This window comes from Zingiber officinale, chromosome 9B (assembly GCF_018446385.1).
Source record: "Zingiber officinale cultivar Zhangliang chromosome 9B, Zo_v1.1, whole genome shotgun sequence".
Lineage (NCBI taxonomy): Eukaryota > Viridiplantae > Streptophyta > Magnoliopsida > Zingiberales > Zingiberaceae > Zingiber > Zingiber officinale.
In genome coordinates, this window is record NC_056003.1 from 80,109,242 (window position 1) to 80,179,760 (window position 70,519).

Here is a 70,519-nt window from a genome sequence, read left to right on the forward strand (position 1 = left end):
CACCACCCTTCTAAACAACCTTGTCCTCAAGGTTGTTTATCAATAAACTCTGAAAATTTTTCTAGAATGGTATCATATAATTTCCATGTTGCATCATCGATATAAAAATTGTCTCATTGAATTAATAGCTCAACCGTTGGTTGATTGTTCTTCTTCACAAGTCTCCTTTCTAAAATAGCATAAGGTTGAAATTTAACTTCACCATCTGAATTCACTTCAGGAAGGTGTTGTTGAGGAGTAAATTTATCGCCTAGTTTCTTCTTTAAACAAGATACGTGAAATACAGGGTGTATTTTAGAATCTTATGGAAACTCCAAGCGATAAGCAACAGGCCTTTTCACAAAAAGAGAATGCTCACATAAAAGAGTAAGTACTTTATAAAGGTGATGCAAATGATCTTAGAATGATGAACTATAAATAAGGATATCATCAAAGAAAATCAAAACAAACTTATGGAGATAAGGCGTAAAGATATCGTTCATCAAACTTTGGAATGTAGAAGGTGCATTAGTTAAACAGAAAGGCATAACTAAAAATTCATAATGACCATCATGAGTCTGAAAGGTTGTTTTTGGAATGTCCAGCTAATAGATCCTTATCTGATGAAAGCCTGAGTGAAGATCCAATTTTGAGAAGAATGAGGAACCCTCTAATTCATCAAGTAATTTATCAATGATGGGGGTGGGGTACTTATCTTTCACTGTAATTTTATTGAGTGCCCGATAATCTACACACATTCGCCAACTTCCGTCTTTCTTTCGCACAAGCAGTACTGGAGAAGAATACGGGCTTACACTTGGACGAACAATACCAGCTTGAAGCATCTCTTGTACAATCTTCTCAATTACCTCATTCTCTATGTAAGGGTAGCGATAAGGTCTAACATTTTATGGTGCCCTCCCCGGTTTTAGAGGTATACGATGATCATGTGAATGTAATGGAGGAAGTCCCTTTGGGTCAGGAAATATCATAGAAAATTTTGAAAGAAGTACCTCTAATTCTGGAAGGGTATATGAGATACCTTTAGGATCCTTTTTGATGGAGAGTTGCATGAGAAAAATGAAGTAATCTTTCTTTAATAACTGCTCTGCCTGATAACTATTGATTGATGTGATAGTATCTTGTCTCTTGCCTCTGATGTAAACTTCTTTTCCTTGATCTTGGAAGTGTATTGTTAGTTGAGAGAAATTTCATATTATGTCTCCTAGTGTTCTCAACCATTGTGCTCTAAGTACAACATCACATCCATCCAGGGGTAGAAAAAAGAGATCTGTGGTTAATTCATAATTTGGTAAGAAAATTTTAATACCTTCACATTTTCCTAGACTTATAAGTGATCTTCCATCTGCCACCTTAACATCAAATGTAGATGCTCGCTCTATTTTTTGTTTAAGCCTTCTTGCTAAGGTTGAGTCTAGAAAATTATTGGTGCTTCCTAAATCTATAAGTATCATTGCTGGTTGCTTTTTAATGAATCCTTTTACCTTCATTGTTTGCGGAGTTTGTAGTCCTTCTAAGGCATGTACTGATATTGCCATAGAGTCATCTTGTACTTCGTTGATATTATCTTGTGTTTCACCTTCATTGAAATCATCTTCTTCCTCAAAGTTCTCTATTGGTTCAATCATCAATATCCTCTTTTGCTTGCATTGATGATCATGGTGCCACTTTTCATCGCAAAATAAATATACAAAAGAAATAATTAAAAATTTTGACATGAAAAATGCTAAAGAATTAAAAACTCCTATGGTAACTAACATAATGTTGGATAATGACACAAATGGTAAGCCAATAGATCTAAAGTACTATAGATGTGCAATAGGTAGTTTGTTATACTTAACTGTAGGCAATTTGACATATTATTTGCAGTAAGTATTGTAAGTATCCCCTAGTAGTTTTGATGTAGTTAACCAAGTTAAGTTAAGTCATGTTTGTGTTTGATACCTTGTGTCTAAGTGTACAGGAACTTAGTAGGACAAGAAGTTGAGCAAAAGGCGCAGCTAGTGAGAAGGATGGTACGAGAAAGAAGCTGACAGACTCAGTGCATCCGCAGCGGAAGAGTACACTGGTGGACGAAAAAGACATATGCAACGTTCAAGAGACGAGAAGCCGGAGAGGAAGCTTACTCGAGGAGAAAGCTAGAGTTGGGTTCGGGTGAGCTCAATTCCAGATAGCCGGAGCATCACCCAAGCGAGCATGGAGAAAAGACGATTCGGGCGAACAATGCTCGAGGCGCCTCCAATAGCTTTAAAGGCACCTCGAGCTTCAGCAGCGAAGCTACTGTATACACTAGCAAAGGTGCCTCTAGTGTGCTTGAGGGCACCTCGGATGAACAGTACCGAAGGTGCCTTCAAGCACCTTGAAGGCGCCTCTAAACCGACAAAGTCGTTAAGTGACCGTTGCTGTGTAGATAAAAGTTTATCCAATAGAAGGCGCCTTGGATCTCCTTGGATGCGTCTTTGAGCAACGGATAGGTTTTTTCAGGGGCTATAAAAAGACCCCTGGAGTTAGAAATTCAACAACAAATTCTGTATTTATTTCCTAATATCTTTTTGAGCTTTCAAAGAGTGTAAGAGGCTTCTCCGTCTTCAACGAAGGAAAATTTTAGTGAGCTTTCATCTATCTTTGATTAATAACTACCTAGGTTGTAACCAAGTAAAACTCTAGCCTTTTATCTATTTTAAGTTGTTTTCATTAATGTTAATTGTCTATATTTGCTTAATCTAATTGTGCATTCTTGCTAAGCAAAAGCAAGAGATTTTTTTCTAATTCTGATCGCAGGCTATTCACCCCCTCTAGCTGGCCACATCAAGACCCAATAAGTATGTATGCTAGATACCAAACTTGTGCTAAAGAATCTCATTTAACAAATGTTAAAATAATTTTTAGGTATATTAAAGGAACAATTAATGTAGGAATGTGGTATCCTAGAATTACCAATTTTAAACTAGTTTGTTATTCTAACTCAGACTATGTTGGTTGTAAGTTAGATAGAAAAAATACAAGTGAGGGTTGCCAATTACTATGATCCTTATTAGTTAGTTGGTTCGGTAGAAAGTAATACTGTGTTGCTCTATCTACTACTTATGCAGAATGCATAGTCATGGGTGAATATGTAGCACAACTATTATGGATGTCCCATACATTCAAAGATTTTGACTTAGATTACAAAAATGTTAAAATATTTATTAATAGCATAAGTTCAATAAATCTAACTCAAAATCTAGTACATTACTCTAGAACAAAATACATAAAGGGTAAACACCATTTTGTTAGAGATAATGTTACAAAAGGAAACATTGAACTTAATTACATTGAATCTAAGTCAAACCTAAATGACATATTTACTAAACCTTTACTTAAATCTGAATTAAATAATCTAAGAAGGTAATTATAAATGTGTTTTGTAGACTAGAGTTTCGAATACAATAATTACTTATATTTTTCAAAACTTTTATTTTTCAAACTCCTTAACTTATAGTTATCAAAACTTATAGTTTTCAAAACTTATGTTTTCCAAAACTTATATTTTTCAAAAATTACAGTTTTCAAAACTTAATATTTCTTTATATGGAACTCGCCTAGGTCATACCGTAGACAGTATGAACCAATAGTTGTAGGAAGCCAGTATCTCACAAATATATTAGAATTCCTTTCTTATATATTATAAAACTTAGAATGGGGTGAGATTCTTAGGATCAAACCTAGATTTCAAATGCTTATAGTTGGGTATCAATATAAATCTAGGTTAAAAACCAAACATTGATCAAGTTGAATGATCCTTCTTGGTCAACAACTAGCTAGAACCTAACACACAATTTGACTAACCTTAGTCAAAAAGCTGATATCTTATAATAAATAGCTAAAAACTAAAGTTAGACATTTCGAAATAAGAAAAATTTCTTAAATATTTTTATCAGTTAAATATTTTCAAAATCTATATATATCATACATACTTGGACTTTAGAATATTTTTTAAAAAATATCAAGTTAAGGGGGAGTCATTTTCTTACTTTCAAAATATATTTTTTCTAAGAAATTTTTTGCAATTTGTTTTGAAAATTATTACTGAAAATTATTTTAACCTTAGAAAAAATTTCAAAATTTATCTTACTTACAAAATTTATTTTTCCTTAGAAGAATTTTCATTATTGCTTAGAAAATTTTTGTCCAGCTTAAAAGTTATTTTCAAAAATTATTTAAAATTTAGAAAAAATACTCTTGAAATTTATTTTCACAAATTGTTGTTTACTTAGAAAAATTTTCAAAATTTATTTTCAAAAAATTATTTTTAAAGCATATTCATTTTTACTTAGAATATTTCAAGATTTGTTTTTTTTCAACTTAAAAATCACTTTCAAAAATTATTTTTAAAACTTGAATTGAAAATTTGTATAATCTCTTTCTTTTTTTTTTAATGTGTCAAAGGGGGAGAGATGAAATTAGAAGTTAAGTAATTTATTTTAAATGACTCATTTATGTTAAATTTAGGGAGAGAGTTTAATTTGAGGGGGACTTATTTTTAAAATTACATTTTAACTTAACTTTGAACCTGGATTGTCAAACATCAAAAAGGAAGAAATTGTTAGTGGAGAGAGCACTAGAATCAAACTTATATTTTGATGTTGTCAAAGGTTCAAGTTAAGTTTGGTTATGATCTAATGGATTGATCAAACTTGCAGAATGCCCAACTTAGAAAAGTCTTAGTATGTCAGTTAGATAAGACAGTAGGCAACAATAGGGATGACAATGAGTCAAGTTCGGATCATATTTCATATCCTCTATCCCCATACCATCAAGGATTAGATATTCATCCCTATGTCCATACCCATCAAAGGATCGGATATCTTCTATACTAATAATTTTTATTTTTTTCATCCAACTAGATTAAACATCTATATAGTTACTTCTAATATCAACAAAAATAGTCAGTGGATTTTAGAAAAAAAAAATTTATATATATATATATATATATATATATATATATATATATATATATATATATATATATATATATATATATATATATATATATATATTATTTGGGTATTCAGGTTGGATATCGATATTAGTAGTCCCTCAATACTCTTCTCCATTCAGGACGGATATCGAATCCTTCATCGGGTTCGAAGGAGTAGATTGGTAAGTTGAGGTAATCTCCCAGAATAGATTGGTAAGGACGTGTCCTAGTTAGGACAAGCCTTAAGCATTAATCCAACTGAAGAAATCAACAGAAATTTCTAAGTTGAGATCAAAACAGTCCCAACTGTCATCATACTCATGCATCTTTATTATCTACTATCTAACTACGTTTTGCAAGACTTCTATTATTATATTATTTGTGCTAACTTTATTTTGTAGAACAATAAAGTTCCGTATTGACCTGAGGTTGAGTCGACCGAATGATATCTTCAGTCGACTGATCAGGCCAGCGTAGCACAGATCTTATCAAAGTTCAGTAAATATGGAATCAGTCAACCAATCCATAAAAGGTAACGACTTCTGATTAGATCGAATCACGTAGGAAAGGAAATGCAGAGGTTCCGTTGACAGATAAGTTTGATCAGTCAACCGAACAACATAAATCATGAGATCGAATGGATTGGATCGGAGGAAACAAGGAAAGGCACACGTTCAATCAATAGATAGGTTGTTCCGTCGACTAAAAGGTTCAGCCGATGTAATAGGTTTTCAGTCAACTGAAAGCTACTTATAATTATATACTGTTGTATTGATTTTTGTATGACTGCATTTATTTTATTTTTTTATTATTAGTTCTCTAATTTTTTTTATATATAAATTTATGTCATGATGTAAAATGATATTAGAACGGAAACGGTAATATCCGCGACAGCCGCCGTGATCGCTCCAGCGAACCATGGATAGCAAGATCATTTGATAAACAAAAAAACGTTAGAAATAGACGTCTATTAAATGATTTCACCAGTCGTACGCAAAAAATTGGCTCTCTATGTCCAAAAGCCCAACGCATGCATTCCATATTTAAATTTATTAGGATGAAGCTTGGAGAAGAAGCATTTTTTATTCTAGAAATGTAGGACTCGTGAAACGGATATTCATAGTTAATTTATTAGGATGAAACTTGGTGAAGAGGATTTTATATATTACTCTAGAAATTAATGTAGGAATTATATATAATTCATTCGCGAAATGCATATTCCATAGTTAATTTATTAGGATGAAACTTTTGGAGAAGAAATTTTATTACCCTAGAAATTAATGTAGGAATTATATATAATTCGTTAGCGAAATGCATGGATCTAAAATTATTATTGTAATTTAAGAAAAATGAAGAAAATAAAATAAAAACCATAAGTTCACCCATTAGCAAAGCCATCAAAATGAACTAGAAAAAATTTGCAAGTTGCAAGAACCCTTTTAAAATCATTTGGTTCTAAGGAAACCGAGTGCAAAGTAATTTGGACAATAGTCCATGATTCATTCTTACTGGAATTAAGGAAAGGAAAGATTGTGTAGATATGCTCAAGAAGTATGAAGTCTCTAGTCCACTAATTATGTACGGCAAAGTGAATGACGTACAATAACTTAGAGAAGTTCGTTTCCACAATAAAAATGTTATACCTTCGGAAATGCCGAGTGAACCTTCACTATGGATAGCTAGTAGAAAAAACATAAAGTGTATACAGCATACATGTCTTCGACAAAGTTTTCTTGTCGTACTATCATCCCAATCCATTTCGATGCTATGATGTAGAGTTTGGTAAACCTTTTTCATCTAACCATTCTAAGCAGAAAATAAACATAACCCTAAGTGTATGAGTTTGGTTAATCAAGTTGGTTGTATTATTTTTCTACTTGCTCCCCCTGAGTCATAGCTTAGATAAGGTCTATCTAAGTAATGAATTCGACTCTTAGGGACTAAGTAGAGGTTTGGTTTAATTGGTTTGGTTAAACATTTTATTGGAACTCATGCTTGGACTTAACTTCTAACATTTTGACTGATTAAAGATAAGTATGGTTTGTTTGTTTTATTTGGTTTATAGCCGAGTCCCGATTTGTTGTACACGTCTCGTTGAGACCCAAGTACCATATTTAGACACTTGGATCCCAGTTCGAACTTTTCCAACATTTTCTTGAGTTGCTCGACTTGTCCTTTCAAGTTAGAATTTTCTTCCTCAAGTTTTGTAACTTGAGTCGAAATTCCAACTTGAACTTGATTAGTTGAGTTACTCAAGTTAACTTGCTCCTTAAGGTGGTCTATTTCCTTAAGTAGCAAGTTATTTTGTTTTTCAGATTTTGTTAATTTTTTAAACAAGCATTTAATTACTTTTAACATTTCAGACTTCAAATTGAAAGTTACCTTATCGGGTCCTTTTGAAACGGATGCAAATCCATGGCTTATCTCAGACTCGTCGTCGGACTCTGACTCATACTCATCTTCAAACTCATATTCGGACTCTTCAGTCTTTGCCATAAATGCTATATGACTCAAGTGCTTTGGTTCTGGTTTTGTTCGGGGCTTAACTTCCTTGTTTGGCCCTGCATACAAAGCTAACCCTTTCTTGGCTTGACTCAAGTTAGTCTGTTCATGTAATGTTAATTCACAAAATAGTTCGTCTAATTTAATAATGAAAAGATCCTTCGCAACTTTATAGGCATCTATAATAGATGCCCATAAGGAGTTTCGAGGGAATGAGTTAAATGTATACCTGATGATATCACGATTCTCATGTTGATGGCCAATGATATGTAGTCCATTTAGGATGTCCTCAATCCTCATGTGTAGTTGGCTTGCCGACTCACCATCTAGCATTTTAATATTTAGTAATGAATTTAATAAAAGATCACGCTTTATTACCTTTGTATTATTTGTCCCTTCATGTAGTTTAACTAACTTATCCCACAAATCTTTTGCATTGACAAAGGGGCCGACTCGTTTTAATTCTTCTTTTGATAATCCACATTGTAAAGTGTTGAGTGCTTTTGAATCAATTTGTACTTTCTTCTTTATTTCTTCTGTCCATTCCTCTGGATTATTGATTGGTGATGTGTAGCCGCATTGGATAATGAGCCATTGATCAATGTCTGTTTTGAGAAAAACTTCCATCCTCTTTTTCCAGTATGGGAAATTGCTTCCATCGAATAGCGGAGGACGCACGGTCGAATATCCCTCGGATTGTGTCATTTGTTCTTGCACCAAAAATTGAGAAACAAAAAGAATGTCCAAGACTCTTGTCTTGGGATTAGCAGTGCTTGAAAAATAAAAAATATTCTAAGAAAAAAATGATGAAAAGAAAAGGCTTTAAAAGATGCTTTGAAAAACGGTTAAGTAATTTCAGAGCTAACGAGGCTCTGATACCAATTGATAGATCGAATTAGTGCGATAGAGGGGGGGTGAATATCGCGCTTTTAAAACTTTTCTTTTCGTATTTCAAAACAATTCGAGTAAGCAACGAAAAATATAAAGGGACAAGTTCGTTTACTTCGTTCAGAGCCTAGCTCGACTCCTACTCGAAGGCCCACGATCTTTGATCGTACCGATGGGCAAATCACTATAATCCTTCTTTCCGAGACCCTTGGAAAGAAGCAGATCGTACAAATGAAAAAGATAGTAACAACCCTACTATCTTGCTTAAGTGAATTACAATGTAAGCTTATATAAAAATATACCGACAAGTAAATGCAGTTGAAGCTTTAGTCGGCACTTCTGGATAGTGTGGCTTGCTGAGCTGATGAAGGCTTGTAGCACGGTTTGCTTACAGAACAGAACTTGAGTCGATCAGAAAGAGTTGTTCTGAGCCTCAAACCTCGAGCTCATTTTATAAGTGTCATTGTTGTTCGGTCGACTGATCCCTCTGTTCGGTCGACCGAACCCGCTCCCTTCCTTCCTGGCTGGAGTCTGACGTTGGCTCGATCTTTTGCATTAACTGATCTTTAATGGTTCGGTCGACCGATCCCGTTGTTCGGTCGATCGAACAATGACCTTCCGTGTTCGTCGAGATCCGCACTTAATGCTCCATTAATGATTTTATTGTTTGGTCGACCAAACCTCATTTTCGGTCGACCGATCATGCTATGATACCATGTTTGCGAGCCTAAACTATTTTGCCAAATTTGCCTGTTCGGTCGACCGAACCTTTTTTCGGTCAACTGAACCTCCTGTTCGGTCGACTGGACCCTTGGTAAATTGAAGGTTTCTGAGTGCTGGACGCGTGGTCGTTGATAGAGTCTGATTCTGAGTTCTGAGTCAAAAGTTATGACCCTTTGAAGCTCAAGAGGTCATATGATTCTACAACACAAAGTTAGTTCGATATAACAATAGTATTCCTGCAAAACAAAGTTAGCACAGTTATAATGCATGAGTAGTAATATGCATGAGTATAACAGTTAGAACTGTCTTGATCTCAACTTGAAAACCATCCTGGTTTCTTTAGTTGGATCAGTGACCTTAGGTTATTCCCTTCAAGAACCCGACCTCACTGTCGCTCCTCCAGTTATTTACCTCAACCTACCTGTCAAACGTTGGGTCCTCCAGACCTGTTTAGACTTTACTGTCTGGCCGTGATTAGGGCTTTCTCGATTGAGTAAATAGCCTGCACACTTAGCCAAATTATCAGATCATACAAGACTTAACTTGAACTTTTGACAACATCAAAACTCAGGTTTGATTCTGGTGCACCTTGCACCAACAGGTAACTCCTAAACCCATTCAAGTTAATTTAAACACTAACAAGGGTTGTAGGAATGAAGAAGCTCAAAGAAGGAGAATGCGCATTGTATGTTTCACATGTAGGGAGAAGGGACACTACCACACAAAATGCCCTAAGAAGAGGGAGATCAAGAAGCTTGTGCATTTAAAGAAGTGAGAGAAGAAGAAGAGGCACTCAAATCAAGGGGGAGCTTCAAGGGTAAGGGAGGTATATCCTAACTTGAAGTTTAATTCAAATTTAAACTCCTCCATGCATGCTAGAAATAATTGTTATTATTTACCCATGCATAACTTCGGTTTTAAATATCATGATAGAAGTAGGATAAATGTGGATCATAACCCTAGGAAACTCATTCATGATAACTCTAGAAATGGTAGACCTAAGGAGACCCAAGTCATTAAGGGTTAGGAACCTAGAAAAGGAAAATCAAGCCTTGAAGTCAAACCTTGATAAGTTGGAGAAAACCCTAGAAATATTCAATGTTGGATCTAAGGGTTTAGGTATGATGTTGGGTAGCCAAAGACCCAACAATGATAGATCGGGTGTGGGATACTGATCTAATGTTTCCAATGCTAAGGGAAAGTCTTATGCTATGGTTGCATATGACTATAGCAAGGAGAAGCCAATAAATGGCAAGATAAAGTCATTTAAAGGTAAGGTTAAATTAACCAAGGATAAGGTATCCAAGGTTAAAAATGTTAGGTTTGTAGGCCAAGTGTCATCGGAGGTGCACCGATGTGGTCTAGCAATTGTTGATGAGTCACCTAGGGAGGTGGCTAAGGCTAAGAGCTCTAGGGGGAGCTCAAAGAGTCAATTTGGGACTCATGGCAAATGGATCTCAAGTAGGTTTTACTTGGGAGTCTAGACGAGCCATGGAATGTGCTAAGTGGTTTAGAAACGGACTTGAGTCTCAAACTTAGGGATTTGACACAATTGGTTTATGTTTCATGCTTAGAAATATGACATTGAGGTCATATGGCATGATAATTGGTCTTGGATGTATAGATGTCATATAAACCAATTCTAGGGATGCATTGTGGGTTAGTATGGGCAAATACATCAAGAGGAAGCCAAAACTAGGACTTTAGGTCAAAGTTAAATTATATTGAACTTTTAGCTAGTTTAGTATTTTGTGTCAATCTTGGGATTTGTGATATATATATATATATATATATATATATATATCTCCCAAGTAGATATTGATAAAATAGACCTCTCCACAAAATTTAAGAATTTTTGGAGGCCTGTGGAATTTCTGGTGCATTTCTGAAGTTGGTCAGAAAAGGCTGATTTTTTACAGAAATAGCATACCAGTCGACTGCTACAGTTAGCAGTCGACTGGTAACAGTATTTTGAGCACAGAATGTCTCTGTAAGCTCATTTCGATAAGGGCAGTCGACTGGTACTTCTTGCAGTCGACTGATACCAATCTGAAAGTGTTTTCAGTACTGGATTTTGACCGGGTCAGCTCGTATAGATGTATGGGATCCATAGGGGATAAATACATGAGTTTAGGGTCAATTGGATGATAAGTTTTCAACAATTGGGATATTTTTCGAAAGCTTTTTGGATGTTAGGCAAAGGGGGAGAAGTAAGGTTTAGTTGGGAAAACCTTAGAGTCTTTGCGTAGGGGGAGCCTTGTGATAGGTTCTTAAATATCCCTGTTGGAAATTCCTAGCTCAATGGGGAGCTTAGGTGTAGGGGTAGCCTTAGCATCGTAAGTCCATTCGGCGTTGTAAGTCAAAGTGTGTAGCCTTGACATCATAAGTCCATTCAGCGTTGTAAGTCCAAGTGTGTAGCCTTGGCATCGTAAGTTCATTCGGTGGTGTAAGTCCAAGTGTATAGCCTTGGCATCGTAAGTCCATTGTTTTTAGCATGTTTATTTGCTATTTGTTTTCCCTAACTTAAACGTATTGTCAAACATCAAAAAGAGGAAGATTGTTGGAGCAATTCCAATGGTCCGTGCGACCATGTGTTTTGGTGTTTGGGCAAAGGGTTTAAGTTAGGTTCACCCTTATATTTGATATGTATATATGAGTGTGATGGTTTGCAGGATACACATGTGACTCAGGTTGACGGCTTTGGGTCTGGTGAAGGATGGAGCATCCGAGGGACCGTGGACAAGGCAGCAAGGACAAGGGCCAAGGGAAGTGACTGTGGGTGCAACCTTAGGTCAAGGTTGACCTGGGTGACCCGACTCGAGTTGACCTGACTCGAGGTATATTTTGATGTTTGACAAGAATAGAGAAGTTGTATTTTGATGTTTGACAAGAATAGGAACTTGGGGGATTGTGGGTGCAACCTTTGGTCAAGGTTGACCTGGTTGACCCGACTTGAGTTGACCTGATTCGGGAAAAGTCCAAGTATGGAGACTTGGCACGGAAAAGTCCAAGCAAGGAGCTTGGCACGGGAAAAGTCCAAGTAAGGAGCTTGGCACGGGAAAAAGTCCAAGTATGGAAGCTTGGCATGGGAGGTCGGAGAGGGCTCGGTAGCTCGTTCTCTGGACTGGATGGAGTCGGAGAGGGCTCGGTAGCTCGTTCTCCGGACTAGGTCAGAGAGGGCTCGGTAGCTCGTTCTCTGGACTGGATAGAGTCGGAGAGGGCTCGGTAGCTCGTTCTCCGGACTAGGCCGAGAGGGCTCGGTGAGCTCTCTGGGACCGGACGAAGTCGAGAGGGCTCTGAGCTCGTTCTCCGGACTAGGTCAGAGGGCCTCGTAGCTCGCTCGACCGGACGTGGAAGTCGGAGAGGGCCTCGGTAGCTCGTTCTCTAGACTAGGCCGAGGACTCGGTAGCTCGTTCTCTGGACCGGACGTGGAAGTCGGAGAGGGCTCGGTAGCTCGTTCTCCGGACTAGGTCGAGAGGGCTCGGTAGCTCGTTCTCTAGATCAGGAAGGCTTTAGGGTTTAAGGTTGAATTGGATCGGTCTGTGGACCGATCCGGTGATATTATAGGTATCCGGATCGTCCATGACCGATCCAAAGGATACACCGATTCTCACCGTGGGTCATCCGATCAATCGGTGACCGATCGGAACCAAAGCAGATTGGGAGAAGGAATAGGAGGGATCGGTCCACGGAATCAGTCACGACGCAGATGGTATCGATCAAGGCAACTCTCGGGAGTTGGGATCGGCCTGGGGACCGATCAGCCTAGGGCCTGATCGGTCCACAGACCGATCCGGAATCGATCAGGAGGTCACTGATCGTAGCCTGATCGGTCCACAGACCGATCAGGAGGATCCCTGATCGGTTCATAAGATCGATCAGGAAACGATCAGAGGCCACTGATCGTTGCCTGATCGGTCCGCTGAAGCTTCGTGTGAGCTTCCCTCGGCTGGACTCCAACTGATCCATTGCTGCTGTTGTTGGCATCCGTGAAGTGGTTGCTTCATCACCAGTCGACGAGAAGGCAAGCAAACTAGTGTTTTTACATTCATATTGTTCTTGGCTTCTTGCTTTATCTTTGTACTCCGATCTTGCTGTTGCAAGAGAGACTGTGGCGAGGTTTCTCCACCTAGAAGGAGTTTTTATTAGCCGGTTTTTCGGGGTCTCATCCACCGACGGATTGATAGGATTCGTCCACCTTACGGACACGCCGAGGAGTAGGAGTATCATCTCTGAATCTCGTTATATCATCGCGTTTGAGATTTGATATTCTCCTGTTTCGTTTCTATCTTTTATTTCCGCTGCGCTAACTAAAATTGTAGGAAGAAACGTGAATTTGGGGTCAGCTATTCACACCCCCCTCTCTAGCCGCGTCCAAAGGTCCTAACAAGTGGTATCAGAGCGAGGTCGCTCTTCGTCGGATTAACACCCGGGGGAGCACGAGCTAGAGAATGGATCAACTTGGAGAAGACGTCACGATTCCACCCTTCTACGATCGCGGCGACTTCGCGTATTGGAAGGTAAGAATGAAGTATTTTCTTATGACTAACCTAGTAAATTGGAATTGTGTACAAGCAGGTTTTATTCCTCCGGTGGATAAAGAAGGAGAACCTCTCAAGAAGAAGAAGTGGACGAAGGAACAAATCCACCAATCCATAATCAACGACGAGGTAACGAAAATCTTTGAATTTTCATTACCTAATGATATCTTGTGTAAGATAGGTGGATACAACAATGCCAAGGAGTTGTGGAACAACTTGGCTAAGTTCCATGAGGAGTGCTCCAATTCAAGTCATGAAGAGGAGTCAAGTGAGCTAAGTAGCTCACATCATGGAGGTATGGAATTAGAAGTTGAGGGCTACTAAACATCTAAGGAAGAAGAGGAGGAGAGTTCTTCTTCAAGACTGGAGCAAGAAGAAGAAGCCTCTACCTCCTGAAGGGATGAAGGAGAGAGCTTATATCCATCCTCAACCCTAGGTAACTCAAGCAACTTAATTTCAAGTAAATTACATATAATGTGCTTTGAGTGTAGGGAATATGGGCATTACAAAAGTAAATGTCCAAAGAGGATTAGGAAGACTCCACCGGCACCAAAAGTCAAGGAAGTCGGAGTCCCGATACGCAAGGGCAAGAAGCACGTGGTGTGCTTCCAATGCAAGCAAAGGGGACATTATAGGAGTCAATGTCCAAGGGGGAGGCAACCTCACAAGGACAAGAGACCAAGCACATCTATGGGGGGAGCTAAGGCAAACCCTAAGGTATCCTTTAAGGCACATTCTTACAATTCTAATAAGACACATGCTAGTAGTTTTATTGCAATTGTCAATAATGATAAGCATGACAACCATAGAAACCGATACATGTGCTTAGGTGCCAAACATGTTAGCCTAGATAAGGACAATGCTAGAAATGTCAACCCTAGAGTTAACTCATCTAAGGTTAAGGAAAACCTAGATAGGAATCCCAAAACAACTAGACATATGCCTAGGAATACCTCAAAGAAAAATGAAAAATTAAGGCTTGAGGTATTAAAGAAGGAAAATCAAGTCTTGATGTCAAGACTTGACACTTTAGAAAAGGCTCTTAAGAATTTGGAGAAGTCAACTCTAGGGTCTAAGGGTCAAAAATCAAAGCCCAAGGACATGAGAGGTTTGGGTCACAAACCTAAGTCTCAAGTGGTCAAGCCCGCTTATCATAATGTTCCATTCGATTATGGAACAAGACCTAGGGCTAAGAAGACCATCACCAAGGTCACAAGGGGAGTCACCCCTAGAATTGATCTTGATGAATCCCAAATGACCAAGGCTTTAAATCCTAGGAGGGTCATTAGGAGGGTTGCTAGGGAAGTCATCCCTAGTGAATATTTAGTGAACCCAATGAGCTCAAATAGGTATTGGGTTCCTAGGAGCGTGATTCCTTCACGCTAGATGGTTTAGGGCGTGCCAACCTTAATTGGATAGGTAGTTAACCTACTCATGGCAAAAGGTGGAATTTTAGGAATTTTTAAGGTGTAATCAAGCCTTGAAAATGAAATTAAAAATTATTCCTAAGGTGATTAGGATGTGCCAACCACATTTGAGGAGTTTTCTAGGGTCAATCTAATTGGCACATAGTTATCTAAAAATCTTTAGTATATGATTTTAGGTCTATTACACTTAGGAATATAGAATTTATGGTAAAATGATCAAAATTATCAAAAATGGCAACTAAGGCTAGAATTAGGTATTTTCTATACCTTTATATGTTATTTGCCATACATTGTTTGTCATATGTCATGTCATGACATCATATTTAACTTATTATCATTTGAAATGTCATGATAATACTTAGGTTAGTTATATGTCATGTCTTATTTAAGTTTCATACTTTATGCCATGACATCATGACATTGGCACATATTTTCACTTATGATATTATTTTATGTCATGTCATCATCTCTTGCATTTATGATCAATTAAATTGATTTAAGGATAAAAACATAATTTGATATGGAGATCTAATTGTTGTTTAGAAAATGCATGAGAACTTAGCTTAAGACACATCAAAATTGACTTAGATGTGTTTGATACACCTTAGATGTGTGTGAGATATTAGGATGATGAGTTAGGATCAAGGTGCATAGTTCTTGTACCTAGATGAGCCTAATTCAAAATTGAGGATCATAGGGAAAATTTGCGTACAAGTCATGCAGCCCTAAGATTGTGGTCCTAAATTGAATGGTTTAAAATCATTTCAAAATTGATTTGAAAAACCTTGATGAAGCTTTTCTAGTGATAGCATTCATCATTGAGCAAGTTGATACAAAGATGGATTAACCTTGAGCTATTTCAAAGTCTTTCGAACTTTGTATCAAGATTTAAAAATGGAAGTTATTTTCATAGAAAACTATTTTTTCATGATAATATATGTTATGAGGAATGTATCCTCAAAATTTTACAATTTTTGGAATTTTCTGTAATTTTTTAGGGGTTTCTGAATTTCGGGAGAAAAATCAGAAATTCTTATCAGAGAATTGTGGACCGATTAGAGAAGATCCTGATCGGTCCAGGGAAGTCTGGATCGGTCACTGGACCGATCCAGGGTAGTGTGGATCGGTCTGGTGACCGATCCAGTGGAGTCCTGATCGGTCTGGTGACCGATCAGAGCGTGCCAAAATGCTGATTTTCGACTATTGTCTGAAATTTCAGCTATGGAAGTTGGTGCTTTAGATTTATAAAGGGTTGAAACTCTCCAAGACATTGTTGGTGCAATGGTCAAGGAGGAGTTGACCTTTAGGGGGAGTTTTACCTAATGGTCAAGGGGGAGTTGACTTTTAGGGGGAATTTTTGCTCGTCAAGTTTTTTTTTGATAAGTGATTATCACTAAGTTGATTGTTGATTTTAGTATCAAGGGGGAAATTAAGGATTTCAATGAAAGATATGGGACTTTCATTAGGAAGAAACTCTTGACCTTGATTCACTCTTTTTGATGTGTGTCAAAAAAGAGGAGAATGTCCAGAGAATGTTCAAGGAAGAACATTGGAGTTTGGGGAGAATGTTCAGAGAATGTTCAAGGAAGAACATTGGAGAACTATTGGAAAACCTAAGTTAGGTTATCGGGTTAACCTAACTTGATTATGGTTTTTATCAAACATCAAAAAGGGAGAGATTGTTGGTGCAACCTTAGGTCAAGGTTGACCTGGGTGACCCGACTCGAGTTGACCTGACTCGAGGTATATTTTGATGTTTGACAAGAATAGAGAAGTTGTATTTTGATGTTTGACAAGAATAGGAACTTGGGGGATTGTGGGTGCAACCTTTGGTCAAGGTTGACCTGGTTGACCCGACTTGAGTTGACCTGATTCGGGAAAAGTCCAAGTATGGAGACTTGGCACGGAAAAGTCCAAGCAGGGAGCTTGGCACGGGAAAAGTCCAAGCAAGGAGCTTGGCACGGGGAAAAGTCCAAGTATGGAAGCTTGGCATGGGAGGTCGGAGAGGGCTCGGTAGCTCGTTCTCTGGACTAGGTCAGAGAGGGCTCGGTAGCTCGTTCTCCGGACTAGGTCAGAGAGGGTTCGGTAGCTCGTTCTCCGGACTAGGTCAGAGAGGGCTCGGTAGCTCGTTCTCTGGACTGGATAGAGTCGGAAAGGGCTCGGTAGCTCGTTGTCCGGACTAGGTCAGAGAGGGCTCGGTAGCTCATTCTCTGGACCGGATGAAGTCGGAGAGGGCTCGGTAGCTCGTTCTCCGGACTAGGTCCGAGAGGGCTCGGTAGCTCGTTTTCTGGACCGGACGTGGAAGTCGGAGAGGGCTCGGTAGCTCGTTCTCTGGACTAGGTCAGAGAGGACTCGGTAGCTCGTTCACTGGACCGTACGTGGAAGTCGGAGAGGGCTCGGTAGCTCGTTCTCCGGACTAGGTCAGAGAGGGCTCAGTAGCTCGTTCTCTAGATCAGGAAGGCTTTAGGGTTTAAGGCTGGGAAATTGGATTGGTCTGCTGACCGATCCAGTGATACTATGGGTATCTGGATCGGTCTGCTGACCGATCCAGTGATACACTGATTCTCACTGTGGGTCATCTGATCGGTCTGGTGACCGATCAGTAACCAAACAGATTGGGAGAAGGAATAGGAGGGATCGGTCTGTGGACCGATCCACCTATGGTCTGATCGGTCCACAGATCGATCAGGGCTCTGTAACCAACTCTCTGTGAGAGTTAGGATCGGTCTGGGGACCGATCAGCCTAGGGCCTGATCAGTCCCCTGACCGATCAGATCCGTCCTGGATCGATCAGGGTGGAGCCTGATCGGTCCAGGTCTAGCCGTTGAGTCACAACGGCTAGATTTCTGTGTCTGTGTCTTCTTCTTCGCAAGTTCATATAAATCAAGAGGTGGAGGGCCTCTAAAAAATAAGAGAAAAAGAGAGGAGACTTCTTCTTGCTCCTGCGATCTGAGCTTTGTTGAGCTATCCACTGCTGAAGCTTCGTGTGAGCTTCCCTCGGCTCCAACTAATCAGTTGCTGCTGTTGTTGGCATCCGTGAAGTGGTTGCTTCATCACCAGTCGACGAGAATGCAAGCAAACTAGTGTTTTTACATTCATATTGTTCTTGGCTTCTTGCTTTATCTTTGTACTCCGATCTTGCTGTTGCAAGAGAGATTGTGGCGAGGTTTCTCCACCTAGAAGGAGTTTTTATTAGCCGGTTTTTTGGGGTCTCATCCACCGACGGATTGATAGGATTCGTCCACCTTACGGACACGCCGAGGAGTAGGAGTATCATCTCCGAACCTCGTTATATCGTCGCGTTTGAGGTTTGATATTCTCCTGTTTCGTTTCTATCTTTTATTTCCGCTGCGCTAACTAAAATTGTAGGAAGAAACGTGAATTTGGGGTCGACTATCCACACCCCCCCCTCTCTAGCCGCGTCCGAAGGTCCTAACAGTGACTTCGAGGCATACGCGAAGGATGTCATTGGGGACGAGCCGCAGGCTTGTATGCATTCGAGGGACGAGAGCCAAAGGAAGTAGGCTTGAAGGCAAGAGGTCAAGGTTGCAAAGAAGCGTCAAGTGAGTCTAAGGGTGAGAGTCCGAGTGCTGAGAGATTGTACTCGGGGTAAAATCCTAGGTTTAGGGTTTTACTGTAGCAGTTACTGTAGCAATCGACTTATGTTTTCATTAGTCAACTGGTGCAGCCGACTGGGTAGTCGACTGGGAGCGAACGGAATGCTTCTGTTCCCTCGACCAGTGTGGAGCAGTCGACTGCTACTTTTGGCAGTCGACTGGTATCGAGCCGTTGGGATGTAACGGTCGAATTTTCACAGAGGGCAGTCGACTGCTGGTTTTAGTAGTCGACTGGTAGGCGGGGTTTCAAACCCTTGGCCTATATAACCAAGCCTTGGGAGCTTGGTTATAGTTGACGAAATTAGTGGTGGTAACCCCTAATTAGTAGTCTACTAGTCTCAAGAGTCCTGGTTAGTGTTGTGGTGAGGTTTCTCCACCCACAAGGAGCGACTTGAGATAGTCGGAGTTTGCGGGGGGATAATCCACCGATGGATAGGAATCGTCCACTTTACGGACAGCCGTGGAGTAGGAGCCCTGATATCTGAACCACGTTAAACGAACGTGTTAGCGGTTTGCATTTCCTTTCTTAGTTTTAGTCTTTAGCTTGTTTGTTTTGTTTGTATTCCGCTGCGCAAGCTAACATTGTAGGAAGCGAGGATTTGGGGGTGCCGTCTATCCAACCCCCCTTCAAGCCGGTCACCGATCCCCTACAGAGAATATTTTGTTATCCAATAATTTTTGATACAATTATCAATGAAAAGAGAAAAATAACGGCTAAAGAAAGTTATGTTGTTGTACCTTAAACATACACTTTATAAGTAAGTGTAAATATAGATTGAAAAATCAGATCAGTTTAATAGGTTATCAATCCATAATGACACTCCATGAAACTTCTAGGTCGATCCAAAGTAGAATTCGGGTCACTATAGTCTAACAATTTCAATAATTTTGACCTACGCTCCTTTCTTCTTAGTATACTCATGTACGCAGTCTTCATCACTCCAACTCTTTTTGCAGCAAAAGGTGATTACACTCATAGTCCATTCCCGAGTTATGTGAAAGAAAGTAAATTACGGGGACAACTTATTATAGGCAACCACTAAGTGGCTAGGGGTGGAAGGAATTTTTTCCAAAGAGCATTCATCTGTCGAAAAATTGATCCCTGCTATATTGTAGCAAAATTGTCACCCTTTCGCCAACTATGTGCCACATGGGGACAAAAAGAATGTATCTTCCCCTTCATCCCTCCAACTCCAAACCTTAGAAGGTGTCTACACAATCTTTATATTCGTTTCCTATTAGAGTGAATGATAGACTATTTATTTATCAATTGTCCAAATTACTTTGCACTCGATTTCCTTAATACCAAATGAGATTTCTTGCAACTTACAAGTTTTTTCCAGTTCTCATTTCAAGATTAAGTTCTAGCTTCGACGAATTAGCGGATAAATTTCTCTTAATAAATAGTTGATCTAAAAATGATGGATAATGCACTGTTCATTGGGAACATTTCTTAATTTATCCATCGATGAAAAACTTCTATAAAACTAGATTAGTCACTCCTAATAGGCTAAAAAAAAAATCATGTAATATCTACTGTGTAACAATTGCTTAGTTGCAAAGTGAAAAGACCCTGGACGAAGAAGAAGACGAAGAAGATTCATTGTGTTTAATTACCTTGAGAAGCACCGAGTCAACAAGGGGATGGTGCCGAACCTATCACCGGTGACGACGACCAGTTGTGGGTTTACCTTCAGTGAAGCCACCACGCTATGGTGCAAACTAGGCTGATGGGTTGGCCTAGTAGCATCAGACCCTCTCTATGATTTAAAGTGATATAATAAATATGATCCAACAGTAATATTACTCTCCCACATACGGTCACACAGTAATAATTTATATTTAAGTTTTGCCTCTGGACAAGGTTGAGTTGATTAGTATAGAAAAGAGTTATACTATAAGATAAGGATTCAATTTTCGATAAATTTGAGAAAAAAAGTCGACGAACTATAATTTTCTAATTTATTTATTCCTAGATGGTTGAGACTGATCATATGAGACAGCTGTCCGATCATATGAGACAGCTGTAGTCCGGATTTCTTTTTTTTTTTTTACTACCAATTTTTTTTAACTAATATTTTTGAGTTAAAAAAAGGATATTGCTTCTGCCTCTCATCCTTCCCGTTTGAGGTTGGTAGATCTTTTTTCCAATCTCCGTCGACAGTCACCTTAATTTTCTTTTGTCATCTCATTGAACATGTAAAAGTCAGGTTCGATCATCAAAGCACCCGCCAGCTTTATTGATGAAGAATGATACAGATTTTGAATCATCGCGGTCCAATTCAGTCATTTCCTCCTCATCAAACCCTCAAAAAAAGAAAAAAGAAAACAAAAAAAAACAGAGCTTTTCTATAAATCAAGCTCTCCGGGCCTTCTCTTTCTTTTCCCCTTCTTGCTGGAACTAATGACTTATTGGTGTAGGTGCTGCTGCTGCTCTGTTTCTGCCTTCTCTGTCTTAATGCTTCCTGTCACTGTTCTCCTCCTGTGCTGCCTCTTCTTGTCGTTCTTCTTCCATGGAGGTAATAAAAATGTTGTTCTGTGGTGCTGTATGTTTTTGTTGTTTATGATATTTGAAGATTCCTGAATTAAACAGACTACTGTGGTTATTTTGTGGTGTGCAGGGGAAAGCACGACCTTCACATTCGTGAACATGTGCGGGGACATGGTGTGGCCGGGAATCCTCTCCAACGCCGGCAGCCCAGCGCTGAAGCTCACCGGCTTCGAACTCTCTATCGGCGCTTCTCGAGCGGTCCAGGCTCCCAGCGGCTGGTCCGGTCGCTTCTGGGCCCGAACTGGTTGCTCTACTACCGGCGGTGATAGAGGCTGGAGCTGCGCCACCGGTGACTGCGGTTCGGGCCAAGTGGAGTGCAACGGGGCGGTACCCGCCCTGCCGGCCACGCTAGCGGAGTTCACCCTCTCCTCCTCGACGGCGGGGCAGGAGCAGGACTTTTACGACGTCAGTCTGGTGGACGGCTACAACTCCCCGTTGCTGGTGGAGGCCAGTCGGTCAGGGTGCGCCACGGCGGGGTGCGCGGTGGACTTGAGCCAGCGTTGCCCGGCTGAGCTGCGACCGGTGGGACAGTCGAGGGCATGCCGGAGCGCCTGCGACGCGTTCCGGAAGCCGGAATACTGCTGCAGCGGGCCGTTCGCCAGCCCAGTCACCTGCCGACCCACCGCCTACTCGGAGGTATTCAAGGCGGCGTGCCCTAAGTCGTACAGCTACGCATTCGACGACCCGACCAGCACTTTTACCTGCGCCGGCGGCGCTGATTACACCATCACCTTCTGCCCTGACTCTGTCTCAACGTACTGTAATTCTGAATTTTGTGTTTTCCATTTAGAAATCTCGATCGTAACTTAATATTCTGCTGCACAATGAATTACAGCTCGAATCCATCAAGTGATGTTTCCTCGTCATCTAATTCCTCATCAACGAGCTCGACGTCAAGTAGCAGTTCGACGTCGGTACCAAGACCGGCAGGTGGCGTGATGCTGGCGGACGAAGCATGGCTAGCGAACTTGGCCACCGGCGACGCAACCTCATCGAGGAGGAGGCCGAGGCTCCCATTAATCTCGTGCTACTCATTAATTGTCGTCACTATGGCATGCTTTGGCGAGGTAGTAATTTCTCATCTTTGAGACAAGGGAAGGGCCCATGATCAAATTAAGTTCATGTAAAGGATGATTTCGTAGTGGAAAAGAAAAGGCAAATGTAAGTACTAGTGGTTCGATCAAGTGTATGATTTTACACATTAATTAATTAGCGAGAACGGTCAGTGATGAACTGATGATGGGAATCGTATTGTATTGGTGGCCAAGTGATGATTGAAAAAGTTGAGTCTATTTTATGAACTGATTTCTCCTCATCTTCATTTTGGTAGCAGAATGTCATAGTCAATGGTTTCAGTGTTCGGGAAGGTACCGTCCCCCAATATCTGATCGGCTTATCGCTCTAGAAGAATGGCAAATAAATAAACTGGGCAAACTCATGTGTCTGTGCTTAGAACAATTAAATTGGATTGTCAAAGTTGAACGACAACATGTTTAGTCTCATCGGATCGACCAAGGAACATGGTGATCTCTGCAGACTTGTTTCCATCGACCACACTCACCTTGTACTCCCCCAAGAACCCAACGAAGCTATACTGCCCATGCTCGTCGCTCGCCCCTCCCTCCTTCGTCTCCCACTCCCTCAACAGATTCTCCACCACCTCCCCCGTTGGTAGATTCCCAAGGCCGCCGTCCGTCAAGCACATCTGGTAGCACCCATCCGGATGCAGAGCAGCCCATAGCACAATGCCGCTCACCGACGGGTACGCAAATGCCTCCCGCAGCACCTCCTCCAAAAACACGCCCTGTCGGTGTTCGCCGAGATTTTGGGCGATGTCGACTTCTGTTAGCCAAATGGGCAATCCCAGAGAAGCCAATTTGTCGAGCACCGCTCGCATCAGTGGAATATTTGGCCTCCCGAAGTGTCCTTGAAGGCCGATCCCTTCCAACATGGCGGCTCCTCCATTCCTGAGCTGCTTTAGTCGCGATATGTAGGTGTCCACGGTCGACTGTTCGTCGCTGCAGGTCTCCACCACGTTGAACTCGTTCATGAAGAGGGTGGCGAGCGGGTCGGCCTGCTGCGCGGTGCGGAAGAACTCCGTCGACGCGTTCTCCCCCAGCCGCCGCTCGTAGAAGTCGAAGTGGAGCATCTCGTTGTTGACGTCCCAGTGGATGAACTGCCCCCTGTACCGGGATAACAAGCTCCGGATTCGGGACTTGACGGCGGCCCGGAGATCGCCGCCGGTGAGGTTCTGCACCCACTCCGGCGCGCACGTCGGGTTCTCCCAGAAGATGTTGTGCCCTCGCGCCATGATTTTGTTCGACCTTGTCGTCGTCGTCGATTTCATACAAAATTTTGTAAAAAAGATACGATCTCGCTTAGAGTTAATCTCGCATGTGACCGAGATACATACCTGACGAACTTGAGCATGTCGTCGGCGAGGGCGTAGTTGAGCTTCCCGGGTTGTGGCTCCGTTGCGTACCACTTGAGCTCGTTCTCGAACACCGCGACGTTGAATCGCTCGGCGAACCACCTCTGATACTTCTTGTTGCCGAGGATGGTGCCGGCGATGGCGGAGCCGAAGGGAAAGTCTTTGGACAACTGCTGGATCGAGACATTGGCTCCGGCGATTGGATTACCTTCTCCATCTACAGCTTGGATTGTCGCCGCGCGTTTTCTTTTCTGCCAATTAAGATCAATTTGTGTGTCTTCCTCAATGAATTAGAAGGTTTAACGAATTAGGCTACAAATGAAGAGGCATGCATGATGATGTGTTATAGCATTACTGTTCGGATGCTCTGTTCTTGCTGTTTTGACCATTGCTCCACCGAAAAGGGCTGCAGTGAAGCGCTTGCCACTGAAATCTCAGTCAAGTCCTCATTCATATTCTGCAGAGGAAGTTGAGGAATATTTAAACACTTCTCTTTTTTTTTTTTCTTACGAATTGGAGACGATATATACATCTTCAACCTGAAAATAAAGAATGGAGGATCTGGAGAAAGCATCGAGAACAAAACCGCCCTTAAGAAATGACCAGCACCCGCTTTTTGCAAGCACAGTTCCTATGCAGTGCAATGTTACACCCTCTGTAGATATTGTCGCCCTAAGAAGAGCTGAACTCGTTCCATGAATCTTAACCCAACCTACATCGTGATTTGTAGGTTTGCCTTGTTGCATTCGAAACAAATTGACGAAGAGGGAGCAAATTAATTAAGGTCTTACATGACAAACTGTACATGGTATTCGCAGTCAGATTGTGCAGCAGAAACGCAGGAGAAGCAATGCCAGTCTCGGTTTTGTGGTATGCCATGGGAATTCTTCCACTCTTGTCCACCAGAACACCTCCATTGTAAAGAGGAGCTTGGGGATGATAGCTACACTGAAATATGTCATCGATCATACGGTAAAAAACAAAAAACATGATATCAGCATTAAAAACAAAAGTGTCAAAAAATTCTAACACACACATACATACATTATCTCTAGTGTTCACAGTACAACTGAGTTAAGAGTTGAAAGAGCAAAAGATAGGGAGAGCATATACGTACGTCTGTGTAAGCAGAATAATCATATTGGGGTCCTGTATGAATCACACAAATGAAGTGTATCAGTAACACAAAAATTAGGGACGGAATACGAAATGCATCAACAGATCGAGTACAAACCATCACCACCACCACATGAGGCTTTAAAAACAAGATGGGAGTGGAAGAAGAGCCAACTAGAGATGAGAATCAGTAACTTCACTGACCGAGTCCCACTCATTCTTTGGCCACCTTCACCTCTGTGATCCAGTTTAATTAGCAGAGTGCAGACGATTTGAACAATGGTATGTAGAGTTATAGTTGAGCTTAAGAGTTACAGGAAGCAGTGGTCCTAGCTCAGTGTAAATAATTAAATATAATTAATGCAGGTATGGGATTTCCCGTGCAAGCTCGCATGTGAACTCCATCGAGTTCTTTGCTGTCTGCATTGGTTTGGCGGTATCGATGGGAACGGAATGTCCTGGTCGCTGGAGTAGCAGATTCCCTCGGCGTGGACTAATGTATAGATATTAATGGACGCGTGCACTATGCAAAGTAGAAAGCACTAGTGAGATGCGTGTCAGAAGACCAGCATGGATTCCAAAAGTGAATCTGTATCTTTTTCGCTTACCATTAATCAAGCTGGGATTGAAGCTTGGCATTAACCATTTATTTTCTGTGGCTCTTGCATCAGAAGCAAAAACAGTGTTCATTTACACCGAAAAAACAAAGACGAAAAAGGATCATCATTCCATCAATAGGAGAAGCACGATTATACTATACATACACTCGGACTATACATGTGGCTTCTTGTCATTTTTAATGCAGGTGGTGATTCATACAATCGTGTCATCAACAACACATATACATGCATACTAATCGGGTCATAAGCACAGATAACATTAAATAACATGTTATAAGCACGTCATGTTTTTAGTTCAACAAAAAAATATATAAGACCCTCAAAGATCGGATAAACAATAACGATAGGCAAATGAAATTGCCAAGAATGATTTGTTAAAATTGTCATACATATAATGATTATTCGTTTTTAAGAAGAATAAAGCATCCAAACAAATGTTGTAAGAGTCACAAAACATCCCGAGACAGTTTTAATAACTCAAACTGTCTCCAGAACTATGTCTGGCTATTGTTTTGCCATGCCATAGGGATAAAATTCTAACAAGAAGAACACCTATTTATTAAAGAAATAAAAGGTACTTGTATGCTAAATTGTTATCCTAACTGATTCTCCAACAGCAGTTTCCATTCTTTGGTACCAGTCGCTGATGTTAGTGTTCTCGACCATATCTTTGCCAGCACTTAGGTACCGTATCGGCCTCAAAACACCGAAAACAGCAAGGTCAGCTAAGTTGGGCTTACAGCCACCTGGTCAAAAGTAATTTAATTACAAGCATGAAACCAAGAAAGTTAAAGGAACTTAAAGAGATGGTGGTACCAAGAAAATCTCTGCCCTCGAGAGCTGCTGTCCATGTTTGTGCAGCTTCGTACAATGAAGCGCGTTCATCAGTAATGTTATATTTCTTCTTCAGTTTCTTCGACACCATGTACATGATTGCAGCTCCGGCGTATTTCACAGTGAATCTCTCTGTAAAACTAAAGTTCCCTGGAGCCAAACCGTTTCATATGTGAGATTAAGTTCCACTATTAAAATTGACAGAACGATGGAATGCAAATGTCTGGCTACAAGTTATTAGGCAATTGCAAGTTTATGTGAAAAATTCTAAAAATTACCACTGAAGAAACCAGGCAAGAGTATTGCACTAAACATCATCTTTTTAGTACCAAATAACATTGCCTTACCATGCTTAGCTATGTAGTCAAAAGATTCCAGTGCCTCTGAAGTAGTTCTGTATATATTTGGTGACAACATATGGACAAGGTGATCGTCAACCCACCTACAAGAAGAAAAATACTAATAAATAAACTATAGCAGAATTATAGACTACTAGAGCTCAAGATGAACAACTACCAACAAATGATTTATTTCCTCCACTTAACATGCTAGTCTAAGTACAATGTCTTCTCTATAATTGAGTTTATTTTTCAGCATATAATTGCTAATAATCCCATAATCAAGATAACAATTTATGATATTTGAATTTGATAACATAGGAGGACGAGTTGGAATTTGGTAATTTACTGTCTTGTTGTTTACTTATGCTCGACCACCTAAACCATTATTATGCTCACACTCCATTCTTTTCTTTTGTTTTTCTTGGTGTTTTTCTTGTAAGACTGCGTATAATAGATCCAAAATCATCATACCGATCCCCAGAACCCCTCATTGTAAGTACCCCGGTAAGTTTGATGTGATCAATCGGGTTAAGTTAGGTTCTGTGGTATTTTGATCCTTGTATCTAAGTGTGCAGGAACTTAAGAACACAAGAAGTCGAGCCGAAGATGAAGCGGACGAGAAGGATGGCACAGGAATCGAGTCGACGGGCTCAATTCATCCGAGGGACAAGAAGCTGCGGAAAAGTGCACCGGTGGAACGAGAAGGACGCACGTGGCACTTTCGAGAGACAAGAAACCGGAGCAGAAAACTACTCGAGAAGAAGCCCGAAGTTGGATTCTGGTGAGCTCAATTCTAGCAAACCGAAGAATCACCCAAGCAACCAGAGAAAAAGCTAATGATCGGAGAAGACACCGGACGGTTGGCGCATGGCTGACTAATTTGGGCGCCCGGACCAATTGGTCTGAGAGCCTGGACCGTCCGAGTGCCCGGACTAGATGGTCAAGGTGCCCAAACCACCAAGGCGCCTAACAGGCGCCTCGTCACAGTGTTGTTGCTGTGGATCACCTTCGGGTCCGCATCAGCAACAGCCCAGGAGCCCAGACATGGTCCAAGTGCCCGGACATGGAAAAATTCGATCTCGAAGTTGTTGCATGGAGATCAAGTTTGCCTCGTTGGGCGCCCGGAGATGTCCAAGCGCCCGAAGATGCCACGTCAACAAACGGCTAATTTCGACCAGTGGGCTATAAATAGGGCCCTAGTCTTCTTCATTCAGAACAACACTTTCTGTATTCGAGTTTTCTATTTCTGTTCTGGCTTTCAACGTTCTGTACGAGGCTTCTCCGCCTCCGACTTGTGTCGAAGGAGTCTACTAGTTGAGCTTCACTTTCCTTGGATTAGCAACCTCCCCGATTGTAAATCAAGTAAATCCTTTTTGTCTCGTACTTATTTCTTATGCATTTTAGTTTCATTTATTAAAAGTGTTTTTATAAACTTAAGTCGAAAGCTTTGAGAATGGTATGTTTTTCATTTCAGGCAATTCACCCCCTCTCCTTGTCGGTCGCATTAGGACCAACAATTGATATCAACGCCCAAGTACCTTAGAAGGACTAACTGTCAACTGAAGCAACGAGATGACCAGAGCTAGCATCTACCCACCAACATTCGAGGGGGAGTTCGTGTTCTGAAAACGAAGAATAGAGGTATTTTTCTGAACTGACTTTGATATAATGTTTTCTATGAAATTTGGTTTTGAAGTCCCCAAAACCAAAGATGGAAAAGAACTCAGAGGAGCATCTTTGGACTAAGAAGCAGCACGACAAATTCATGGCAAATGGTAGGACCGAGTTCCACTTTCTGAGCATTCTACCTGCTCAGGAACTTGACAAAATCTGTAACTACCACTGTGCAAAATAACTTTGGGAAAAGTTCTTGACGCTTTACGAACAAAAAAAGGGAGAAGAATCTGATTTTGCTATTGGATACCGATTCATCTTCAGAAGAGCCCGAGACCAAAGAGATTACTGGAACAACACTAATTGCCAAGTACCTACCCGAAGACGACGAATCACCTAGGAAATGAGCATCGATGAAGGGAGGAGACACTACAAAAGAAAGCAGCAATGAAGGAGGAGCGTCTACCAACGAATATGATACGGTAAGTTAGGTAAGCTTCCTCCAGAGCAATTATATAAATTGTGCAAATGCTAAGTAGCTCCTTATATAAAAAGAGAGCAAAGTATGAAAACTCAAAGAAAGAATATGGATACCTAAAAGAAGAATTTGAGAAATTAATAGATGAAAATATAAAATTAAAAGATAAAATAGAAATGCTAGAAAAAGATAATTCATCCTCAAATTTTTTACATGCCCTAGAAAGAAATTTTAAATATCATCAGGCTTAGTATTTTAGATACCATAAGGGTCAAATCACAAAAGTAAATAGAAAATTAATCTCTAGAAAATATTTAGTTAATCTAATAGGAAATCATTTATTTTAAATAACAAAATCATGCTTAGCTCAATAAATTAATTTCATATGCATGCTAGTAAATTAATTTGCTTGATTTATTCTTTTTCATAAAATCAATTATTTTGTCAACTTTCTAGTCATATTTCTGCTCAAAATTTTATCTATGAAAAATAGAAACATTATCTATTAATAGAAAAAAAATTGAAATTTTTTTACCACCATATTATTTTTTATGAATTTTTCAAAATTAAAATTATTTCTCACAATTATTTTTTGAAAAATTATTTTTTTAATGATAAAATATCAAAAGAATTTTTTTTCAAAATTTTCTGAACATTAATTAATTTTCTACAAATTTTTTTGTCAAAATGTTAATATTTAACATTAAAAATTCTCAAAAAGTCAATATTCGAAAATTTAATTTTTCTATCGATATCTCTCTGTTTTATATACTTAGAAAGAGTTACAAGATTTTTCGAGCTTAACATCTATTTTTGAAATTTTTTTTGGAAAATTATATCTCTATATAAAACAATTTATTATTACTTATACGAATCATGATCATTCGTGAAAATTTTATCACTATTCTGTATTATTGTGTTTAACAGTGACAAAAAAATTTCCGAATTTTTCAAATAATAAAATATATTTTAAAATTGTTTTTTTTAAATGGTTTTTAATTCGTAAAAATTCAAATTTTCGAAAAATAATTCTCAGAATTTTTCAAAGTGTTAGTCATTGTTTATGTATCCCTTAGAATATTTTCCAAATTTATTTTTGATATTTACTCCTATTTTTAGTGTGATCAAAGGGGAAGAAATTGGAGGGGTAAAGTTCGAACTTATTTGCAAAATGTTAGTTGAACTTAAATTGCTTTATTCATGTCAATCTATTTTTGTTAAATAAATTTTTATGTCTATTTCACCCTAAATTTAACTGGGGTTGATGCACATCAAAAAGGAAAGATTGGAAGTACCCCGGATAAGTTTGGATATGATCAACCGGATTAAGTTAGGTGGTGTTTTGATCCTTGTGTCTAAGTATGCAGGAACTTGGAAACACAAGAAGTCGAGCAGAAGATGCAACGGACGAAAAAGATGACACGAGAATCGAGTCGATAGGCTCGATGCATCCGAGGGACAAGAAGCTACAAAAGAGTACACCGGTGGAGCGAGAAGAACACGCGTGGCGCTTTCGAGGGACAAGAAACCGCAACGGAAAACTGATCGAGGAGAAGGTCGGAGTTAGGTTCGAGTGAGCTAAATTTTGAAAGACTGGAGGATCACCCAAACGACCGAAGAAGAAGCCAGTGACCAAAGAAGGCGTCGGACGGTCAGCGCGTGGCTAACCGATTCGGGCACCCAGACCATCCGAGTGCTCGGACTAGATGGTTTAGGCGCCCAAACCTCCAAGGCACCTGACAGGCGCCTCATCGCAGTGTCGTTGTTGTGGATCACCTTCGGGTACACGTCAGCAACGATCTAGGTGCCCGGACATGGTCCAAGTGCCCGGACATGGAAAAATTTGATCTCAAAACCATTGCGAAGCCATTACGTAGAGATAAAGTTTGCCGCACTGGGTGCCCGGAGAGGGTCTAGGTGCCCGAAGAGGGTCTAGGCGGTCGGAGATGCCACGTCAGCAAACGGCTAGTTTCGACTAATGGGCTATAAATAGAGCTTTGGTCTTCTTCATTCAGAACAACACTTTCTGTATTCAAGTTTTTCTATTTCTATTTTGTTCTATCAACATTCTGTACAAGGCTTCTCAGCCTTCGACTTGTGTCGAAAGAGTCGACTAGTTGAGCTTCACTTTCCTTGGATTAGCAACCTCCCTGGTTGTAAATCAAGTAATCCTTTTTGTCTCGTACTTATTTCTTATGCATTTTAGTTTCATTTTAAAGTGTTTTTATTAATTTAAGTCGAAAGCTTTGAGAATGGTACGTTTTTCATTTCAAGCAATTCATCCCCTTTTATCGGCCGCACCGGGACCAACACTCATTGGTGGGAGTTTCGTGCACCGGACTGTCTTTTTTTTTGACATTGCTTGCCACCTTGGCATATATGATAGACTATAGCAAGAGACTTTTGAAGATTAATCAAGGAATCAACAAACTTGAAGATAAAGACAAGGTTTGTTGAAATATTTGCCTAATGACACATATTAAAGCAAGATTAGTTTGCAAAAGCAATTTATGGCAATGACACGTGCCGTCTAGGACCTTGCTGTAACAATTTACTAAGACTTCAATGATAAATCTTGTGATGTTTGACATTTTATAAAATAATAAGACAACATATAAAGGACCAGAGATATATACTAAGAAATACAGGTGAATGTTCTTCGAGATGACATATTCTAAGTGTTTCAACGTAAAGGCGTGAGGCAAGACAAGGCAAAATTTGACACAATGTATGAAGGCAACAGTCAATTAGGCCAGTGAATAACACAGAAGATAATGTAGACATAGTCACCAATAGAAAATTATCTAATTAAAATATGTTCCTAGAATAATTTGTCATTCCAATCCCCTGATTCTACCAGTTGGCCCCCTAATGAAAAGCAATGCAGATTGAGTTCTCCGTAAAATGCACAGTGTGTAAACTTGTAAATGAATCATAACTTTTCTTATTTTGACAACATTTTCTATTTGCATTTACTTAATAATAAATCAAACCAAGTATTTCTTCATGTTTTGTCCACTCCTTTACCTATATTGTAATATACCAAAAATATAGATAAGGATTAAAATAATTAAAATTTAACATAATTAAATTTATTTAGGAAAAATAAATTTATATTAGTGAGAAATTAAGATGGAAATAGGTTTATATGCATTTATAGAAATTTCTAGAATTTTTTTGGATTTTAAATGAATATTTTTATATTTTATAGTGATAAATGGGTAAGAGATAAAGCCAGTTTAAAATACTCAATTAAAGTAGGAGTTAATTGAGCATAAAACCTAAAACTTTTTAATCAAACCCTAAGTTCCACCCCTCTCTCCTCCCTACGCACGCAGTGTTTCCGCCACAAAGACGACAACATCGCCCAGCATCTCTCCGCCCCCAATGTCGACGTCGAATGTAGCCGACCGCCACCCAATCGAAGCCAACCAACCGCCGGCGCAACTCTGCCCACGCTCACGCATCGTTTCCGCTGCCAAAACAAGTGCTACTCCATCAACGTGTGCAAGCCCACACCGATGCTGCTCCCTTTGCTCGCTTACAACCTATCGCTCCTCTATGTCGCTTCCTCCGGATGAACTCACATTCGTCGTGCACACCGCCGTAGCAACTCACTGCCGCATTGTCGCGACGCCGCGTTGCTGCTGCATGCATGTCGTCTGTTGCGACGTTGTGTGCCCTTCCTAGCTGCTCAGGTCGTCGCCTACTCTATCCATAACGAAGCAACCTTCCGTGGTTGTTGGCATGTCTATGCATCATCGCCGTGCTGCCCAACCTTTCGGATGCCGCTGTCTTTTTCTTTCCTTCCCAAGCGCAAGCGACATACGCGTGCCGCGCATTTGCTCTAATCGCCGCCCTCTCTGTTTCCTTAACACCGACGATCCTGATCGGACAATTCCCACAGCCGTCGTTGGATAAGATAAGATAATTAGAGTTGATTAATGAACAGTAAATTATTTGATTAATTCATAGATTAATCAAATTGTTAAGTAGAGTTTATTTGATTAATTAAATGATATGTGATTAATTAAAGGTACACAAAAATAATTAGGTGATTAATTAGTAATTATTAATAAGTGTAATGAAGTAAGATTAATTAGTCTAATGAGTTATCTAAGCTAGTTTAATTAACTTGATAGTCAACTAGATTGTTAATAGAATTACTTTAGTATTTAGATTGGCTCAGTTTCATATACATGTAGGATTTGAGCTCAATGTGACTTTCGAACTTGAAAACGGATAAGAGCATCTCCAATGCAAGCTTTTTAAAAGGTTTGGAAAATTAAAAAAGCTCAACAAAAAAGCTCTAATGAGTGGGGAGATAAGCTTTGAGGTTTTTATTTTAAGAGCAGGTTTGATTTTTCAAACCTGCTTTTTTCTCTTGAAGTTGGAGCTATTAATCATTGAAAAATTAATATTGCATGTTTGACTTTTTAAAACAATTAATTATTTTATTTAATAATTAAATTATACACTTTTCTTTTGAAAATAGATATATTTGATAAATTAAAAAAAATACAAATGACTATAATTAAATTAAAATTCATAAGTTAATTCAATATTAAATAAAAATTATAAATTAAATTAAATTAAAAATCATAAGTTCATTAATTTATTAATTAAAAATTACAAATAAATTAAATGAGAATTAAATAAAATATTAAGTAAAAATTATATAGAGATATTAAATGAAAAAATAATAAATAAAGATGTGTGATTTGTAATGTAGGACCCACAAAAAAGTTGTATGGAGGTTTTTTTATTGTGGAGAGAATAGTAGGTTTTTTCACTTTTGATGTGTCATTGATGTGGCATATTGAAAATTACAAAAAAGCTTATGGTGAGGTTTAACTATTGGAGATGCCCTAAGGCAGCCATGGATAGTTCCTGCTTTGACCTCTATAGTGTCTCTAATCTTAGTACATGATTATTTATTGTTATATGTTGATTAGGTAGCAACTACTTGCTTACCTTATATCCACTCTATATTGTTCTTGTGATTGATCTTTGTTGCTTGTCCTTATTTGTTTGTCAATATTGATATCTATACAATCTTCTTGGTTTTCATGTTGGAATTGGTTATATATATAGAATATACCAAACCATAGTGTACTTGTAAACTTTCGCTTGTGCATTTATACAGTAGTATATAGTTATATGCTTAGGCTCATGCCTATATGCAATAGATGTTATACTGTAGCAAAGTGGTAGAATATTCTACTATGTTATCTTCTCGGACTGCCATATAAGACTACTTGATTGTGACATGTTTTCATGTATTTATGATAATGTCATCGAGTTAGTTGAGATGTTACGATTAGATGGCTAGTACTCTCTTGATGAAATTGGTAGACTAGTATTCTCTTGATGAGATTGCAACTACTCACTCGACCACTCGGTGTCATGGAGAGGGTCCACCCACTCGGCTACTCAGAGTAGTGGTAGCTCGGAACTTGATGGAGGATTTGATACCCAACTCGAATGGAGGAGGGTATGGAAGGATTTTTTAGACCAAATTAAACAATTGGGCAATCGGGTATAGGGAGTTTTGGGTATAAAGGCAGATCTGATAAAATCTGACTAGATATATATAAGTTAAAATCCCAATTAAAGCTCTCGGTTTCTCCCTTCGTTTTCTCAAAACTCATTATTATGTGATTTCTCTTCTCCCTCTCAAACCATCGCCGCCGCCTCCTTTTCCATTTTCAAAACTATAACTAAGGGGATTTTTGGATGAAAAGATGGTGAAATTCTAATTTCGAGGCAACTTTAAAATCCCAATTTCAAGGTATTTGTCATTATTTACTTTTTAATGATTTTGACTTGGGGTTTTAAGACTTTTTAATATTATTCACGAATGTTACAATAGAAAATGAAATTCCAACAAATCATGAGGTACCACAAGTTCCACAAAATATGACATTTGTTACTGATGCCTCTCCTAGTGCAACAAGAAAGAGAAAGACGACATCTGCAGTTTAGAATCATTTTGAAAGAAAGAAAATTGAAGGAATAGACAAGGCAATTGCAACTATTGTAAGAAACCACTCTCTGGTAACAGTAAATATGGGACAACACACTTGCGTGATCATTTTAAAATTTATCCAAGACGAATTGATAGTGAGATAAGGCAGAGAATATTAATTAAAGAGCAACACAAGGGCGATTTTGCTATTAAAGGCTTTCAATGTGACCCAGAAATATCAAGGTGTATTCTTGCTAAAATTATAATTTTACATGAGTATCCTTGACAATAGTGGAGCATCATGAATTTTGTAAACTTTTAGCAAGTCTTCAACTTTTGTTTAAGGTTTTATGTCGCAATTCCATCAAGAGTGATATACTGAAAAATGTATGACTATGAACAAGCAAAAGTATTGACCTTGTTGGAATCTAATACAGGAGAATTACTTTAATCACTGACATGTGGACTGCATCTAATCAGAGGAAGGGATTTTTGGCTTTGACAACCCATTTCATAGATAATAATTGGACTTTGGCAAGTCGCATTTTGAGGTATATTTTCTGTTTGTCACTCAAGTATGTAATATTTTCACACTTTTTTATGTTTTCAATTAAACATATATTTACATATATATTATTGTATTTTCATTATGTAGGTTTGCTTATGATCACTCTCCACATACGTCAGAAGCCCTTGCTAATGTGATAATCAAGTCTATGATTGATTGGAATATTGATAGGAGCATATCCACCATTACTATTGATAATTGCTCCACTAATGATTCTCTTAAAAACTATGTGATGCATAAGCTTGATCATTCTACACTTATACTAGAAGGGTCTTTATTTCATATGCATTATGCTGCTCATATTTTGAATTTAGTTGTCCAAGATGATTTGGATGTCATTGCACCTAGTGTTGAGAAAATTCGTGAAAATGTCACATATTGGAGAGCATCTCCTAAAAGAGAGCAAAAGTTTGATGATGTGGCACGTATTATAGTACGCAATTTGAATGCTAAAAAATTGGTGCTTGGTTGTAAAACTTGTTTGAACTCAACATATTTGATGCCCATAACTGTATATCTTTTAAAAATGTGTTTGCTCGTTTGAGATTTCATGATTCATCATATAAATGTTTGCCAATAGATGATGAGTGGTTGTTACCCAAAGGGGCATCTCAAATGTTGAAAGTTTTTTATTCTGTGACTGAAATATTTTTTGAAAGAAAGTATCTTAGAACAAATATCTTTTTTCCTAAGGTTTGTGAAATTAATGCTTCGTTGCTAAAGTCAATCACATCTCCTAAAAAGGTTATTTCTTCAATGATTGAACAGATGCTTTCCAAATTTGAGAAATATTGGTCTGATATTCATGGAGTTATGGGAATAGCTACTATTTTAGATCCAAAATATAAGACAAAGTTGGTGGAGTATTGTTTCAAAAGAACACATGGAGAGATTTACTTTAGAGAACCTATTAGAAAGATTCAAAAAATGTGTTATGATTTGCTTCAAGAGTACACAAATAATAATGGTCATGCTAGTGTAGAAAAAAGATCAATGGAGACTAGATTGAATACAAGTTCTGATGATTTTTTTGATAGTTTTGATAAAGAAGTAGCACTTGAGTATGACAATAACACCGATATAAAGACAGAACTAGATCATTATTTGGAAGACAAAGTGCTACCGAGAAATGCCGATTTTGACATATTGGAGTGGTGGAAGACTAATGGAATCAAGTATCCCACTTCGATGAGGATGACACAAGATTTACTTGTTATTCCAATATCGACTGTGGCTTCAGAATCTGCATTTAGTACCAGTGGTAGATTGGTGAGTCCTCGTAGAAGCAGGCTTCATCCGAAACCCGTAGAAGTATTGATGTGCACTCAAAGTTGGTTATGGAATGAGAAACAAGGTAATATAAATTGTAAATTAGTTTTTATTATTTTTGAATGAAAATATTCTTTTTTTATAATCTACAATAATGATTTGTCTTCTTCATTGAATTTTGTAGCTACAACTTCACAAGAAACAGAAGCATATTACTCTTCAATTGAATATGATGAGGATACTATTGATATTGATGGATACTAATGGGTTACTTTTTAAATACATTAATTTTGTTAAATTTGATACTGAACTATTGGGTCAATTATTTATATTTTTCTTCATCATTTTGAATTTTTGCAGGACACTACAATGTCAAGTGATGAAGAAATTTATAATTAGTTTAGAGTTGAAACTGATCTAGTTTGCTTTTTGGAAGATGATGTTTAAATATGACAAAATTAGAAGTAGCCTATAGATGTTTAATATGTTTTTGTTGAATTATATTTTTTTGAATATGATGTTAATTCTAATATGTTTTTATTGAATGATAGTAGTTGGTAGTATGATGAATGATAATCTTATGTTATTATGTGTAATTACTGTTGATAAACATATATGTAGTCAATCTTAGCTAATTAAGATTCGTGATTTCTTGTTGTGGTAGTATTCTTTTATTTTGCATCAGAGAGAAGTAAATAAATAAGATTGTTTTATGTTGGCTCATTTTTTTGTATGGGACTATCCATCAGGTTTTTAACTTTTCATCTTTTCTTGTTCTTGTGTCCACTTGACTTGTGAATGCAAACTGTGCTTGATTCTCTCTTTGCATGGTGAAAAATGTAGATAACGTACTGCTTGATTCTCTCTTTTATGTGAATCCAATGGTGCTTGTGTTCATTTGACTTGCGAATGCCAACGAGATTGTACTATTGCTGCTCTTACATATTGATAATGTAGATTTTTTTTGTTATTTTTACCCATTAGTCTGAATTAAGAGTGAGAGTTTCTTTGTAACCATCCCTTAACTTCATATCTCTGTGATAGTTTGAGAAGGATAGTTCGATTATTTGAGACGGTTGTTTTAATCTCCTTTTTGAATAAATTCATATGTTCAGAATAATTGCATCTAATTATTCATTCTTGTTCTATTCTCAAACTAGTGGAAGTAGCTAGTTGACTGAACTAAGTTATTTTTATTTGACTCCATTTAATTTTTAGTTCTTTTATTTGTACCTTCAATATGATATATTTCTAAGGTGTTATTTTATTTTCTGAATGTTGTTTAAATCCATAAATTGAATGTGTTATGATGGTTTGATGATATTCGATCTTTTGATGGGTATGGATACGAGGATGAATATCCGATCTCGATGGGTATAGGAATGAAAGTTGAAAACCCGATGAGGATATAAGGATGGGAATGGGGATGGATATAATAAATGGGGAGGGGAACGGAGGATATATAATCTAACCCAAATCCGACTCATTGTCATCCCTAATGATAGCTGAAGTTGTGTGCCGACAATGACCTTGGTATATGCTTATGATATATTGCATATTCATGTGATATGTTTATCATATATGTTTGTGATATGCTTGCTACATTGTTATTATATGATTGCTATACCTTGGACTGTCTAGACCATTCGTGATAGAGCGTTTCTCCTATAGTCCATAGCTAGATAGTTGATGTCTTGGTCATTTGTACTTCTTGTGGTGGAGCGATTACTCCCATGTAGGATTATTTATTTCTGTTATGTGCATTTGTACATGTCTATTATGTGCAGTGTTCATGTTAATCATTACCTATCATTGTTCATTGTATTATAAACAGCTGAGCAGGTTAGTAGAGGATTATATTATTGTTATATTTTTGTTAGCAGATGATTATACTATTGCCCTTACTTTTGTAGTAAGTAGTATTGCCCCAAACTGTATCCCTTTAATCTCCTTATATTAGTATCATACACTATCTTTCCACTGAATATTTTGTATTTACTTGTTAAGTATTAAAAAAAAATAAAAAATGCAACCCATACCTACCCACGTGCACCCCCCCCCTACCTCCTCCTTTTTCTTCCTCTTTTCTTCTCTTCCCCATCGAAGCTTGCAACCCCTTTCTCTTCTTTTTCTCTTCTCTTCTCCAACGGCAACAAGCAACAAGCAACAAGCAACAAGCTTCCCCTTCCTTGCTGTCCTGCTTCTCGGTGGCACCATCGGAGCTCGTTTGAGTTTGCCGGAACTCACCGAGCCACTAGCTAAGAGGGGAAAGCGAAGCCCTAATTGCTACCCTGTTTTCTAACCAAGCACAGCAGTCGTCGAAGCTAGCTGTGGCCTTCGCCGAAGCTTGCCGAGACAACCGGTGAAAAGGAAAAAGGTTTCCTCTCCCCTTACTATTCCAACAGCCATCCTCTCTGTTTTCAGTCTTCCCCAACTAACATTGTTGTCTTTCTTCTCCTCCAACAACCAAGAGCAGCAACCCTAGTTGCTCTCTCCTTTTTCCCCCACCAACAACAACATTTTACTGCCTTTTGTTTCTCCAACAGCAGCCCTAGCTGCTGTCCTTTTCTTGGCAACACCGCTGGAGTTCACCAGAGCTCGCCGGAGCTAGCTAAGATGGCCAGCAGCGAAGGGAAAACAACCTTAGTTACTGCCCTCTTTTTCCAGCAACCACAGTAACCCATAGAAGGTATATTTTATGCTTCATGTTAATTGATGTGTAGTTAGGAGGGCTATCTAGATTAAACAAAGGTTTTATTTAGGATGTGAAGTGGTACGAGCTAGCAAGATCAAAATAATTCACTGATTTCGAATCATAGACAATATTTAGATTTTAGGTCATTATTCTTATTAGATAGTGTTTTTATTATTTAAGTTATGTTTGATATTATGTTTGTAGACCCGAGCTCGAGTGGAGCACGGTGACCTGCCGACACTCGAAGATTTTGCTATATATAAAATGGATGCGTCTCTTTTGACTCATATAATTATCCTTGTGCATGAATAAAGAAATGATAAAATTATATATATATTTGTATAATTATTTTCAAAAGGGAATTAAAATGATGATATTACAAGTAGCGAAATGGGTTAAAATAATAAAATCGTGGAGGGTAAATAATTGATATTATTTCTTGTTCACATGTGGGTTCATAAAATGATGATATTAGTGTGGTAGTGCGGCGACCCGCGGTCCAGAGTACCTGACCGTACACCCGAGGCGTGGTGGCGTGATGTAGCCCTCGGTCAGTGTTTATTATGTCTTCTACCGGTGAGGGTTGATACCCCGTACGTCAGATAACGTATGCGACAGCCTTATACTCTGAGGAGGCTTTTAGTCAATTCATGTGATATTACACTCTAATGATATTGGCTCCAGTGATTGACTTTTTAGTTGATTTATCAGATTTAGACTATTGATACACATGTTGATATTACCATGATAACTTGTATACCGATTGATTAAATAATAAGATTGGAGAATTGGTTTTAATTGATGATGATAAGGTGAAGATCCTAAACTCTAATATAAAAATATTACCTGATTATAGATAACGATAACCGAAAATGATTATACATATATATGTATAAATGGAGATCATTAAGAATAACCTAAAGTTGTAACGAAAGATTGTGATTTACTCTACTTCTTTAACTTCTTAAACAAGATTAAATTCATGCACATTTTTCTTGAGTATCCACTTAGCCATTTGACTAACTTTCTACATTCCTTGGCCTCCAGTTTTGCAGACACAAGGATACTTTTGATATTATAGTTAGTCCCGACTTTACATAGAGTTGCTCAGAGATCTCGACGTATCGATTCCTGGTTTGTTTTACTTTTGTCTCATTGTATTTACATTTTGTAGTTCTATTTCAAATATCGTCTATTTGTATAGTTTTATGATCTACAAAAACTATGATATATATAAATTGATAAATTTCCTAATTATTCTGTTTAAATGGTTCTTAGGGTTTCTCATAATATATTGTCACCGAGTGGGGTACCGGGAACTATACCCCAGGGAGTGACATTACTACCCTTTACTTTTCTTTTGACCTCCAGGTTAGCAGATAGAAGAAGTGTTTTGTCGCTCAGAGATCCTGGCTGTCAGTCCCACTCGAGTTCAGATTTCTGTTTGAGTTGTTTTATTTTTCTGTTCCACTGTTGTTTATTGTTTTCTTTCTCTCATTGAATCAATGAGGTTTTGTTATAATAGTATAATTGTTATCTTGCATAGATTAGTATATTCACATGTCCATGCATTCATACATTATCATATGCTTGTAGTAACTTAGTAATTCTTTTATATTGTACTGGTATTTGTGTTGGTTTTAATTGGTTAGGTACTAATTATTTCTTGTATTGTCACTAGAGGGTACTATCCGATTTTGCGGACAAATATACCCTTGAAAATTAATTTTGTTTGAACCCAAAAAAATGAGCTTGGTATTGGTGATTAACTGAAGACAAAAAGAAATATGCAAGTGCGTATGTATAATGTATCTCTAATCTGACCACATATTCAAGTATGACTACATAATGACATTACATACAGCTTACACAAGGCTATGAAATATTGCATGGGCCCAAGTATCAGATAGACAAACTTCTCAAAAAAAAAAAAAATTTCTTTTTCTAAACATGAGAAACCATAAAAATTAAAAATGAGAATAAAATGAACTTATTGAAAATTTTAAGAAAGAAACTACACCTAAGCCATTTGGCCTCTTCCTCATCAAGAACAGAGTGCTCGGAATGCAACCTGTTATCTAGGTTTTTCACAATGTCTGCATAAAACCAAATGTAATATTGATAAACCATGTAAACATTTTTTTTGCATTCTAACCAACTGTTAAATCTAAAATAACAAAATCAAGCTCATATTTATTAAATTTAATAAGAAGATCATAACCTGATGAATTAACTAGTTGTTCTCCATCCACAACCAGAATAGGGACCTTCTTATAATCAGACCACTTTATCTCCTTCTTACTTATAGGATTCACCTCCACAACTTTGTATGGTATGTCATGGTAATCTAGAAATGCTGTAGGTAGAAACAGAATGATGTTAAAAGTACATACACAATGCCACCATATTTAATTGAAGGTATAGATCAGCAATTGAAGGAACATGAAGAGTGTTTGCTTAACTGAATCAAAAACAGGAAAGCAGGTCAGTAAAATTCCATTTTTCAATGACAAAACTAGGTTTGTCCTCCTAGAAGCAAAAGAAGAAAAAGAAAAAGTTAAGGAAGAAGAAGGAATCAGTCATAGACGCCCAAAAACTCTCTTTGATATAGGCAATACGAACTAAAAAATGGTGAAAAGAAGAAAGGGGTAAATGACCAAATCAGAGAAGTCTTCTCCTAACAAACTTGCTTCTAGCTGTTCCTGAAGCCTGATTTATGACTATGTATGAACATTCATAGAAGAAAAAAAAAATATCCTGTGTCCAAGTTCTAAACAACCAACCATTCTTGAGACTAGGCCAATTAAAAGCAAAGGATCAATGGTCGTTGATTATCATAGCATAGAAAAGTATGTAAATTTGAACAATGTAATGAAAGAAAATGAACATCTAATTAACCAAAATTTGGGGGGGAATTGCTTTATTATATCAGGGGTTTCAACAATAAAGGGGCAGCCCGGTACACGAAGCTCCCGCCATGCGGGATCCCGGGGAAGGATCCATTATACGCAGCCTTACCCTGCTTTTTGCAAAAGGCTGTTTCCAGGATTCGAACCCGTGACCTTTTGGTCACATAGCAACAACTTTACCGTTGCGCCAAGGCTCCCCTTCACCAGGGGTTTCAACAATGGAAAATAAAAATTCAAAGTGACAAATCAGATAAAAAGCTAAAAGGAATAAAACCTTACAACTTAAACAAAAGATGATTACATGTCAACAATTAAGATAATTATCAATCTTTAAAAAAAACATAGCATGAAATAAATCTCATTTGAATGGTGGTTGAAAACTCAGATGTAGGTGGGGATGACAATATTAGCCAGTGAATATTTTCCTGATATTTATTTAAGGTGAGATCTAATGAGCACGGAGATAAGAGAGAAGATAAGGAATTAAAGGTAGAAACTGTATAAGTCCCATCCTTTGTATTTGTATGGTTACAAGTTACAACTATCCAGAACCTCAATAGGTCGGTGATTATTTAAGTGTGCTATCTGTTATGCACGTACTTATTCATATTATATAGAGTCCTTGAGATCAAATGATTTTCCAAAATGAATATTATTTCAGCAAACTGATGTCACAGTGTTTCTACGTGCATCAGAGCATAATTTACTTAGACTTATCTGATACCTGTTCATTCTAGAGAACACCAAGAGACATGTTCATTCTAGACACCAGTTTTGATCATTATTACTATTACGAATTCAAAAGACAAATGTCAATGTGACACAAAATTCTGATCATTTTCTCAATCTCGTTACAAAACAAATAAAACAAGTTCTCACAATCTCAGTTGATTTGGAGTTTCCACTAAAAAACTGCGTTTCTAGCTAAAAACGGACAGTACTCGTTGAAATATATGCGCAATACTGGTATAAGTGAAGCGCTCCCTGTGCTATCTCATTGATACTGCATTCAAAACGACTACTGCGTCAAGCAAACAACTAACTTTCCGTCAAATCTACAGAAAACGGAAACAGAAGTGGCATATAGCAATCGAGAATTGTTAGCAATAGACGAATTGCACTAGGTTATCAGTCGATAAGCGCCAGCGCAAATAAAAAAAGGAAAAGGAATTACCTTTGACCTTGTTGCAGAAGGGGCATGCCTCATACTGATAGAGAACAACATCTTTGGGGATCCGCTCGGGGGAGGGCGGCTCCTTGGCCTCCGCCGCGGTGACTAAGGTGATCGAGAAGGACAACGCCCCCACGAAGCAGACAGGGAACCTCCTCGAAGAAACAGGAGGAGGGAAAAGCCACCGTCTCGACCGGGGTGCGACGAAGACATCAGAGGCGGTGGCACAAAGGGCGGAGGTAGGCACGGTCCTCTGGGAGGCAAGTGCGGAGGATAGCGGAGCACGAGCGGCGTTGGAACGGAGAAGAGACTGAGAGACAAGGCGGTGGGCGGCCCTTGTCGTGGCTTGCATCTCGATTGATCGCTGCAATCCTCCGATTCCAATGCCCCAGATCTCGCTTTTGCTGTGCCAAATGTGTAGGCTAGAAGAAGCGGTATGACTTATGAGAAAGGGTTTTTGTTATGGTGTTCCGCGGGAACCAGTTCATCCTTGTTTATATCATACACGTATTTGTAGTTTAACGTGTTCAGCGGCTGGCTTTGGCACACATCCACCGAAAAGGCACCAGGAGAATTATTCACAAATAAATGCACACGTTCAATTTTGGATAATATATTGTTTAAATTGATTCTTTTGTTCGGCGCAAATTAGTGAATGAATTTTTTAATAGATGATTGATACGTACTTTTATAAGTTAGATCGGCACTCCAAAACTAATCGGACTCCTTCCTCGCATTGCAGAAACTCCAATGATGAAATCAAGGTTTAAAATTTTGATCCGTGTCGAGATTTCGGTCTCAGACCGGAATGATACGATTTCGATATCGTATCGTGCCGTGTCGATACAGTTTCGATATTTTTTTATTAATATATAGTAATTATTAGATAGATATATTTATTGTATATAATTTTAAAATAAATTGTATATTGATTTTATATAAGTTGCTTGAACAATTTAATATGGTTAAAAAAATAATTAAATATAATTTTCTTTAAAGATGTATTAATTACTCGAATTAAAATTGATACATCATAATTATATAAATTAATTGTTTATTCATTTAATTAATTATTAATTTAAATCTTATATATTTAAAATGGTAAAAAAAAATAAAATATGAATTAAACAGCAAAAAAATAATAATAATAAATTATTAAAATATAAATATGATTTATTAGATTTTTTTATTTTTAAAAAAAAAATTTAAATAAATTTAAAACAGTAAAAAGATTTTTTTAATAGCAATTAAGTTTTTTTTAATTTTTTTTTAAATTTTAAATATATTTTATAGGGATAATTTAATTAGGATTTATAAAAACCTATTCAAAATATCCCACTTAGGAATTGTTTAATTAATTAAAAAAATTTCTTTTGTAACAGTACGCCCAATCCCGCGATCGCGATCGCGCTGCGGAGCGCGACGCCTCCGCCGGCGGTGGAGGCATCGCGCGACGCTTCCGCCGCGGCAGGAAGCGTTGCACGACTCTTCTGGCCACGGAAGTGTCGCGTGACGCTTCCGCCGCCGCGAGAAGCGTCGCGTGACGCTTCCGCCGCCGCGGGAAGCGTCGCGCGACGCCTCCACAGCCATCGGAAGAGTCCTGCGACGCTTCCGGTGGCAGCGAAATTTGTTCTCCTCATGTGCCAGTTTCGGTTCGTCACCGGAACGGTAAATTTCGACTGTTTCGGGCGGCACGGCTCGGCACTTCAAACCATGGATGAAACATTGCAACTAAAACCAAAAGAGTAACAAAAACAGAAATTGTGAATGAAAGGATAAAATTGATCTATGACAAACAGCCGTAGAAAAAAAAGAAATTAAAAAAAAAAAGCATGGACAAAGTAAGACTTCATCACTTACTTTCACAATCCGAATCCACCAGTTTTTTGAATGGCATTGCCGACGCTTTGCAAGCATCTCAAATAAAACAACAAAAATTATAGACTCCATGGTGCAAATATCAATGTGGGTAGTACATACAGCAAAAAAGAATGCCCAAGCTATAGCCGTAGTTACATTAGAACCAAGCACGTGATGTAACAAACTGTACATGAAGTAAAATGAATTTGGAATTCAAGTATTATTATGATTGTGATTCATGAATAACCCAATCAAGGTTGATGTTTGAGAAAACCTCATAATCAGTTGGACCATCTACAAAGCTATCGACTGTCTGAATTCCTTCCAATAAAGCTGGCCGGCATGCATCACTTTTTGTTGGGAGCACTTTGTAGACGAACAACAACCCTAGTGTAAATGTGGCTTGCAGCTTTGTAAAGTCACCCTGGACGGAGAAGAAAAATACCATCGAGAGAAGGAACAACACCACGCAGAAATGCATAATGCATGAGACCCTGTCAATTAGCTTTCCGTCATTACCAGCAGGGAAGCCTCGAGCTCTGTATACAAATAAGAAGTTGTATTTGTCCACCATGTACCGGTAGCCAAAGTAGATTGCACCTACAGGAACCACAAGTGGAGCGAACAAGGAATAGATCATGGTGAGTGTGAAAATTGTGAGATTAAATGCATAATATTGCGCAAAGTCGAATGTCTGCTTTGGCGTGTGGAAACTCCTGCTTGTAGGGTACACAGAAAGATCGTGTACCTCGAGACCATTCAAATCCAAACTACCTTCCCTCTCGGAAATGAGAGGCATCCTCAAATTATTGCCTACACCATTCTGTTCTACTGTGCTCTCCACAGTTTGCTCTGGAACTAATTGAACCATGTCATTCTTCTTAAACTTCTTCAAAATATTCTTCATCCAAGGCACTGGAGCTAGTAAATCAAAGGAAATCCCCAGGAAGGTACTTGTGATGAGAAATGCAAGGGTGGCTAGGCATGATCTCGTGAGGAAAGAAGCACTCATATACTGTTCAATTTGCTTGCAATCTTCCCCATCCAAGTAACACCTTCCCATTCGAAGGATTGCATTCTCGAGTGTGGATTCCACCATAGCACGCAAGAGAATGAGATTCACCAAAAAGAAACAAACCATCTTTAGCATAGCGGATCTCTGCTCCCCAGAGACAGTAAGGTGGCATTCAAATTTGGAAAGATAGGAAAGAGCAGATGGAATAACTATATACAAGCTTACGAAGACTAGGACATTTGGTAAGAACTGAAGAATTAAAGCTCCAAACCAGCTCGATCCCTCAAGCCAATTTAACCATGAATTAGCATGATCAACAGCCCCTGCATTGATTATCCTTGCAGCGCTGCTCATTGCATTGATGATTGCTAGCGGCGAACTGAAAAAGAGAAGCATTAGGAGTAGACAAGCATTGACAGCAATCTTCCTCAATCGCAATGAGAGCTTGTTCAAGCCCAAATGATTCCAATAGATGTCAACAGCAGGAGGAGCCCTCTCAACTCTCCACCGGCTCCGCCCCAGCTGGAGCTCCATCACAGGGACGAACTGGCCAATGGATCTTCTCTTCCGCTCCGATCTCAAGTCCCTCACTGCCTTATTGGCAGTGTACGCATCCTTAAAGACCACAAATGCAATACCAGCACCAGGAGCCCTTCCTTCCTTGTATTCTGAAAGCTTGTTCTGCAGAACCAACTTCAAACTTTGCAGCTTTCTGAATCTCTCTTCCTGCGTGAAGCCTAATTTCACAGAGGTCATTGCCCAGATTTCTTTCGCCTTCCTCAACCATGCATGCTCATAGATCTGGCTGCTTTCATGGCCATCATCGTCGTCGTTCAATAGTGATCGGGAGTGCATGTGAGTTTCCAGCCATGAGATTTCATTCTGAAGGTTGGTCCATTTCAAGGTGAGGTACTCCAGGGTGCATAGATCAAAGGGCACAACCACGCGATACACCTTACCGGGATACCGGTGCTGGAGGAACTCTTCGAGCGGGGCCTTGTTGGAAGCTAGGGATTTGGGAACACCCTGCACCATCATAGTAAAGATTGCAATAGAGCCCGAATTGGATTCGCTGGGGTTGCCGTTGCCATCACGGAATCTTGTAACACTCAGGTCATCCTCCATCCGCGAGATGCCAAGGTGGGAAACGAAAACGATAAGGGCGGCGAGGAGGAAGTGCAACCATAGGATCGGAGAGCCGGAGTGGATGTGGGAAATGGTAGTCCGGGCGAAGGGGTCGGCGAGAGGGACGGAGCCAGAGAGGTTGATGGGAAAAGCGGCGAGGAGAGTTATGAGGGAGACGGCGAGGAGGACGAAGAAGCTGGCGCGCTCGACGATGAGGAACTGGGCAGCGTCGGCGCCGCAGTGGAGGGCGATTTGGGCGGGGGTGGCGTGGTAGACGGCGAGCAGCCTGGCACCGAGCGCGGAGGGGCCAGGGAAGCGGCGGTGGTCGTAGCGGAGCTTAACGAGTAGGAATAGGAGGACGCAGGAGGCGGCTCCGGCGGCGGAGATGTTGAGGAGGTACTGGATGTTGCCGTACCATGCGGAGAATGGGAAGTCGGGGTCCGGCGCCGGCGATTGAGCGGCCATGGTGAGAGAAATCAAGAAGAGGCTCATCGGCCGTCGTCCTTCTCCGTCAGAAGCAACGACGGGGACGAGAAGGAAGAATCGGAGGCCCCAACCCTAGTTCCGGAAAGACGAAGGAATGGTTTCCAAAGAGAGAAGAATACACGTTTGCGGTGTCATTCTGTCCCTCTAATTTGATTCGTTTTGTTTTGAATCGAATGTCAGTTTTTTATTGTATCACAAAATATTAGTCTCAATTTAAAACATTTTATTAGTTCCTTTTAAAGTTGAATATTTTTTAGATCGATAATATTTTTTATTATCGATCTTCATATGATAACCAATTTCTTCCTATAACTCAATCCTTTGATAAATTTCTTCTTGCACCTATAATCAATTGTGATGCACAATTCTATAAAAAAGCATCATCGATTCGTAACTTTTGCAAATTAACTAACTATATTAAAAAATATTAATCCTATACTATATAACTAAAACTTGAAGTAACTTATCAGAATAGCAAACATTTAGATCAAATTGGCACTCAAGCATTCTATTTAACAATTCAGGGCTGGTGCCGCTGTTGCTCGAGCTTCAATTTTTCTTTCTTTCTTTCTTTCTATCAAGAACACAAGAATCTAGATAAAACAAAAAACTGAACCTACCTTATTTTCCAATTTTTTCAAGAAAAAAACAAGATACTCAATAGTTCAGCGACACCAAAACCTTCAAATATCCCTTCTGCACAAGGGACAAGAGGCATGCCTTATGAGCCAACTGTCGATGCATGGCAGATGAAACATGTGTTGACATCTTGGCAGTCTCCTAGCCAATTCTCCCACTTCCAGTTCCTAAAAATTAAAAAAGTAAGATCAATTTTAAATCTTTTGCTTAATTATATTACAATTGACAGTGGAAGGCTTAAGAAAATTCCTTGAAAATTTTAATACCTGCAGACACACTGAGCAACCAATCTTCTCCCCTGATGCATCGACACTGTCTTTGGCACTAGTTTTACACTTGGGCAGCTTCTCAACCTCCTCGAGGGGCATGCCCATTATTGTGGCACCAGACTCAAACAAATCGAGACTCTCAAAACTCAGAGCTCTCGTCTGAAATAAATACCACAGTCCGTATTTCAGTTCGTGTTTTTCCGATCGAAAGAAATTAACTTAGTATGAAAAACACATACATGACGCTGGATTGCACTCCGCACTGCTGGTCCAACCTTTTCCGTAACTAGTCTTCCTCTCGCGAGGCTAGAGACTATGTCGAGCTGTAAATCATGCACAAAACTAATCAGAATTAATATTCTGTAGGATTTTAATTGTTCTTGTCGCTTTAAGTTTAAGAAGGAAATGAATACCAGATAGAGAAGGGTCCAAATGCCTGATTCCCTGGAGTTCCACAAGTCAAGAGAGGATTGGACCACTTCAATGGAGAAGACAGCACCTGAAATGGCTCCAATTGCAGAGCTTCGCACAAGACCACTCTCAGAGCCGGCAAAGCCTGTCAGAGCTCCGGTGATGGCCCCTGCAATTGATCCAACTGCACCAAAACACACTAATTTTGATTAAGAATTCAATACCAAATAGTGATTACAGAGGAGGAGAATAAGAGGAGATACCGACCGAGTACGACGACAAAAGTGAGAGTGATACCAATCGCTCTTGCAAACACCTCGGAGGCCACCCTTCTGTAACTAATTAAACTCTCTCTTTCCTCGGAAGAAGAAGAAAGGGAATCCATGTCTTGTTGTTAAGGGATAGGAAGGATGAGATATTGGAACTGGGACAAGGAGGAAATCCAATATATAGAAGGAGCAGATGCTTCAAGCATGAGGAACAAACCAATTTAAGCAATGAATTGTTTTTTTCACTTTCTTTCCTTCTTTCTTATAGAACAAATTAAAATTGTCTTTTTAGGGAAGTAAACTAGTTGTTGATTTGTTTTAACGAGTGGGTCGCTGTTAGGTGATTTGGGCGAGGAGAGACAGAGAAGGAAAGAAGTATATGTATTAGGGAATAATTATTATTAAGGAATATTATTAATTATTAGATAATAATTATTATTAAATAATATTATTAATTATTAGGTAATAATTATTATTAGGAAATATTTATTTGTTTCTTTATATTTTATGTGTTTTCCTAATTAATTTTTTTTGTATTTTATCTATTTTCTTAATAATTAAGAAAGAAATAAATATTTTTTAATAATAATTATTCCTAAAATAAATAAAGATTTTTTTTCTTTATATTTTATGTGTTTTCCTAATTAATTTTTTTTGTATTTTATCTATTTTCTTAATAATTAAGAAATAAATAAATATTTTTTAATAATAATTATTCCTAAAATAAATAAAGATTTTTTAATAATAATTATTTCCTAATAATGTGTTGTAAATATGCATTAATCCGATCCAGAGAAACAAGCCCCCTGCTTCAAATGCTCTTCCATGTTGTTTACTGATTTATTATTATTATTATTATTGAGAAAATTAGAAACTAATGATATTGTACACTGAATTAAATTCAGACATGGGCAAAAATTAATTATGGGAACAATTTGGGACCATCAGAAAGAAGATGCATAAAAACTGGAACTGGAGATCAATATTTAAAAATGAGATGGCTCATAGTCATGAAGGGGTCTGCCACTGTTGATTAAAAAAATTAAATGTATAGATAATGACGGAACTAATTAATGCAATTGCAGCCAATTTAGTCATCCTTCGTCCAAACGAAGGATATCCAAGAGGTTAAATGATTCGAATACAAATACCATGTCGCTGAGCTTAAAGAACAAACAATAACATCATGGTACTATGTATTAATCGAAGCACTTCGCTTAAGAGAACTAAAGGTATAATAATCATAATGGCTTGGCGACTTGTGAAATGGAAAATGAGAAGAAATTAAATGTAGAAGGCCGGGGTTGATATATACATTGAAGTTTGAGTGAATTAAGAGATTGTTGACCCATCCAAGCTTGGTTTGGGAGTAACAAAGAGGATAAGGATTGTTGTTGTTGTTTTAAGATATTGGAATTATATATAGCACTTTTTATGTGAGTTGGTAGTCTACTTAATTAGGGTAGATACATAAAAAAAAAGAAAAATGAACATAAAAATCAAAAGAATTTCTTTATTTTTACTTACGGATCAAAGTGATGTTCTATTTGATTTCGTCAAAGAGGAGCTCTATCTTCTTTAGGGCTTGTTTATCCCAATGGAAGAAAGAAGAATTGAGAGAAGTAGAGAAACAAAATAGTTACTGATCTTTTTCTTTTATTCACTCAGGTAAACAATTGTGATGAAGGAGTTCCTCCAATATTCCTCACAGATTAATTTTGCAGCTCAATTGTGAATTTGCTGTCGATGAGATCTTAGTGGTCATCAATTACGAGTCATAATTGGGCTAAACAATAGAATTAATAAAGCAATAGGTGATATCGTTCATCCCAAATAGTATAGAGGTAGTAAAATCATAGGAGATATTTTGCCCTATCGTAGTAAACTTTTGCATGAGAGAGATCAAATACTCAACAAGGTATTTTAACACCCGCTCAAAATTGACTCGAAAATCCATTACAACAAATATCCATGACAGTGTCAACTATTTCAATTCGTGGATGCAATAGTTAAAATTAATTAATAACAAAAATGAAATTGTCACCTTAATTGGTAGCCCCTATAAGATGGTCTCTCACTGTCTGAAAAAGAAAAAATTATGAGGGCTTCATCTAACAACAATAACTCATATAAGGAGGGGTTAAAATAATTAACAGATTATTTCGCACCTATTGAAAATTAATCCCAAGTTTATTGACAGTAATATCTTTATATAAACTAACGTAGACAGTGGAACAAATTTATTGATAAATGGTATGAGAATGATAAACCATTGAATGAGTGTGGTTGAGGGAGCTCGATGAACAGATCAGGTTGAGATGCATGTGGGTGCCACAAGGGCAAAGAGCAATAATACGGTTGAAGACCAGATTAAAGGAGGAGAATATATATGGTCTTCATTTTTTATTTGCCTACTCAATTTTCATCTTTTTCTTTCCTTTGGTTAGGCAAACGTAGTTGATAGATTTCTTCTCCCGCTCTGCTTTTTCACTTCCTCCTCTCTCATCTCAAGAACATAAGGTATCTTAAAAAAAAAAAAAAAAAAAAAAAAAATTTGATAATTTCAGTTAATTTCATTGATTATTTCTGAGGATGATCAATTTGGTCCCATGAAAATTTTTCATCGATCAACAGGATAAATCAGAAAGTGCACGCGGCGGTCAACTCAGAAGTCCAGCATCCTTTAATTACACCCCCCATTTGGAGAAAAAATTTCTACAAATACACCATAGTTGGGGTTCGAACCGCGAGTACCTGGATAATAATTAACCTGAATATTCTACCATGATACCATGACCCCGAGAACAATATGAGGTACATTAAGAACATACATTTGGGTAAAAATGAAATTTAAATCTAAAACTTTGACAATAATTTTAAAGGTAAGTGTTTAATAGACTTGTTTACTTTTATTGCTTAAAGTTTAAAAAAAAAAAAAAACATTACAAATTCTCTTCTAATTATATGTGATGTTTTAAAACTAAGAAAATTGGATAGTTTTAATAAAAATATTGACTTTTACTAATTTGAAATAGTACACAATGATGACAACAACTAAGCTTTATTCCACTAAATAGGCTTAGTTATATAGATCTACTTACGTCATTGAACTCTATCTCCTACTATATCATTATCTATACTTAAATAAATTTTTATCTTATTTTATTATTGTTAACCAAGTCTTTTTTGGTCTTTCTCTTCCTCGTTTAATATGCGTGTTTATCATAGTTTACATCCCCTAATTGAAATATTTATTGGTCGTCTAAGTACATACTTGTACCATTTTAAATGTGTCTTTCGGAGTTTTGTCTCAATAGATGTAACTCTGACTTTCTCTCTAATACTCTTATTTCTTATTCTGTTCATCGTAGTATGTTCATACATCCACCTTAACATTCTCATCTCTACAACTCGCATCTTTTGCTCATGTGCTCGAGTCAAAACCCGACATTCAGCTCCATGCAACATAACAAGTTTAACTGTAATTTTGTATAACTTTTCTTTAAGTATTTGAGATACTTTACGGTCACATAAAACACCTGATGCTCTCCTCCGTTTCAACCATTCTGTTTATATTCTATGTAAGACATCTCTCAATCCCTCAATTGTTTTGTAAAAATGATCATAAATATCTAAACCTCTCGGTTTCAGACAACTCATCATCTCCTATCTTAACAATTATTTCATTACATCTAATATTGCTAAACTTAAATTTCATATATTATGTATTTATTCTACTAAACCTAAAACATTTATCTTCTAGTGTTTTTCCACCAAAATTCTAGTTTAGTATTTACTTTTTCATATGTTTCATCTACCAAAATAATATCATCTGCAACAACATGCACCACGGTATTATGTTTTGAATGCATGCAGTGAGTTCATCTATAATTAGTGTAAAAAGATAGGAACTTACAGCTGATCATTGATGTAACCTTATCTTTATTGAAAATATTTCAGTTACTATACCTGAAGTCTTTACTTTAGTCGATACATTCTCGTACATATCCTTAATTAGTTTAATATATGTTATGTTAACACATCTTTTTTCTAGAATTCTCCATATATTTTCTTTTGGAATTCTATCATAAACTTTTTCTAAGTCAATTAATATCATATATAGATCTTATTTTTGTAGGTTTGCATTAGGCTGGCTAGAGGGGGTTGAATATCTTGAAAAAAATGTTATAAAAATAAACAAAAATAGAGGTAAGGGCCTAAGAAAAGATATCCAAGAGGTTAAATGACTCGAATACAAATACCATATCGCTGAGCTTAAAGTACAAACAATACATCATGGTACTATGTATTAATCGAAGCACTTCGCTTAAGAGAACTAAAGATATAATAATCATAATGGTTTGGCGACTTGTGAAATGGAAAATGAGAAGAAATTAAATGTATAAGGCCGGGTTGATATACACATTGAAGTTTGAGTGAATTAAGAGATTGTTGACCTTGTTATAAGATTTTGGAATTTATATAGCACTTTTTATGTGAGTTGGCAGTCTACTTAATTAGGGTAGATACATAAAAAAGAAAAATGAACGTAAAAATCAAAAGAATTTCTTTATTTTTACTTACGGATCAAAGTGATGTTCTATTTGATTATCGTCAACGAGGAGCTCTATCTTCTTTAGGGCTTGTTTATCCCAATGGAAGAAAGAAGAATTGAGAGAAGTAGAGAAACAAAATAGTTGCTGATCTTTTTCTTTTATTCACTCAGGTAAACAATTGCGATGAAGGAGTTCCTCCAATATTCCTCACAGATTAATTTTGCAGCTCAATTGTGAATTTGATGTCGATGAGATCTTAGTGGTCACCAATTACGAGTCATAATTGGACTAAACAATAGAATCACTAGAGCAATAGGTGTTCATCCCAAATACTATAGAGGTAGTAAAATCACGGGAGATATTTTATCTTAGCGCAGTGACCCTTTGCATAAGAGAGATCAAATACTCAACAAGATATTTTTACACCCGCTCAGAATTGACTCGAAAATCCATTATTACAACAAACATCCATGATGGTGTCAACTATTTGTCAACTATTTCAATCCGTGGATGCAATAGTTAAAATTAATTAACAACAAAAGTGAAATTGTTACATTAATTGGTAGTCTCTCTAAGGTGACCTCCCACTGTTTGAAAGGGAAAAAATTATGAGGGCTTCATCCAACAACAATAACTCATGCAAGGAGAGGTTAAGACAATTAACAGATTATTTCGCACCTACTGGAAATTAATCCTAAGTCTATTGACAGTAATATCCTTATTTAAACCAACTACGTTAGACCATGGAACAAATTTATTGATAAATGGTATGAGAATGGTAAACCATTGAATGAGTGTGGTTGAGGGAGCTCGATCAACAGATTAGGTTGAGATACATGTGGGAGCCACAAGGGCAAAGAGCAATAATATGATTGAAGACCAGATTAAAGGAGGAGGATATATATGGTCTTTATTTTTTAATTTGCCTACTCAATTTTCATCTTTTTCTTTCCTTTGGCTAGGCAAACGTAGTTGATAGATTTCTTCTCCCGCTCTGCTTTTCACTTCCTCCTCTATCACCTCAAGAACATGAGGTACCTTAAGAACATACATTTGGGTGAAAATGAGATTTAAATCTAAAACTCTGACAAAAATTTTAAAGGTAAAGTGTTTAATAGACTTGTTTACTTTTACATGATTAAAGTAAAAAAAAACATTACAAATTCTCTTGTAATGATATGTGATGTTTTTAAACTAACAAAATTGGATAATTTTAATAAAAATATTGGCTTTTACTAATTTGAAATAGTACACAATGACAATAACAACTAAGTTTTATTCCACTAGGTGGACTCGACTATGTAGATCTATTTACGTCATTGAGCTCTATCTTCTAATATATCATTATCTATACTTAAATAAATTTTATCTTATTTTATTGTTACTAACCAAGTCTTTTTTGGTCTTCCTTTTCCTCGTTTAATATGTGTGTTTGTTATAAGTTCATATTGTCTAACTGAAGCATTTATTGGTCGTCTAAGTACGTACCCATACCATTTTAAATGTCTCTCAAAGTTTTGTCTCAATAGATGTAACTCTGACTTTCTCTCTAATACTTTCATTTCTTATTCTGTCCATCCTAGTATGCTCATACATCTACCTTAAGATTCTCATCTCTACAACTCGCATTTTCTGCTCATGTGCTCGAGTCAAAACCTAACATTTAGCTCGATACAACATAACAGGTTTAACTATAATTTTGTAAAACTTTCCTTTGAATTTTTGAGATATTTTACGGTCATATAAAACACCTGATGCTCTCCTCCGTTTCAACCATTCCGTTTATATTCTATGTAAGACATCTCTCTCAATCCCTCCATTATTTTATAAAAATGATCCTAAATATTTAAACCTCTTCGTTTCGGACAATTCGTCATTTCCTATCTTAACAATTATTTCATTACGTATAATATTGCTAAACTTAAATTTCATATATTCTGTCTTTATTCTACTAAACCTAAAACCTTTACCTTCTAGTGTTTTCTGCTAAAATTCTAGTTTAGTATTTACTCTTTCACATGTTTCATCTACCAAAATAATATCATCTGCAAACAACATGCACCACGGTATTGTGTCTTGAATGTGTACAGTGAGTTCGTCCATAATTAGTGTAAAAAGATAGAAACTTAGAGTTGATCCTTGATGTAATCCTATCTTTATTAGAAATATTTCAGTTACTTTACCTGAAGTCTTTTCTCTGGTCATTACATTCTCGTACATATCTTTAATTAGTTTAATATATGTTATGCCAACACCTCTCTTTTCTAGAATTCTCCATATAATTTCTCTTAGGACTCTATCATAAACTTTTTCTAAGTCAATTAATACCATATATAGTGTTGGGATCTTAGATGGCTAGAGGGGGGGGGGGTGAATAGCCTCTTTAAAAACTTAAGCAGAGAGTTCTACACAGAAACTAGTTAGCGCAGCGGAATAAGCAAACTAAAACAAAACGAAAAACAACACACAAACACTGATACACAGATTTACGAGGTTCGGGGATAACTTGCCCCTACTCCTCGGCGTGTCCGTAAGGTGGACGACTCCTTGATCTTCGGTAGATCGCACCCCGGAAGAATTCCGGCTAAAGATCCTCCTTCTAGGTGGAGTAACCTTCCCACAAAGTCTCAAGAAATATCTAAGTTAGAGCACGAGACTTACAGAAACTCGGTGGCAAAGGAGAATAGAAATGCTTACAACCACGCGAGAATCAGTAGCAGAAAACAGAGATCGCAGTTCACCCGAGAGCTCAAGAACTTCGCACAACCGCACAGACTTTTCTTTCAAGCTTTCTTCTTCTGTTCTTGTTCCCCTCTCGTTGTTTTTATTGCTTCTCAAAACCTGATCTCTGCTGTCACAGATCTGGTCCAAACTACGCAAATCAGCGCTGCAGCCAATCCCTTTTCCTCCTTCTCTGATTCTCTGAACTCACACCAATGATATCACAGTCAACACTGGTGTCTTCTGAGCTCGAACCAATCCCCAGGAGTCAAGCAGATCGCAGCCAGATCACAGCAGTATCCGTTGATGCCTGAAATGCACCATGCGCCGCTGAAACCAACAGAAAGACCATTTGTCGCATTCCTCTTACGAACTTAATTTGAAATTAGGCTTGGAATGATACCTGTTAATCTGCAAACTCAAAAGCTAACAGCACAGAGGATTACATCACATAAATGAATGAGATATATCAAAAGCAGTGAAGGAATCGTTGATAAGGCGAACAAATCAGAATGTGTGGATCGGTCACCAGACCGATCACAGTGCCTTGGACCGATCAGGCAACAGCCTGATCGGTCGCAGTGACCGATCAGATTGAGTGTGGATCGGTCCACAGACCGATCCACCTCTTTTCTTTCTTTGCAGTCTCTTCTCCTGATCGGTCTCCCTGACCGATCAGATTGCACTCAGTGTGCTACTGAGTGTTTTCTGATCGGTCTGCAGACCGATCAGATTTCACTCAGTGTGCTACTGAGTGTCATCTGATCGGTCATCAGACCGATCCGTGGAACTTAGTTTCACTGGATCGGTCTGCCGATCGATCCACTGATTCTTGTGTCACTGGATCGGTCTACCGACCGATCCAATGTGCCATTGAAAGTCCACTTAAGTCTCTCTCTGACTTAATCCGAAGAACGAGCTACCAAGCCCTCTCCGACTTCGTCCGGTCGAGAGAACGAGCTACCGAGCCCTCTCTGACCTAGTCCGGAGAACGAGCTACCGAGCCCTCTCCGACTTCGTCCGGTCCAGAGAACGAGCTACCGAGCCCTCTCTGACCATTCCGTGCCAAGTCACCATACTTGGACTTTTCCCGTGCCAAGCTCCCTGCTTGGACTTTTCACCAGATGTCTTGACCCATCTGGATTTCCCTTGCCTGGCTTTACTCACCAGGACTTTCCCTCCCAACTGATCAACCTCGATTAGTAGTCATTCTTAGTTTAATCAATATCTGATACAAACTTAAATCAGTGTCAACATCAAAACAACAGCCAGGTCAGACTGTATCAACATATAGATCGTATTTTTGTAGGTCTATGTTAGGCTGGCTAGAGGGGGGTTGAATATCTTGAAAAAAAGTTATAAAAATAAACAAAAATAGAGGTAAGAGCCTAAGAAGCATAACAGTTACTTGGTTACAACATAGGTGGTTATTAATCCAAGATAATGAAAAAGCTCAGTAAAAATCTCCTTCGTCAAAGGCGGAGAAAACCTTTACAGTCATTAATGCTCAAAAATAGTTAGAAATTGAATACAAGAATTATTATTTAAGTCCTAACTCTAGGGGGATTTTTATATCCTCCTGGACGGAAATTACCATTAGTTTTTGTCGATTAGAGACACCTCCAAAGATGTCTAGAGTGTATCTAAGAGGATAGTGTTTATCCTGTACATGATAGAGTTTTATTCTCTCTCAATGGTAGCTTAACAACTACTAGAGGCACCTCTAAGGGAGGCGTGAGGGTGCCTCCAAGGGAGGCGTGAGGGTGCGTCCAAGCAATTGCAGGGCACCTTCTTCAGGCATGCGTGAGGGTGCCTTCATGTTCCTTTGAGGCACCTTGGGTCAAGAAAGCAGTAGCTTCTCTACCGACACTCGAGACACTTCTAACTCCTTTAGAGGCACTCAAATCTAAGTCAACTTCAAAGTTGACTTTCTTTACGTGGGTGATGCTCTGGTCATCCGAGATCGAGCTCACCCAAATTCAACTCCGGTCTTCTTCTCGAGCGAGCTTCTCGTCTCTTGAATGTGCAGCTCACTTCCTTCTCGTTCGCTCACTTCCTTCTCGTTCTCCGCTTGACTTCTTGTATTCCTAAGTCCCTGTACACTCAAACATAACGTATTAAAATCGCAAGATCTAACTTAACATAATTAACTATATCAAAACTAACCCAGGGTGTTTACAGTTTTTGCTCTAGATATTTTTCAATTAGTTATCTAAGAAGATGTATAGCTACTATTGTCAACCTTCTAAGCATGAACCCAAATTGATTTTTGATCACCGTGGTCTCCTTTCTTAATTTTTTTTCTATTATTTTTTCTTAAAATTTCATGGTATGACTTATTAGTTTAATACTTTTATAGTTTACACAATTTTATACGCCTCCCTTGTTCTTATATAAGGGAGCTGAGTACTTACCCTCCATTGATAAGGTATACTTTTTATTTTTACTATCATGTTAAATAATTTTATAAGTCATTCAATACCTTGTTTTCCTAGTCACTTCCATATGTCTATCAGAATATCATCTGGTCCAATGACTTTTCTATTGTGCATCTTATTTAAAGTTTGTTCTACTTCTAAAGTTTAAACTTTACGATAACAATTTAAATTTCTATACTCATTTGACCTACTTAAATTACCTAAGTTAAGTTGGTCACATAAATCTTCATTAAAAAGTTGATAAAAATACCTCTTCCACCATTCTTTTATTTCTCTATCATTTACTAGTACCTTATTATATTTATCTTTAATACATTTTATTTGGATAAGATCTCTTGGCTTCTTTTCCATCACTTTAGCTATTCTATAAATATCTCTTTCCCCTTCTTTTGTATCTAATTTTTGATATAATCATTCAAAAATTTTATTTTTTACTTCATTCACTACTTTCTTAGCCTCTTTCTTGGCTACTATATATATTTTTTAAAATTTTCTCATTCTTACATATATATAATTACTTATAAGTTATTCATCTTTTTCCTTCACATTCTCTTATACTTTCTGTTCTTGTCCGAGAGTTGAGTCGACGGACGCTGGGGACATGGTACTCTCCGCTGACTCCGCGTAGACTCTGGGCTGACGTGGACTCCAGTGAACCTGCAGCAAAACCGAGCCGGGAGGGGGATCCCGACGATGACCCTCCGACGCTCAAGTCAGGCGAGAAGAAATCGAAGCAGAGTAACGAGGCCAAGAGCTACAGTAGATGAGAATGCATACCTCCGTCAAAGTCTGGGGTACTTATATAGGATCCCTGGGGAGGGAGCGCACACTTCTCGAAGCGTGCATGCTTCCCAAGACATACCTCAAAATGAATGTGTCAGAAGAATAGGTCTGGCGCCATACCGCAACCGTTCGAGTATATCTCTGACATGACAGTGGAAACTTCCACCGTACGATTCTCTGTCTGATCCGGCCGCCGACCATGCTGTTCGTCGGCGACACATGTCTCGAGAAGGATATCACCAGCTGTCCCCTTCGTCCTCTTCTGCTCCTTTTGTCTATTACTAGCCCAACCAGGAGAGATGCATGGACCCACTGCCCTCCGGGAGGGGACATGTATTGGTCCGAGCGGGAAGGCCGCTCGGCCACATACTCGGATGGGAATGCCTTCGTTGATTCGCAACTCGTCCGAGCGAACAGGCCGCCCGGCGCCTCAACTTTCCTAGGCGGACTCGTGAGCGTCGGAAACTCGACCCGCGGCAGAGCTATTTCTGCGCCACACCGGGCGCGGTCGTGGCCGATCAGCCAGGTGGCCTTCCAATCGGCCACACCTTTGGGTTGACTATCTTGGCTTTGACCTACACGTCTCATTGGCCTCTATCCAGCACGGGACTCCACTCTTACTACCGGATCACGTGCCTCCCCCTCAAGTCTAGTCGAAAGAGGCGGCAAGTCCGACTGACTGGACTATTAGCCAGATGGCACAGCGGCCGCTCTGTCGCTAATGTGAATGTTTATCTGATCGGGCACTACGCAGGTGCAATGGCCGCTCGGCAGAATGCCCGCTAGGACTTCGGAAGTTTTGCTTGTCGTTGATTGCCTCGCCGACCCAATGTCGATCAATGCTGACGTCCGTAGGATCTCCTCGGAATTCATGCAAATCCTTGCCATTAATCCTGAGCACGTGACCACACCTGCGTAATGGAGGTCATTAAATGCTTCCTATGAGTTGATGCCACGTGCCCATGCGGCGTCATGCCTGCTCGCACTGCCAGGGCTAATGTGACCTTTGGCCTTTCGAATTCAACGGTTAGATCCGCTCCTCGGATCTCGTGACCTGGATCGAACGGCTCCGGTCAGTCGAGCCCAACCTTTATAAGACCATCCCCCCTTCCTTCGCTTTCGCATCATAGTTCTCGTGCGTCCGAAGGCTCCTGTCTGCGTTGCACGCTCGGTATCATCCGCTCGGTGTCTATCCGTCGTCTAATCGACATCCTTCCGATCGCCCGTTCGGCATCTTCGTGGTCGCGCGCTCGGCATCACTCGCCCGCTCGGTCTACTCGTTGTCCAGCATGGCGCTCGGTCTACTATCATTGCACTCGTCGCTCGCCTGTTGTTTTGGCGCTCGTTTGATGTTTTGTTGTTTGCTTGGCATTGGGCCGGTTGATGACTTGATTCGGTCGGCACCGTTGCCATCTCATGCGACACCATTATTATAGCAACCGTTCGCGTGGCATGTACGATGAGTTCTGTGAGTTGACTTGATTATGGAGTTTGATTCAGCCCTTGTGATAGACTGTCCAGTCAGTCGGACTCGCGCCTTCTATAACTAGACTTGAAGGGGAGGCTCGTGATCCGGATGTAACATTAGGACATAGGAGTAATTAGTGAAGAAGGGAGGGGCATTGTTGTCATTTGGCATTAATAGGGTTTTTGGTTATAAAGGGGGACACTGTTCACAATCAAAGGAAGGAGGAAGGTTTTTTCGAGCTAGAGCCGCTGCCAAGTAGAGGGGACTAGTTTTGAGGTTTCTGCCGCCGCCACCAGCGCACGCTTCTCCCCATCCTCTCCGATACCGATCACCTCCGGCTAGCAGAGAGTATCCCTGCTTTTCTCGCCCTTCTCTTCCTCTTCGATCCAGGCCGGCGCCGTCGGCTGAGGCTCGTCGCCGTCGCTGGGTAGGCGCGCCGCGTCCTCCTCCCTCACCCGATGCACGGCACAACCGTATCCTTCTCCTCCCTCCGGCGCAGACACCGCCGAGGAGCATCCCGTCGCCTCCAGCCGTTGTCGCAGCCGCCTCCGGCGGCCACTACCACTGTCGCAGCAGCCTCCGAGTGTGCATCGTGGTAGCCTCCCGCGGCGTCGCCACCGGCGCAGCCGCCTCCGGCGGCCACTACCACTGTCGCAGTTGCTTCCCCGAGTGTGCATCATGGCATCCTCCTACGGCATCGCCGCCGGCGGGTCTCCGTCTCCAGCGGGCCTCCGCTGCTAGCGATTGCCATCACCTCTTCCGGCGCCTGCCACCGCTCCCTTCGGCGCTCGCTGCAGTCCACAGCGACTGCCGCCACTCCTTTCGGCACCCACCGCAGCCTATAGTAGCTACGAGTGCCACTGCCAATGCCTCCGGACATCCTCCTCCATCGCCCTCCGGGCAGCTGTCGTTCGAGTGCTCAAGTATCGTACTATTTGTCTATTCCGGCCTGCGAGCCGATATGATGTTCGACCTTTGAGCCGCTATTATATTTCGGCCTGTGAGCCAATAGAGTGTCCGACCTTCATGCCAATGTTGTATTCCGGCCACCGTCCGAGTGCTCAGTTGGATCGCGCGTCGTCTTGCGGGTCCATATTGCGTTCGGGCTCGAGCCGCCAGAGCCAGCTACTCATCTGGTGGACCTTTGTCGCGGCGACTCGATCAACACCGTGATCAATTCACCCATCCATCCGAGGGTGCCCCCCGGGGCCAGAGTACGTTCTAGTACTTCTTATTCGTGCATTTATTGTCCTGTTATTATATGGATGCTTATATGTTCGCAGGACCCACCTCGAGCATCGAGGTACCAGGGATCGGGGCAACCCGATCACTAGTTGCAGGTGTTGTTGACCAGAAGATATCGGACGACTTGGTCAACACATGAGACAGCTCATCAGCCGGGTCATGGGGATGCGGTCAACCTTCCAGACACATCATGCTGGCAGGTCCGTCTTCTCAGCTTCCTGACAGGAACACTTTCTCATTCCACCACTAAGATTTCTTACTTAGTAATGTTAGAATGTATACTAAAAGCCTAACTTTTTGTATAAATATTTATTTTGAAATAAGAATCGCGTTGGTCAAATATCTTCATTTATGTTAAATATAGTTGTTCATTTAATTTATATTGTAGATAACATGGTGTGTGGTATCACACAGAAGATCATGTTATCAGTTCCTTATAAATTATAAATAGTAGCTCACGACCAAAATGGATATGGACAAACCATTGGAACGGTTATAGTGTGATTTAGTATTAGTTTATCTTGACTATAAAATTACACTAGTACACTCTGAGTGTATTAAGCAGGATCATTTGAGGTTGTTCTTTTTATACTGATTACATAAAAGAACAGGACCTCTGTTATTATGGAAGTGCGTACTCTTAATCCCGATATAATGACAAACACATATATTTAGTATTTATTTCTTTAATTTATCAATGAGTGAGATTTAGTTCATTAAATAGATAGGCCCGATAAGTTGGGAAATGATATTATTTATATGGTGTGTTGTTGATTATAGAAGGAAACTGTATCCTAGTAATCTAAGTTGATGATGTCCCCTTGAGGAGCTCATAAGGATTATCATGTAAACCTTGCAGGTGGACTTAGTCCAGCATGACAATAAAGTTGAGTGGTACTGCTCTTGGAGCTAGATATTAATTAAGTGAGCTGCTAGTAACTCATTTAATTAGTGGACATTCGATATCTTAAACACAGGGAGATTAACACACTCATGATAAGAAGGAGCCCATAATATAATTTGGGATTGGTGTGGTAGTTCAATAATAACTCTTTAGTGGTATGAGTTATTATTGATGAACTTGAGTTGGGTGTTCAAGGCGAACACAGGAAGCTCAATGTCATCGGGAGACCAAAACTAATTTCTCCTCTCGGCCCCTGTTGTAGCCTCTATAAAACCTTGTATCCACCAAGTCCACTTCTTACCCAAGTGATGGGTTGGCCACATCCTTGCTTGGAGCAAAGGGGGTCGACCAAGCATTAGCTTGGAGCCCAAGAGGTGGCCGGCCAAGCCATGCTTGGTGTCTAAGCATGGGGCCAGCCACACCATTAGAACTAAAGGGAGATTTTATTTTTTGTTAAAATCTTTTTTTTTTTTGTATCCATTCATGAAGGGATTTAAAAGAGAAATTTTAATTTTAAAATTTCCTTTTATAGCCATCCTCATGGTTTTAAAAGAGAGTTTTAAAATTTTAAAATCTTTCCTTTTATAGCTATCTACAAAAGATTAAAGAGAGATTTTAATTTTGTTAAAATCTTTCCTTTTTTGTAGTTATCTATAATGTTTAAAAGAGAGATTTTAATTTTTTTATAAAACTTTCCTTTTTTGTAACCATGATTTAAAAAGAGAAGTTTTAATTAATCTTTCCTTTTTGTAGTTGTCTACATGTTTTAAAAGCGAGAGATTAATTTTAAAACTTTCTTTTATTGTCATGTACAATAGGAAATTTAGAAAAGAGAGATTTTAATTGTTGTTAAAATTTCCTTTTTAATGGGAGGCCACAAATAAGGAAGTTTTAATTATGTTTAAAACTTTCCTTTTTTCCATGACCAAGGATTATAAAAGAGAAGGAGAGGGTGCCTCATGAAAGATACAACCTAAGTTCCCTCTCTTCCTAATCCCTTGGTGGCTGGCCCTTCCCTTATCTCCTTCCTTAAAGACCGGCTACAATACTCATCTTCCTTATACAATCGGCGGCACAAAAGGATTCCATCCAAGCTAGGGCCGGCGGGTTTGCTTCTATAACCTAGGGTCGGCGGCCTTACTTGGAGCTCATCTTAGATCCCATTGTGGCAGGAGGTATAGAGGAAAGGAAGAAGAAGGTGGCCGGTTACTTGGAAGAGAAGAAGAAGAGAAGAAAATTTCCTATTTTGGCATCCCTTGGTGGCTCGATTTTCTTGGAGGCGAAGAAGTGGTTCGGGTGGAGTTGTCTTGGTAGATCGTCGCCCACACGACGTCCAAGAAGAGGAGAGGAATACAATAGAAGATCAAGAGGTCTTTGTTTACAAAGAAATGTATAACTAATTAATTGTTTCCATTTCAAATTAATTAATTTGTGTTCTTTGTATGAATCCTGAAATACCAACACAAGATGCTATCATTTTTAGGTTTTCAATTTCGTGTTTCGATCTTGTGCTTCTATTGAGGTCTCTTTAGTTAAACCTAGGGTTACTGTAAGAAATTAAATATCCATTTTCTTTGAAAGGCTTTGTTTAGGAAGTGGTGGATGATCTCATACCCAAGAAGGCCAAGAGCCTCGCCATGTTTAACCTGGAAGCCCATCTTTGAAATAGATATTTAATTAACTTCTGTAATATGGTTTAACATCTGAAGAACACATAGGTTGAACTTGGAGTAAAAATATTAAGTATCATTTCCAATCCAAGTTTAACTTCTGAAGAGCAATTTGGATTAATAATGTTAAGCATCATTTGCAATCCAAGTTTAACTTCTGAAGAGCAGCCCAATGATGGTTCAAACGACTGCCAGATTACTCTATTCGTCGTTTCAAGGACTTTCGCAGGATATTTTTTTCACCACTTCTCCAGCAATAGGCGGTATCATAAAACCCTTTAGAGCATTTTCTCACTTAAATAGGGGCCCAAAGAAACTATCCAAAACTATATCAAGAGATTCAATCATATGGTCATGGATGTTCCCACGACTACTATAAAGATTTTAGTAAGTGTCTTTTCTCAAGGACTCACTCTTTCGAGATTTAGTTAGAAAATCTCCAACCAACTTTGATCTACTGATCGAGCAGGTAACGAAATTTATTATATGTTGAAGAAGTCCAAGCTACCCGAAAGAAGGAGGGTACCACACCCGTTCCTACTCCAGCCACCGAGCGCCCGACATTACCTGCCCCTCCACCTAAAGGACCTCGGGCAGATCATCAATATCATCATTAAGAATCGTGACCCCAAATTGTACAACATGTGGAGGTTCCTCGAGAAACTCCACGAAATTGGTGCACTTATCATCGGACAACCACTAAAAATATGGAGGATTGTTACACTCTGTGGAATCAGTGCACTACAACAAAACAAACGACAACACCCCTACGACAACGGTTTTAAGAGAAAGCGTTGCATATTTGCTCAAAGACAACGGTTTTGGCCAAAACCGTTGTCTTTGAACTCCCCATTGAATATAAAAGACAACGGTTTTGGCAAAACTGTTGTCATTGAGAATTTTTTTTTTTAAAATGACAACACTTTTTACAACGGTTTTATAAACCGTTGTCTTTATCCGCGTTTTTAGCGGCTACGACAACAGTTTTGAAAAAAACCGTTGTAATTTAATTTGGTAATTTTCCCCCTCACTGTTTTCCTTTCCCTCGCTGTTTTCTTTTCGGCGTCGTGTTTTCCTTCGCGCTCCCGACCCTAAGGCAATTTTCTTTCCCTCTCCTCATCCAATCTCTTCACGCCTCCCCTAGATCTTCCTCCACGACGGTGCGCTCCTCTCGTTCCCTGGTGAGCGGGTTTCTGAGTTCGACGAGGCCCTTTGACCTTCCATTGCTGCTTCTTTCGCTCATGGAACCTTTTTATCGGACGAGGTGTATTTTTTCGGCAAAGGTTGCACTCCTAGTCCGTCGATTCATAACTTAGGTCTTGTCTTCTTTGGATTTGTGCTAGAGTCATAGTCAAGGTAGATTCATAACCTAGGTCTTGTCTTCGTTCATAAATGTTGTCTCAAAATTAAAACCTACTTTTGATTCCACTAAGCTTGTATCTGTAAGCTCAACATTCTCTTTTCTTCTTATTTTTAGCCTTTTGATTTGTTTCATCATGCCATTTGGCTGCTCATATGTCAAAGTTTGTGGTGTTTGATCTCTGAAGGTGTTGGTTTTAAGCATCGATTTCTGTTTGTTATTCACTTGTATTGGTCGAAATAGTGTGTTCGGATAGGTTTTCTAGGTCTTGCACGACTTGCCACTTGATGGACGGAGATGGAATTTGGGGGAACAGAAAATTGGTAGAAGGGAAATGAAGAAAGTCCTTCCTTTTTGTTTTGATTACTGATTGAAGTTTATAGTTGTTTCGCACATTGCCCGTTTGATTGTTCTTCCCATTTCCATGAGCTTCTTGGCTTTTTGTTCTGTTCCATGTGAACGGAGTTGGTTTCTTGTGGTAATTGCTCAATGCACTTTTAATTTTGTTTCCTTTGACTCTTTAGACATATGTTGACACTTTTGTATGTTCATGCTCATTTTTAGGTTTTTTTTCTTATCTACTGCAAGTTTATGTTTTTTACATCCTTTACAACTGCACATTGAATTATAGCTTGTTCTCTTATTGAATTTCATAATCTGAAGTTCATTATTTTTTCCTCATTATTTTAATAATTAATTAATGTCATCTTTATTATTTATGCTCATTTAATTTTCTGCCGGAATATTTTTTTTTTTAAAAAATAGATTAGATCAAGACACATGTATTTTTTAACATAAACGCAAACATTAGATTAGATCAAGAGTTGAGATAATAACATGACAAGATAAGTTGAGAGGCATTGTAACAACTAGGGTGAGGGTTTGTTAGCCAATAATCTTACCAATTGATCCTCTTGTATATATGTACACCCAAGATTTGTTAATATCATCATTTATTTATTAATTAGTTCTCACAAAATCACACAACACATTTCTGTCCGGTTGGTTTATGTCGTGTATTACTCTATTACCTTGAATGTTTTATTATAGTATTTGGTACTTGAGATTGTGTTTTGAACTTGTTGTATGATGTATACTTTTTTGAAGGTAGATTTTGACGCATTTCGGGCTGATAGTTATAAAAAATGGACAAAGATTGGATGTCAAAGAATAGGTTATCACATGAATATGAGGTTGGGGTAGAGTCTTTCTTGCAATTTGCATTACAAAATGCTACTGATCCGAATGAAATACCTTGCCCATGTTCAAGATGTGGTAATCTGCAGAAGAGAAATGTTGACATTATAAGGGCACATTTGTGTTGTAATGGTATAGATTTAACATACCATAAATGGATTTGGCATGGTGAAAAGACTGAATACAATAACTCAATGAAAGATGAACAGAAATCTTTTGGCGATGAACCTATTGATATGGTACATGCTGCATTTGATAGTTATGCAGAGAATCCAAACCAATTTCATAAGCTACTTGAAGATGCTGATAAACCTTTATATCCGGGGTGTGCCAAATTTACAAAGTTATCTGCACTTGTGAAATTGTATAACTTGAAGGCAAAATATAGTTGGAGTGACAAAAGTTTCACAGATTTACTAAGTTTGTTTGGAGAAATGCTTCCTGATGATAATGAATTGCCTTCATCATTATATGATGCAAAGAAAAGCTTATGTGCATTAGGGATGCATTATATGAAAATTCATGCTTGCCCTAATGATTGTATCTTATACCAGAAGGAGCATGAGAATTTGACTAATTGTCCTGTATGTGGGATGTCTAGGTGGAAGTTGGGTAAAAAAGGTATGATAAATGGAGTTCCGGCAAAGGTCCTCTGGTACTTCCCGCCTATTCCAAGATTTCAAAGATTATTTCGGAACAAGGAGATATGTAAGGATTTAACTTGGCATGCTGATAAAAGAGTACTTGACGGTTACTTGCGTCATCCGGCTGATGCGCCCGCTTGGAAAGTAGTGGATCACAAGTGGCCAGATTTTGCTGCTGAACCTAGAAATCTTAGATTGGCCTTATCAGCAGACGGGATCAATCCCCATAGTTTGATGAGTTCTGTATATAGTTGTTGGCCAGTTGTGATGATCACTTACAACCTTCCTCCATGGTTGTGTATGAAGAGAAAATTTATGATGCTGACTTTGTTGATTTCAGGTCCCAAACAACCGGGAAATGATATTGACATTTACTTAGCACCTTTGATCGATGACTTAAAAAGATTATGGGATATAGGTGTTGATGCATATGATGGATGTCGAGAAGAGAATTTCTTACTTAGGGTTGTCTTACTATGGACAATCAATGATTTTCCTGCATATGGGAACATGTCAGGTTGTGTTGTGAAAGGATATTGTGCATGTCCTATTTGTGGTGAAGAAACATATTCGACAAGGTTGAAGCATAGTAGAAAAATGAGTTATACAGGCCATAGAAGATTTCTTCCTACAAATCATCCTTATCGAAGGCAAAAAAAAGCATTTAATGGGAACCCAGAGCTTAACCCTGCACCGAAACCATTAACTGGGCATGAAATTTTGGATCGAGTTGAAAGAATTAATTATCGTTCGGGAAAAGCAAATGGGAAGTTTCAGTTAAAGCAAGGTGAAACTGTATCATGCTGGAAAAAGAAATCTATATTCTTTGAACTTGATTATTGGAAACATCTACATGTTCGGCATGTTCTTGATGTAATGCATATTGAAAAAAATGTATGTGAAAGTCTGATCGGTACTTTGCTTGACATTCCTGGAAAATCAAAGGATGGAGTAGCTGCAAGACTAGACCTTGTGGAGATGAATTTGAGGATTGATTTGGCACCAAAGATGGGGGAGAAGAGAACCTTTTTGCCAGCGGCTTGTTATACACTAAGTAAGGATGAGAAAAGAAAACTTTGCAAATCTTTGTTTGGAATAAAGGTCCCCACAGGATATTCATCCAATGTTAAAAATCTGGTGTCGATGAAAGACTTGAAACTTATTGGCCTTAAGTCACATGACTATCACACTTTGATGCAACAATTACTTTCAGTCGCCATCCGTGATGTCTTGCCTAAACATGTTAGAGATACTATCACTCGATTTTGTGGCTTCTTCAACGTGCTATGTAATAAAGTGATAGATGTCTCAAAGTTGAATGATTTGCAAAGAGAGATTGTGACAGTGTTGTGTTTGCTTGAAAAATATTTTCCCCCATCTTTTTTTGATATAATGATTCATTTAACCGTTCATCTTGTACGGGAGGTCAAATTGTGTGGACCGGTTTGGTATAGGCAAATGTACCCATTTGAAAGATTCATGAAGATCTTGAAAGGGTATGTGCGAAATCACAATCGTCCTGAAGGGTGTATAGCCGAATGTTATATTGCTGAAGAGGCTGTGGAATTTTGCTCGGATTACATGTCTAGTGTGCATACAATTGGGATCCCATCAAGGTATCAGCAAGTACAACTTACTAGGCCTCTATCTAGCTCAATATTACACTCAACTTGTCATGATGAGTTGCATCAAGCACATCGTTATGTCTTGGAAAATGATGTTGACGTTGATCCTTATATCGAGTAATTCTCTTACTTATTTATATTTATTGCACTGTTCTAACGTTCTACTAATTAACTTATTAGTATTCCATTAGTTAACTTATCCCTAATCTGTTCATTAGGGAGCACATGGAATTTTTGAACTCAAGCTTTCCTCATAAAGCCAAATCCAAAAAGTGGCTACAAGATGAGCATAACCGGACGTTTATTGGGTGGTTACGTGATCGTGTGAGAGCAGTTGGCAATTCCAGCTCTCAAATATCAGAAAGATTGAAGTGGATAGCGCGTGGACCTAGCAATCAAGTGTTGAACTACGCTAGTTATTTGATTGATGGAGTTACGTATCATACAAAAGAGCGCGATGATACACGAGCTGTTCAAAACTCCGGAGTAAGCTTAGTTGCACAGACAATGCAAGTTGCTAGTGCGAAGGACAAAAATCCAATTGTGTCAGACATGACTTTCTATGGAGTTATTCAAGAAATTTGGGAACTCGATTATCACAATTTTCAAGT

At 38.8% G+C, this 70,519-nt stretch overlaps 6 protein-coding genes and 1 long non-coding RNA gene across 10 annotated transcripts; 3 read left to right on the plus strand and 4 right to left on the minus strand.

Annotated features, from left to right (window-relative positions):
• Positions 1-21,062: 21,062 nt before the first annotated feature.
• Positions 21,063-22,459, plus strand: LOC122024834 (thaumatin-like protein 1). The gene is made up of 3 exons (XM_042583553.1): positions 21,063-21,177; positions 21,280-21,964; positions 22,045-22,459. Exons 1-3 carry the CDS (start codon positions 21,063-21,065, stop codon positions 22,295-22,297), a joined length of 1,053 nt encoding a protein of 350 aa, XP_042439487.1. The 3' UTR covers positions 22,298-22,459.
• Positions 22,460-22,671: 212 nt separating this feature from the next.
• LOC122022613 (endo-1,4-beta-xylanase 1-like) lies at positions 22,672-25,056 on the minus strand. 2 transcript variants are annotated; one of them, XM_042580645.1, is made up of 7 exons: positions 24,875-25,056; positions 24,758-24,789; positions 24,432-24,588; positions 24,180-24,352; positions 23,996-24,097; positions 23,623-23,891; positions 22,672-23,533 (listed from the first exon to the last, which is right to left on the minus strand). In XM_042580645.1, the coding sequence occupies exons 1-7, from the start codon at positions 24,972-24,974 to the stop codon at positions 22,681-22,683; spliced, it is 1,686 nt and encodes a 561-aa protein (XP_042436579.1). In that variant the 5' UTR covers positions 24,975-25,056; the 3' UTR covers positions 22,672-22,680. The 2 variants fall into 2 exon arrangements, with proteins under 2 accessions (XP_042436579.1, XP_042436580.1); XM_042580646.1 differs by lacking the exons at positions 24,432-24,588; positions 24,758-24,789; positions 24,875-25,056 and having other exon boundaries at positions 23,623-23,917; positions 24,180-24,319.
• Positions 25,057-25,743: 687 nt separating this feature from the next.
• LOC122024783 (prostaglandin E synthase 2-like) lies at positions 25,744-43,697 on the minus strand. The gene is made up of 6 exons (XM_042583486.1): positions 43,227-43,697; positions 41,365-41,499; positions 41,164-41,239; positions 26,558-26,652; positions 26,193-26,360; positions 25,744-26,122 (listed from the first exon to the last, which is right to left on the minus strand). Exons 1-6 carry the CDS (start codon positions 43,573-43,575, stop codon positions 25,962-25,964), a joined length of 984 nt encoding a protein of 327 aa, XP_042439420.1. The 5' UTR covers positions 43,576-43,697; the 3' UTR covers positions 25,744-25,961.
• On the plus strand, positions 38,354-41,157 carry LOC122024784. The gene is made up of 3 exons (XR_006123509.1): positions 38,354-38,825; positions 38,925-39,137; positions 40,191-41,157. It is a non-coding gene; the product is annotated as an uncharacterized LOC122024784 (long non-coding RNA).
• Positions 43,698-45,146: 1,449 nt separating the features above from the next.
• On the minus strand, positions 45,147-47,859 carry LOC122024251 (CSC1-like protein At4g35870). Its single transcript, XM_042582828.1, has one exon. The coding sequence runs from the start codon at positions 47,713-47,715 to the stop codon at positions 45,307-45,309; it is 2,409 nt and encodes an 802-aa protein (XP_042438762.1). The 5' UTR covers positions 47,716-47,859; the 3' UTR covers positions 45,147-45,306.
• A 312-nt stretch (positions 47,860-48,171) lies between these two features.
• LOC122024252 (NEP1-interacting protein 1-like) lies at positions 48,172-51,570 on the minus strand. 3 transcript variants are annotated; one of them, XM_042582830.1, is made up of 7 exons: positions 51,466-51,570; positions 51,342-51,378; positions 49,296-49,452; positions 49,031-49,212; positions 48,857-48,940; positions 48,615-48,776; positions 48,172-48,515 (listed from the first exon to the last, which is right to left on the minus strand). In XM_042582830.1, the coding sequence occupies exons 3-7, from the start codon at positions 49,411-49,413 to the stop codon at positions 48,393-48,395; spliced, it is 669 nt and encodes a 222-aa protein (XP_042438764.1). In that variant the 5' UTR covers positions 49,414-49,452; positions 51,342-51,378; positions 51,466-51,570; the 3' UTR covers positions 48,172-48,392. The 3 variants fall into 3 exon arrangements, with proteins under 3 accessions (XP_042438764.1, XP_042438765.1, XP_042438763.1); XM_042582831.1 differs by lacking the exon at positions 51,466-51,570 and having other exon boundaries at positions 51,342-51,385; XM_042582829.1 differs by lacking the exons at positions 51,342-51,378; positions 51,466-51,570 and having other exon boundaries at positions 49,296-49,701.
• Positions 51,571-60,624: 9,054 nt separating this feature from the next.
• Positions 60,625-62,242, plus strand: LOC122023080. Its single transcript, XM_042581172.1, has 2 exons — positions 60,625-60,710; positions 61,654-62,242. Exons 1-2 carry the CDS (start codon positions 60,625-60,627, stop codon positions 62,240-62,242), a joined length of 675 nt encoding a protein of 224 aa, XP_042437106.1.
• The last annotated feature ends 8,277 nt before the right edge of the window (positions 62,243-70,519 follow it).

What these genes read in the sequence shown, in the direction of transcription:
- LOC122024834 (XM_042583553.1), top strand. Translation starts at nt 21,063, where the DNA reads ATGACTTATTGGTGTAGGTGCTGCTGCTGCTCTGTTTCTGCCTTCTCT. An exon ending in GTCGTTCTTCTTCCATGGAG is followed by an intron (nt 21,178 to 21,279) that starts GTAATAAAAATG and finishes TGTGGTGTGCAG; the next exon opens with GGGAAAGCACGACCTTCACA. An exon ending in TGCCCTGACTCTGTCTCAAC is followed by an intron (nt 21,965 to 22,044) that starts GTACTGTAATTC and finishes AATGAATTACAG; the next exon opens with CTCGAATCCATCAAGTGATG.
- LOC122022613 (XM_042580645.1), bottom strand. Translation starts at nt 24,974, where the DNA reads ATGAGTGGGACTCGGTCAGTGAAGTTACTGATTCTCATCTCTAGTTGG. An exon ending in ATTATTCTGCTTACACAGAC is followed by an intron (nt 24,589 to 24,757) that starts GTACGTATATGC and finishes GACATATTTCAG; the next exon opens with TGTAGCTATCATCCCCAAGC. An exon ending in GACATGCTCAAGTTCGTCAG is followed by an intron (nt 23,534 to 23,622) that starts GTATGTATCTCG and finishes GACGACGACAAG; the next exon opens with GTCGAACAAAATCATGGCGC.
- LOC122024783 (XM_042583486.1), bottom strand. Translation starts at nt 43,575, where the DNA reads ATGCAAGCCACGACAAGGGCCGCCCACCGCCTTGTCTCTCAGTCTCTT. An exon ending in ACAACTAGTTAATTCATCAG is followed by an intron (nt 41,240 to 41,364) that starts GTTATGATCTTC and finishes GGTTTTATGCAG; the next exon opens with ACATTGTGAAAAACCTAGAT. An exon ending in GAAGAGGCCAAATGGCTTAG is followed by an intron (nt 26,653 to 41,163) that starts GTGTAGTTTCTT and finishes TTCTTCTTGTAG; the next exon opens with GTGGGTTGACGATCACCTTG.
- LOC122024251 (XM_042582828.1), bottom strand. Translation starts at nt 47,715, where the DNA reads ATGAGCCTCTTCTTGATTTCTCTCACCATGGCCGCTCAATCGCCGGCG.
- LOC122024252 (XM_042582830.1), bottom strand. Translation starts at nt 49,413, where the DNA reads ATGGATTCCCTTTCTTCTTCTTCCGAGGAAAGAGAGAGTTTAATTAGT. An exon ending in TTTGGACCCTTCTCTATCTG is followed by an intron (nt 48,941 to 49,030) that starts GTATTCATTTCC and finishes CATGATTTACAG; the next exon opens with CTCGACATAGTCTCTAGCCT. An exon ending in GTTGCTCAGTGTGTCTGCAG is followed by an intron (nt 48,516 to 48,614) that starts GTATTAAAATTT and finishes TTTAATTTTTAG; the next exon opens with GAACTGGAAGTGGGAGAATT.
- LOC122023080 (XM_042581172.1), top strand. Translation starts at nt 60,625, where the DNA reads ATGTCGATCAATGCTGACGTCCGTAGGATCTCCTCGGAATTCATGCAA. An exon ending in GAGCACGTGACCACACCTGC is followed by an intron (nt 60,711 to 61,653) that starts GTAATGGAGGTC and finishes TCTTCGATCCAG; the next exon opens with GCCGGCGCCGTCGGCTGAGG.